General features: G+C 46.1%; 2 protein-coding genes and 1 long non-coding RNA gene across 9 annotated transcripts; all 3 read left to right on the plus strand.

Moving 5' to 3' along the window:
- The first annotated feature begins 12851 nt into the window (after window positions 1-12851).
- Window positions 12852-32476, plus strand: LOC130143951 (endoplasmic reticulum-Golgi intermediate compartment protein 3-like). The gene is given in 9 exon segments (XM_056326935.1): window positions 12852-12898; window positions 22406-22496; window positions 22498-22520; window positions 26334-26427; window positions 27576-27741; window positions 29391-29448; window positions 29631-29737; window positions 30304-30401; window positions 31829-32476. Coding segments are annotated over 8 exon segments (720 nt in total). The 5' UTR covers window positions 12852-12898; window positions 22406-22422; the 3' UTR covers window positions 31929-32476.
- On the plus strand, window positions 15031-18212 carry LOC130143952 (uncharacterized). Of its 2 annotated transcripts, none has more exons than XR_008819939.1 (3): window positions 15031-15325; window positions 16699-16805; window positions 16936-17959. It is a non-coding gene; the product is annotated as an uncharacterized LOC130143952 (long non-coding RNA). The 2 variants fall into 2 exon arrangements; XR_008819937.1 differs by lacking the exon at window positions 16936-17959 and adding an exon at window positions 17966-18212 and having other exon boundaries at window positions 15038-15325.
- A 1831-nt stretch (window positions 32477-34307) lies between the features above and the next one.
- Window positions 34308-55598, plus strand: CSNK1D (casein kinase 1 delta). 6 transcript variants are annotated; one of them, XR_008819936.1, is made up of 11 exons: window positions 34309-34628; window positions 39246-39356; window positions 41176-41324; window positions 41813-42041; window positions 42416-42586; window positions 44237-44385; window positions 44949-45120; window positions 45484-45623; window positions 50842-50908; window positions 52508-52570; window positions 52718-54864. XR_008819936.1 is itself a non-coding variant. In XM_056326932.1 (10 exons), the coding sequence occupies exons 1-9, from the start codon at window positions 34553-34555 to the stop codon at window positions 50872-50874; spliced, it is 1230 nt and encodes a 409-aa protein (XP_056182907.1). In that variant the 5' UTR covers window positions 34309-34552; the 3' UTR covers window positions 50875-50908; window positions 52718-54864. The 6 variants fall into 6 exon arrangements, 5 of the variants coding, with proteins under 5 accessions (XP_056182908.1, XP_056182907.1, XP_056182906.1 ...); XM_056326932.1 differs by lacking the exon at window positions 52508-52570; XM_056326931.1 differs by lacking the exons at window positions 50842-50908; window positions 52508-52570; window positions 52718-54864 and adding an exon at window positions 54939-55598.
- Window positions 55599-57679: the final 2081 nt, after the last annotated feature.

The following is a 57679-nucleotide window of genomic DNA, read 5'->3' on the forward strand; positions in this document are numbered from 1 at the left end:
ACCCTAACCCTAACCCTAACCCTAACCCTAACCCTAACCCTAACCCTAACCCTAACCCTAACCCTAACCCTAACCCTAACCCTAACCCTAACCCTAACCCTAACCCTAACCCTAACCCTAACCCTAACCCTAACCCTAACCCTAACCCTAACCCTAACCCTAACCCTAACCCTAACCCTAACCCTAACCCTAACCCTAACCCTAACCCTAACCCTAACCCTAACCCTAACCCTAACCCTAACCCTAACCCTAACCCTAACCCTAACCCTAACCCTAACCCTAACCCTAACCCTAACCCTAACCCTAACCCTAACCCTAACCCTAACCCTAACCCTAACCCTAACCCTAACCCTAACCCTAACCCTAACCCTAACCCTAACCCTAACCCTAACCCTAACCCTAACCCTAACCCTAACCCTAACCCTAACCCTAACCCTAACCCTAACCCTAACCCTAACCCTAACCCTAACCCTAACCCTAACCCTAACCCTAACCCTAACCCTAACCCTAACCCTAACCCTAACCCTAACCCTAACCCTAACCCTAACCCTAACCCTAACCCTAACCCTAACCCTAACCCTAACCCTAACCCTAACCCTAACCCTAACCCTAACCCTAACCCTAACCCTAACCCTAACCCTAACCCTAACCCTAACCCTAACCCTAACCCTAACCCTAACCCTAACCCTAACCCTAACCCTAACCCTAACCCTAACCCTAACCCTAACCCTAACCCTAACCCTAACCCTAACCCTAACCCTAACCCTAACCCTAACCCTAACCCTAACCCTAACCCTAACCCTAACCCTAACCCTAACCCTAACCCTAACCCTAACCCTAACCCTAACCCTAACCCTAACCCTAACCCTAACCCTAACCCTAACCCTAACCCTAACCCTAACCCTAACCCTAACCCTAACCCTAACCCTAACCCTAACCCTAACCCTAACCCTAACCCTAACCCTAACCCTAACCCTAACCCTAACCCTAACCCTAACCCTAACCCTAACCCTAACCCTAACCCTAACCCTAACCCTAACCCTAACCCTAACCCTAACCCTAACCCTAACCCTAACCCTAACCCTAACCCTAACCCTAACCCTAACCCTAACCCTAACCCTAACCCTAACCCTAACCCTAACCCTAACCCTAACCCTAACCCTAACCCTAACCCTAACCCTAACCCTAACCCTAACCCTAACCCTAACCCTAACCCTAACCCTAACCCTAACCCTAACCCTAACCCTAACCCTAACCCTAACCCTAACCCTAACCCTAACCCTAACCCTAACCCTAACCCTAACCCTAACCCTAACCCTAACCCTAACCCTAACCCTAACCCTAACCCTAACCCTAACCCTAACCCTAACCCTAACCCTAACCCTAACCCTAACCCTAACCCTAACCCTAACCCTAACCCTAACCCTAACCCTAACCCTAACCCTAACCCTAACCCTAACCCTAACCCTAACCCTAACCCTAACCCTAACCCTAACCCTAACCCTAACCCTAACCCTAACCCTAACCCTAACCCTAACCCTAACCCTAACCCTAACCCTAACCCTAACCCTAACCCTAACCCTAACCCTAACCCTAACCCTAACCCTAACCCTAACCCTAACCCTAACCCTAACCCTAACCCTAACCCTAACCCTAACCCTAACCCTAACCCTAACCCTAACCCTAACCCTAACCCTAACCCTAACCCTAACCCTAACCCTAACCCTAACCCTAACCCTAACCCTAACCCTAACCCTAACCCTAACCCTAACCCTAACCCTAACCCTAACCCTAACCCTAACCCTAACCCTAACCCTAACCCTAACCCTAACCCTAACCCTAACCCTAACCCTAACCCTAACCCTAACCCTAACCCTAACCCTAACCCTAACCCTAACCCTAACCCTAACCCTAACCCTAACCCTAACCCTAACCCTAACCCTAACCCTAACCCTAACCCTAACCCTAACCCTAACCCTAACCCTAACCCTAACCCTAACCCTAACCCTAACCCTAACCCTAACCCTAACCCTAACCCTAACCCTAACCCTAACCCTAACCCTAACCCTAACCCTAACCCTAACCCTAACCCTAACCCTAACCCTAACCCTAACCCTAACCCTAACCCTAACCCTAACCCTAACCCTAACCCTAACCCTAACCCTAACCCTAACCCTAACCCTAACCCTAACCCTAACCCTAACCCTAACCCTAACCCTAACCCTAACCCTAACCCTAACCCTAACCCTAACCCTAACCCTAACCCTAACCCTAACCCTAACCCTAACCCTAACCCTAACCCTAACCCTAACCCTAACCCTAACCCTAACCCTAACCCTAACCCTAACCCTAACCCTAACCCTAACCCTAACCCTAACCCTAACCCTAACCCTAACCCTAACCCTAACCCTAACCCTAACCCTAACCCTAACCCTAACCCTAACCCTAACCCTAACCCTAACCCTAACCCTAACCCTAACCCTAACCCTAACCCTAACCCTAACCCTAACCCTAACCCTAACCCTAACCCTAACCCTAACCCTAACCCTAACCCTAACCCTAACCCTAACCCTAACCCTAACCCTAACCCTAACCCTAACCCTAACCCTAACCCTAACCCTAACCCTAACCCTAACCCTAACCCTAACCCTAACCCTAACCCTAACCCTAACCCTAACCCTAACCCTAACCCTAACCCTAACCCTAACCCTAACCCTAACCCTAACCCTAACCCTAACCCTAACCCTAACCCTAACCCTAACCCTAACCCTAACCCTAACCCTAACCCTAACCCTAACCCTAACCCTAACCCTAACCCTAACCCTAACCCTAACCCTAACCCTAACCCTAACCCTAACCCTAACCCTAACCCTAACCCTAACCCTAACCCTAACCCTAACCCTAACCCTAACCCTAACCCTAACCCTAACCCTAACCCTAACCCTAACCCTAACCCTAACCCTAACCCTAACCCTAACCCTAACCCTAACCCTAACCCTAACCCTAACCCTAACCCTAACCCTAACCCTAACCCTAACCCTAACCCTAACCCTAACCCTAACCCTAACCCTAACCCTAACCCTAACCCTAACCCTAACCCTAACCCTAACCCTAACCCTAACCCTAACCCTAACCCTAACCCTAACCCTAACCCTAACCCTAACCCTAACCCTAACCCTAACCCTAACCCTAACCCTAACCCTAACCCTAACCCTAACCCTAACCCTAACCCTAACCCTAACCCTAACCCTAACCCTAACCCTAACCCTAACCCTAACCCTAACCCTAACCCTAACCCTAACCCTAACCCTAACCCTAACCCTAACCCTAACCCTAACCCTAACCCTAACCCTAACCCTAACCCTAACCCTAACCCTAACCCTAACCCTAACCCTAACCCTAACCCTAACCCTAACCCTAACCCTAACCCTAACCCTAACCCTAACCCTAACCCTAACCCTAACCCTAACCCTAACCCTAACCCTAACCCTAACCCTAACCCTAACCCTAACCCTAACCCTAACCCTAACCCTAACCCTAACCCTAACCCTAACCCTAACCCTAACCCTAACCCTAACCCTAACCCTAACCCTAACCCTAACCCTAACCCTAACCCTAACCCTAACCCTAACCCTAACCCTAACCCTAACCCTAACCCTAACCCTAACCCTAACCCTAACCCTAACCCTAACCCTAACCCTAACCCTAACCCTAACCCTAACCCTAACCCTAACCCTAACCCTAACCCTAACCCTAACCCTAACCCTAACCCTAACCCTAACCCTAACCCTAACCCTAACCCTAACCCTAACCCTAACCCTAACCCTAACCCTAACCCTAACCCTAACCCTAACCCTAACCCTAACCCTAACCCTAACCCTAACCCTAACCCTAACCCTAACCCTAACCCTAACCCTAACCCTAACCCTAACCCTAACCCTAACCCTAACCCTAACCCTAACCCTAACCCTAACCCTAACCCTAACCCTAACCCTAACCCTAACCCTAACCCTAACCCTAACCCTAACCCTAACCCTAACCCTAACCCTAACCCTAACCCTAACCCTAACCCTAACCCTAACCCTAACCCTAACCCTAACCCTAACCCTAACCCTAACCCTAACCCTAACCCTAACCCTAACCCTAACCCTAACCCTAACCCTAACCCTAACCCTAACCCTAACCCTAACCCTAACCCTAACCCTAACCCTAACCCTAACCCTAACCCTAACCCTAACCCTAACCCTAACCCTAACCCTAACCCTAACCCTAACCCTAACCCTAACCCTAACCCTAACCCTAACCCTAACCCTAACCCTAACCCTAACCCTAACCCTAACCCTAACCCTAACCCTAACCCTAACCCTAACCCTAACCCTAACCCTAACCCTAACCCTAACCCTAACCCTAACCCTAACCCTAACCCTAACCCTAACCCTAACCCTAACCCTAACCCTAACCCTAACCCTAACCCTAACCCTAACCCTAACCCTAACCCTAACCCTAACCCTAACCCTAACCCTAACCCTAACCCTAACCCTAACCCTAACCCTAACCCTAACCCTAACCCTAACCCTAACCCTAACCCTAACCCTAACCCTAACCCTAACCCTAACCCTAACCCTAACCCTAACCCTAACCCTAACCCTAACCCTAACCCTAACCCTAACCCTAACCCTAACCCTAACCCTAACCCTAACCCTAACCCTAACCCTAACCCTAACCCTAACCCTAACCCTAACCCTAACCCTAACCCTAACCCTAACCCTAACCCTAACCCTAACCCTAACCCTAACCCTAACCCTAACCCTAACCCTAACCCTAACCCTAACCCTAACCCTAACCCTAACCCTAACCCTAACCCTAACCCTAACCCTAACCCTAACCCTAACCCTAACCCTAACCCTAACCCTAACCCTAACCCTAACCCTAACCCTAACCCTAACCCTAACCCTAACCCTAACCCTAACCCTAACCCTAACCCTAACCCTAACCCTAACCCTAACCCTAACCCTAACCCTAACCCTAACCCTAACCCTAACCCTAACCCTAACCCTAACCCTAACCCTAACCCTAACCCTAACCCTAACCCTAACCCTAACCCTAACCCTAACCCTAACCCTAACCCTAACCCTAACCCTAACCCTAACCCTAACCCTAACCCTAACCCTAACCCTAACCCTAACCCTAACCCTAACCCTAACCCTAACCCTAACCCTAACCCTAACCCTAACCCTAACCCTAACCCTAACCCTAACCCTAACCCTAACCCTAACCCTAACCCTAACCCTAACCCTAACCCTAACCCTAACCCTAACCCTAACCCTAACCCTAACCCTAACCCTAACCCTAACCCTAACCCTAACCCTAACCCTAACCCTAACCCTAACCCTAACCCTAACCCTAACCCTAACCCTAACCCTAACCCTAACCCTAACCCTAACCCTAACCCTAACCCTAACCCTAACCCTAACCCTAACCCTAACCCTAACCCTAACCCTAACCCTAACCCTAACCCTAACCCTAACCCTAACCCTAACCCTAACCCTAACCCTAACCCTAACCCTAACCCTAACCCTAACCCTAACCCTAACCCTAACCCTAACCCTAACCCTAACCCTAACCCTAACCCTAACCCTAACCCTAACCCTAACCCTAACCCTAACCCTAACCCTAACCCTAACCCTAACCCTAACCCTAACCCTAACCCTAACCCTAACCCTAACCCTAACCCTAACCCTAACCCTAACCCTAACCCTAACCCTAACCCTAACCCTAACCCTAACCCTAACCCTAACCCTAACCCTAACCCTAACCCTAACCCTAACCCTAACCCTAACCCTAACCCTAACCCTAACCCTAACCCTAACCCTAACCCTAACCCTAACCCTAACCCTAACCCTAACCCTAACCCTAACCCTAACCCTAACCCTAACCCTAACCCTAACCCTAACCCTAACCCTAACCCTAACCCTAACCCTAACCCTAACCCTAACCCTAACCCTAACCCTAACCCTAACCCTAACCCTAACCCTAACCCTAACCCTAACCCTAACCCTAACCCTAACCCTAACCCTAACCCTAACCCTAACCCTAACCCTAACCCTAACCCTAACCCTAACCCTAACCCTAACCCTAACCCTAACCCTAACCCTAACCCTAACCCTAACCCTAACCCTAACCCTAACCCTAACCCTAACCCTAACCCTAACCCTAACCCTAACCCTAACCCTAACCCTAACCCTAACCCTAACCCTAACCCTAACCCTAACCCTAACCCTAACCCTAACCCTAACCCTAACCCTAACCCTAACCCTAACCCTAACCCTAACCCTAACCCTAACCCTAACCCTAACCCTAACCCTAACCCTAACCCTAACCCTAACCCTAACCCTAACCCTAACCCTAACCCTAACCCTAACCCTAACCCTAACCCTAACCCTAACCCTAACCCTAACCCTAACCCTAACCCTAACCCTAACCCTAACCCTAACCCTAACCCTAACCCTAACCCTAACCCTAACCCTAACCCTAACCCTAACCCTAACCCTAACCCTAACCCTAACCCTAACCCTAACCCTAACCCTAACCCTAACCCTAACCCTAACCCTAACCCTAACCCTAACCCTAACCCTAACCCTAACCCTAACCCTAACCCTAACCCTAACCCTAACCCTAACCCTAACCCTAACCCTAACCCTAACCCTAACCCTAACCCTAACCCTAACCCTAACCCTAACCCTAACCCTAACCCTAACCCTAACCCTAACCCTAACCCTAACCCTAACCCTAACCCTAACCCTAACCCTAACCCTAACCCTAACCCTAACCCTAACCCTAACCCTAACCCTAACCCTAACCCTAACCCTAACCCTAACCCTAACCCTAACCCTAACCCTAACCCTAACCCTAACCCTAACCCTAACCCTAACCCTAACCCTAACCCTAACCCTAACCCTAACCCTAACCCTAACCCTAACCCTAACCCTAACCCTAACCCTAACCCTAACCCTAACCCTAACCCTAACCCTAACCCTAACCCTAACCCTAACCCTAACCCTAACCCTAACCCTAACCCTAACCCTAACCCTAACCCTAACCCTAACCCTAACCCTAACCCTAACCCTAACCCTAACCCTAACCCTAACCCTAACCCTAACCCTAACCCTAACCCTAACCCTAACCCTAACCCTAACCCTAACCCTAACCCTAACCCTAACCCTAACCCTAACCCTAACCCTAACCCTAACCCTAACCCTAACCCTAACCCTAACCCTAACCCTAACCCTAACCCTAACCCTAACCCTAACCCTAACCCTAACCCTAACCCTAACCCTAACCCTAACCCTAACCCTAACCCTAACCCTAACCCTAACCCTAACCCTAACCCTAACCCTAACCCTAACCCTAACCCTAACCCTAACCCTAACCCTAACCCTAACCCTAACCCTAACCCTAACCCTAACCCTAACCCTAACCCTAACCCTAACCCTAACCCTAACCCTAACCCTAACCCTAACCCTAACCCTAACCCTAACCCTAACCCTAACCCTAACCCTAACCCTAACCCTAACCCTAACCCTAACCCTAACCCTAACCCTAACCCTAACCCTAACCCTAACCCTAACCCTAACCCTAACCCTAACCCTAACCCTAACCCTAACCCTAACCCTAACCCTAACCCTAACCCTAACCCTAACCCTAACCCTAACCCTAACCCTAACCCTAACCCTAACCCTAACCCTAACCCTAACCCTAACCCTAACCCTAACCCTAACCCTAACCCTAACCCTAACCCTAACCCTAACCCTAACCCTAACCCTAACCCTAACCCTAACCCTAACCCTAACCCTAACCCTAACCCTAACCCTAACCCTAACCCTAACCCTAACCCTAACCCTAACCCTAACCCTAACCCTAACCCTAACCCTAACCCTAACCCTAACCCTAACCCTAACCCTAACCCTAACCCTAACCCTAACCCTAACCCTAACCCTAACCCTAACCCTAACCCTAACCCTAACCCTAACCCTAACCCTAACCCTAACCCTAACCCTAACCCTAACCCTAACCCTAACCCTAACCCTAACCCTAACCCTAACCCTAACCCTAACCCTAACCCTAACCCTAACCCTAACCCTAACCCTAACCCTAACCCTAACCCTAACCCTAACCCTAACCCTAACCCTAACCCTAACCCTAACCCTAACCCTAACCCTAACCCTAACCCTAACCCTAACCCTAACCCTAACCCTAACCCTAACCCTAACCCTAACCCTAACCCTAACCCTAACCCTAACCCTAACCCTAACCCTAACCCTAACCCTAACCCTAACCCTAACCCTAACCCTAACCCTAACCCTAACCCTAACCCTAACCCTAACCCTAACCCTAACCCTAACCCTAACCCTAACCCTAACCCTAACCCTAACCCTAACCCTAACCCTAACCCTAACCCTAACCCTAACCCTAACCCTAACCCTAACCCTAACCCTAACCCTAACCCTAACCCTAACCCTAACCCTAACCCTAACCCTAACCCTAACCCTAACCCTAACCCTAACCCTAACCCTAACCCTAACCCTAACCCTAACCCTAACCCTAACCCTAACCCTAACCCTAACCCTAACCCTAACCCTAACCCTAACCCTAACCCTAACCCTAACCCTAACCCTAACCCTAACCCTAACCCTAACCCTAACCCTAACCCTAACCCTAACCCTAACCCTAACCCTAACCCTAACCCTAACCCTAACCCTAACCCTAACCCTAACCCTAACCCTAACCCTAACCCTAACCCTAACCCTAACCCTAACCCTAACCCTAACCCTAACCCTAACCCTAACCCTAACCCTAACCCTAACCCTAACCCTAACCCTAACCCTAACCCTAACCCTAACCCTAACCCTAACCCTAACCCTAACCCTAACCCTAACCCTAACCCTAACCCTAACCCTAACCCTAACCCTAACCCTAACCCTAACCCTAACCCTAACCCTAACCCTAACCCTAACCCTAACCCTAACCCTAACCCTAACCCTAACCCTAACCCTAACCCTAACCCTAACCCTAACCCTAACCCTAACCCTAACCCTAACCCTAACCCTAACCCTAACCCTAACCCTAACCCTAACCCTAACCCTAACCCTAACCCTAACCCTAACCCTAACCCTAACCCTAACCCTAACCCTAACCCTAACCCTAACCCTAACCCTAACCCTAACCCTAACCCTAACCCTAACCCTAACCCTAACCCTAACCCTAACCCTAACCCTAACCCTAACCCTAACCCTAACCCTAACCCTAACCCTAACCCTAACCCTAACCCTAACCCTAACCCTAACCCTAACCCTAACCCTAACCCTAACCCTAACCCTAACCCTAACCCTAACCCTAACCCTAACCCTAACCCTAACCCTAACCCTAACCCTAACCCTAACCCTAACCCTAACCCTAACCCTAACCCTAACCCTAACCCTAACCCTAACCCTAACCCTAACCCTAACCCTAACCCTAACCCTAACCCTAACCCTAACCCTAACCCTAACCCTAACCCTAACCCTAACCCTAACCCTAACCCTAACCCTAACCCTAACCCTAACCCTAACCCTAACCCTAACCCTAACCCTAACCCTAACCCTAACCCTAACCCTAACCCTAACCCTAACCCTAACCCTAACCCTAACCCTAACCCTAACCCTAACCCTAACCCTAACCCTAACCCTAACCCTAACCCTAACCCTAACCCTAACCCTAACCCTAACCCTAACCCTAACCCTAACCCTAACCCTAACCCTAACCCTAACCCTAACCCTAACCCTAACCCTAACCCTAACCCTAACCCTAACCCTAACCCTAACCCTAACCCTAACCCTAACCCTAACCCTAACCCTAACCCTAACCCTAACCCTAACCCTAACCCTAACCCTAACCCTAACCCTAACCCTAACCCTAACCCTAACCCTAACCCTAACCCTAACCCTAACCCTAACCCTAACCCTAACCCTAACCCTAACCCTAACCCTAACCCTAACCCTAACCCTAACCCTAACCCTAACCCTAACCCTAACCCTAACCCTAACCCTAACCCTAACCCTAACCCTAACCCTAACCCTAACCCTAACCCTAACCCTAACCCTAACCAACCAAGGCGGCTGCAGTACCCACTTATATGTCGCTAGGCGGCAGCAGCGCTCCACCAACCAAGCGGCTGCAGTACCCATTTACATTTCGCTAGGTGGCAGCAGCGCTCTACCAACCGGGCCGGCTGCAGTACCCATTTTTATTTCGCTAGATGGCAGCAGCGCTCCACCAACAGGGCCGGCTGCAGTACCCGTTTTTATTTCGCTAGGTGGCAGCAGCGCTCCACCAAAAGGGCCGGCTGCAGTACCCAAATATATTTCGCTAGGTGGCAGCAGCGCTCTACCAACAGGGCCGGCTGCAGTACCCATTTATATTTCGCTAGATGGCAGCAGCGCTCCACCAACAGGGCCGGCTGCAGTACCCGTTTTTATTTCGCTAGGTGGCAGCAGCGCTCCACCAACAGGGCCGCCTGCAGTACCCAATTAAGTTTCGCTAGGTGGCAGCAGCGCTCCACCAACCGGGCGGCTGCAGCACCCAATTACATTTCGCTAGATGGCAGCAGCGCTCCATTAACCGGGCGGCTGCAGTACGCAATTATATTTCGCTAGATGGCAGCAGCGATCCACCAACCGGGCCGGCTGTAGTACCCAAATATATTTCGCTAGGTGGAAGCAGTGATCCACCAACAGGGCCGGCTGCAGTACCCAAATATATTTCGCAAGATGGCAGCAGCGATCCACCAACAGGGCCGCCTGCAGTACCCAAATATATTTCGCTAGATGGCAGCAGCGATCCACCAACCGGGCCGGCTGCAGTACCCAAATATCTTTCGCTAGGTGGCAGCAGCGCTGCACCAACAGGGCCGGACGCAGTACCCACTTATATTTCGCTAGATGGCAGCAGCGCTCCAACAACCGGGCGGCTGCAGTACCCAAATATCTTTCGCTAGGTGGCAGCAGCGCTCCACCAACCGGGCCGGTTGCAGTACCCATTTTTATTTCGCTAGGTGGCAGCAGCGATCCACCAACAGGGTCAGTTGCAGTCCCCATTTTTATTTCGCTAGAGGGCAGCAGAGATCCACCAACCGGGCCGGCTGCAGTACCCAATTATATTTCGCTAGATGGCAGCAGCGCTCCACCAACAGGGCCGGCTGCAGTACCCATTTTTATTTCGCTAGGTGGCAGCAGCGATACACCAACAGGGCCAACTGCAGTACCCAAATATATTTCGCTAGGTGGCAGCAGCGCTCCACCAACAGGGCCGGCTGCAGTACCCAAATATATTTCGCTAGAGGGCAGCAGCGCTCCACCAACAGGGCCGGTTGCAGTACCCATTTATATTTCGCTAGGTGGCAGCAGCGATCCACCAACAGGGCCGGCTGCAGTACCCAAATATATTTCGCTAGAGGGCAGCAGAGATCCACCAACCGGGCCGGCTGCAGTACCCTTTTATATTTCGCTAGATGGCAGCAGCGCTCCACCAACAGGGCCGGCTGCAGTACCCATTTATATTTCGCTAGGTGGCAGCAGCGATCCACCAACAGGGCCGGCTGCAGTACCCAATTATATTTCGCTAGGTGGCAGCAGCGCTCCACCAACCGGGCCGGCTGCAGTACCCATAAGTTTCGCTAGGTGGCAGCAGCGATCCACCAACCGGGTGGCTGCAGTACCCAAATATATTTCGCTAGATGGCAGCAGCGATCCACCAACAGGGCCGGCTGCAGTACCCATTTATATTTCGCTAGGTGGCAGAAGCGATCCACCAACAGGGCCGGCTGCAGTACCCAATTATATTTCGCTAGGTGGCAGCAGCGCTCCACCAACAGGGCCGGCTGCAGTACCCAAATATATTTCGCTAGATGGCAGCAGCGATCCACCAACCGGGCCGGCTGCAGTACCCGTTTTTATTTCGCTAGGTGGCAGCAGCGATCCACCAACCGGGCCGGCTGCAGTACCCAAATATATTTCGCTAGATGGCAGCAGAGATCCACCAACCGGGCCGGCTGCAGTACCCAAATATCTTTCGCTAGATGGCAGCAGCGCTCCACCAACAGGGCCGGCTGCAGTACCCATTTTTATTTCGCTAGGTGGCAGCAGCGCTCCACCAACAGGGCCGGCTGCAGTACCCAAATATATTTCGCTAGAGGGCAGCAGCGATCCACCAACCGGGCCGGCTGCAGTACCCATTTTTATTTCGCTAGGTGGCAGCAGCGATCCACCAACAGGGCCGGCTGCAGTACCCATTTATATTTCGCTAGGTGGCAGCAGCGCTGCACCAACAGGGCCGGCTGCAGTACCCAATTAAGTTTCGCTAGGTGGCAGCAGCGCTCCACCAACCGGGTGGCTGCAGTACCCAAATATATTTCGCTAGGTGGCAGCAGCGCTCCACCAACAGGGCCGGCTGCAGTACCCATTTTTATTTCGCTAGATGGCAGCAGCGCTCCACCAACAGGGCCGGCTGCAGTACCCAATTAAGTTTCGCTAGGTGGCAGCAGCGCTCCACCAACCGGGCGGCTGCAGTACCCATTTTTATTTCGCTAGATGGCAGCAGCGCTCCACCAACAGGGCCGGCTGCAGTACCCATTTATATTTCGCTAGATGGCAGCAGCGCTCCAACTATCGGGCAGCGCATGCGCAGAAACGACGTGACGCCAAAGGGGCGGGGCTTCCGGCCTCGTACGTATGGGCTACGCATACGGCCCCGGAAGGTGGGTTCATTTCCGGCCCGCGCGGCGCGCTGGAGTGGCTGTGGGGGTGCGGAGCCTTCGCCGGGAACCTGGAAGAGTTTCGGGCCGGGACGTGCGGCGGCGCGCTGGGTGAGCGCTCGGGCTGAAGGGCGGCCGGGGGCCGGCGGGCAGCGGCCGAGTCGGGGGGATGTGGCGGCCCGGCGCTCGGCCGCGGCAGGGAGCGCCTGGTGCCGGCGGCGGGCGGGCTGAGGCAGGCGGGCGGCCCGGCCCGGGACCGGCGGGGCTGCCGCCGGTTCTCGTCTCCCCGGCAGGGACAGTGGTCAGCGGGCTCCTCACGGGGCTGCCCTTTTTTGGGTGGTTTTTTTTTTTTTTTTTTTGTCTCTCGGAGCCGCGCCGCTACCTCGGCGAGGAGCGGCGGCGGGGCGGCCCCGGTGCTCGCTCGTGGCGGCGGCGCCCGGGAGAGGGGTCGGCCCGCGCCGCCCCGCCGCCCACCCGCCGCCGCCTGCGGGCTGCCCGGGCAGCCGCCGCAGCCCTGCGCGGGGCTTTGTCTTTCCCCCAGCCGCTGGCCTGAGCCGTGGCAGCCGGCTGGGGCTGCCGGCCCCCGCGGGCCGCAGAGAGGCTGCCTCGGGGCCTGCGGTAACGCTGTCGCGGGGGGGGTGGCTCAGGAGCCTCTTCCCGCCCCTGGGAGCGGGCAAAGGCAAGAAAAGAAAGCCGGTAGCAGAATCCCCACCCGTCGCCCCCGACTGCTGATTTCTCCGCAAGCGTTTAACTACCGGGGAGGGCTGGGAGGCAGCAGCAGCTCAGGTGTCTGGCTGATCTTGTGTCGTGACAGTCAGCTACGGGTCCGGAGCAGCCGAGGGGAAGGGGCCTTTTGATTTGCTTCCCAGTGAAACGGGGGTCTTTTGTTTTTCCTTTGTCCCTAGGTTCGTCTGGAATTGTACATTGACAAATCAAGGGGAGCGGAACCGAAGGTCAGTCGAGATGTTACTTTTCCCCGTGTGCCTTGTGCTTGTGAGTCGGACTGCTGACTACGGAGGGATAACCTTTGTACTTGCCGAGGGCCCGCGAGGCTCCGTGTGCCCGCTGCTTCCGAGTGCTGCGCTGCGGCTCGGGCAACGGCCGGGGAGGAATTGTCGGTCCCTCGTGGTTACGCAGCCGGGCCTGCTAGGCGCTTGAAGCAGCGCGTCCGGTCGGGCAGTATTATTTTTCTAGATTGTAAATGAGCCCGAGGTATAAACCCACTTACGTTTCTGTATGGCGGTGTACTTTGTCAGAGAGCTCAGATGTACTGATGGAGCTGGCACAGAGTTCCCTTGGGACTCCAGATTTGACCGTCTCGTGGAAAGGCTCCAGAGCCTGCTTTGAAAGTCGCTTGACAAAGCACAGCTTTGCCGTGATTTTTATACTGGAATTCCGACTGTAATGCCAATGCCACGTGTTAGCCTTTCTCCAGCAGCTATTAAAAGCAGAATGAGCGTTAAGAATCTGATTACCTTTTAACTAAATTCAAAACAAAGCTGCGGGGTGAAGCGACTGGAAGCGTCCTGCCAGTCTGACGTGGGTATCGCTGCCGTGCGTGTTTTCTGCCTGTCTACTGATGGCCCCTGCCTCTTGTTGTGCCCCGGTAATTCCTCTGGGGAAGGCGTTGGGCTCTGACTGCAGCGCACCCCGACTCCCTCCTGACCCCTGCGAGACGTGATCGGTGTTTGCCTTCCTCCCCTTTCACAGGGTCTCGGCTGTTGCGTGCAGAGAAGCTGTCAGCCTTGTGAGAGAGCATGCAGCCGGCAAGCGCATCGTGGTGCTTCGGTACCGAGCTGAGGCCGCAGGCGTCCGTCTTTTGTTTGCGAAAAGGGATCGCGAGGAAAGGTGCTGACATTGGAGGGGGAAAGGTGGCGGGAGAACAGGTAGGAGGCAGCTTTCAACCGGTTTTAGGCTTAACTCCTGGGTTCCTGAGCAAGGTTCTGGGCTTCGAGGGGTTTGCTTTTGGCTTTTTGCCTTCAGCGCGTCCTCCGTCACCGCTGTCGGCGTGCGCTGAGCTGCTGCTTAGGGAACTGTGGTGATACAGACTGTGTGCGTGCCAACCGTCCTCCAGGCTATAGCTGTATTCTACCCTAAAAAAAGCTTTCCGTAATACTATGCTTCCGTTAGGACGCAATTTTCTCGAGTTCCCCCCACCTCAGGGTGATTTTTCCACACCCCTAACCCCAACCCCTAAGCCCACCTGCAACACCCCATTTTCTCCAAGGCTTTTAGGAGTGGCCTGAGAGGTGCTTGCAGGGTATTCCATTTTGCCTTAGACAGCTTAGGAGACCAACCACATGCCTGGAGATCTGTATCTATCCTTAGGCTCCTAGTGGGATTCACACAAAACCAGTATGTGTGGGCACGTTCTCCTAGCAGCTCGGTGTCTTTTTGCTGTTGCAGAGGTGATTTCCAGGCGGAGCTGACCAGTGGGGTTCTCTGGCTGAGGGGAAGACCAGCAGTCAGCTGGTGGATGTGCTTCTGGAAGAAATAGCAACGGGAGCTCTAAGAGAGGGAAATGGCTTCCCTGCATGGGTATGTGGAAGCTTTCTTCACTGCTTGTTTCCACTGAGATTAATTGGTAATAAATACCCATTAGGAAGGTGGGAGAATTACTTTCGTGGCCGGTGTCTTCAATATTCACCTTCTTCTTAGTGTAAACACTGAAAACTTTAAAGCCAGGGAAACTCAGGTGCACTAGAAAAGCTGAAACGGTGAGCATACTGAAGACATAGCTGAAGTAGCCACACTTTACAATGATGCCGCGTGAACCACCGGACATGCAGGTATTTCTAGTGGGCTCGAGCCCCTGCTAATGCTGCGCTATATGGCCAAGCCAAAGTAACAGCTTCCTGCTGCTGAAAAGCCTCATCCTCCTCCCCTCTCCCTGCCCCGGTACTGGTGGCCGTGACCGGGAAGTGTCCAGCAGAGCAGTATTTGGGTTTTCCCGGGTTACTTCTCTGCTGACGAGATTAATGCAGACAAGCGCCAGAATGACTAAGTAGCAAGACTACATTGTAAGGAATGACTGCTTCTTGTGGCATGAGGAAGTTCATTCAACTCACAATGTCCCATTGCACCGTACCCCAGCACATGGGGGAAGCAGGCAATGATACAGGGACAAGGAAGCGTTGCAACAATTCTTCACGTCATACTAAGCACGACTGTATCCAGAGGTTCTCTCTGGGATAGAGTAGCATTTCTTTGATCCTTTGACATCTTTTCCTCAGCCTTTCCAGAAGCTTGAACTGTTTTCCCTGCCATTCCTGAAAGGTATTTCCAAGGAAGATCTTTCCTTTTCTGGTTTTGTTGGGCAGAACCTCTCAGAGAGTCCCATTTTTTTTCCACCCTGGAGCACTCGAGACAAGTTGCAAAGGTGCTGACAGATGTGTTTTGTAGTACTGCGAGACCCACACAAAAGACCTATCCCTAATTTAATCCCTAAATCCCTAAAACAAATGTAATCCTTAATTAAATCTCTACTTTAATCCCTAAAACCTAAGTAACGTCAGTTTAATTCTTTGAATAAGGATATGTAGTCAATGAGGTCTTCAGTGCTGTACCTGCTTGCATCAACTAGTTCTTGGATTGGCTCTTTCCTTTTCAGGAGAATGCGATTAAATTAGGGATTAATTAGTTTTATTAGACTAGCTAGGTTTATCAGACTAACAAAGCTGGAGTGCCCACCACAAGCTCTAACACCTGAAGGCCCTCTGCAGACAATGGCAGTGCAAGCTTGTGCCTTTTCTGTGATGGGAGTTTTTCCCATATTCTTTCTCTCTATTTCCACTTTTCACATGGAAATTCCATTTCTAGGAGAGCCGCGTTATTTTCGTGCACGTTGAGAGGCAGCTCCTGTGCAGACCGGAACACATGTTCGGTGCTAACACAGCTGTAATTTCTTTCAGGAGGAGGCGGGGAGCGCTGAAGCTTTCGTGGCCAAGCCCCGGAGCCAGGATGTCAGGGAGAAGCAGGAGTATCTGAGCCAGCTGAAGAACAAGCTGGGAGATCTACTGTAAGTATGGAGGGAAGGGGCTGATGGGGACAGTAGCTCAGGACCGCGCGTGCAGAGGGAACCCCGCAGTGGACGCAGTGTGCGTGGCCAGCGCAGGCCTCCCTGCGCTACAGGGCTGTGCCCGTTGCAGTGAATGCCGAGACCTGGCTGAGCCCGGCTCTGCGGAACACTGCGAGCAGCAGTCCCCGACCCAAAGAACTTTGGCGTGGCAGACAGCGAGCAGAGATCAGTTGTACCACTAATCCCCTTCGGTACAGTGCTCCTCTGTCGCGACGGAGGGAAGACACAGTCAATCAATATGAGTGATCAGCAGACTTCGTTTATTGTACCTTACAGTCACCTTTTATGCCTTGTTATAATTAGCTCATACGTATTACAAAAGTTAAGCTCATTATTGGTGAGTTGCCTAAATATCAAGCCCACCCCTAGTTTCTCTTCTGTAGTTTTCTGTTCCCACCTGCAACATTCTTTTCCCACCGAAATCTTCCTGTTATTGTGTAACAAGAACAGCCAAAGACAGTGTATTTGTGCTTTACTTCAGATAAGCTGAGAGCGATGCGCATTTTTGTCCAGCCAGCTAGACTATGTTTATGTGAACTTTTTCAGCTAGCCAGTTATCCACACTCCTCAGCTCTCCAAAAATAGCAGTAAAATCCTGTACATCTTCAGAGACTGGTTCTGAGGAGTGGGAAGAGCAAATAGGATGGACAACTGGTGCAAATCTGAGAAATAATTCCACCTCAAAACAAGAGGCAATTACTGCATTGAAAAAAAGTCTGGTGTCACACCGAGCACCGAGGAGAACGCCAGAGGTGGGCAGGTGCCTGTGAAGTGAAATCCTGTCCAACGTGGGCACTGAATTAGCAAGAAGTACAGTTCTGTAATAAGGGATATCAATGCACAATAGAGTGAAATTAAGGTCTTCCCAGGTTATCATGAATCTAAGATTTCTTAACTTCCGGTCAGTTTGACGTTTAGCATTCACCAGTCTTTATTGCACATGTGTTTAACAACGGGATACTAGTAGAGGCAGAGATGACTGTATCAAAAGACATCTCTGCTCTGCATTTTGGGCAACATGGATTCTCAGTGTGACACAAGTAAGTAAATGTTCTTTTCACATACCACAACGTAATGGTGACTGTGTTGTTTTGGAACAGAGAGGGGAAGGCAAATGATCTGAAGACTGCTTTCTGTGCGATTGATCCCGGTATCGACGATCAGACGCTAGATACCTACGTTGGCCTGCCAGATCAAGAAGATGTGCCTGTGGAAACTGCACTCGAGAGGCTGCTTGCTGGATATGCGAGACGAGTAGGGCCCTCGCCCAGGGAGGGAAGCACGACAGGCTTTGGAGGGGAGGAAGGAGACTTCCAATAATAAGAATAAATGGACTGTTTGATCTACGGGTTTGGGTGCCAAGCCGAGGGTTGGAGTTACTGCGTTAAATACTTCTTCCCATTGCATATGGAGGTACAGCTCCTAAGAGCTGAGACGGTGGGCTAGCTTGAGCTATCGGAAGCACTTTCATCTTAAGCAGCAGAGCACTCCGAGACAATTTTACAGCCTCTGCAGAGTCATTTTAGCTCAGCAAGACCTGTGGTGGGAGGCTGCCTGATCCCCAGACAGAGGCTTCACACCCCTGGGGCGCCGAGGCACTTCAGGGTGTCAGGCGCTCTGCTTGGTGACACAAGAGCTGTGCTCCACAGCCATTGCTGGAACCTGAGAAGCCACCGTCAGGCTCCAGGCTACAGCGTGGCTGCTTTGGCCCTTGGCCCTTACAGTCCCTTGTCTCAAAGAAAGAGGGTTTCAAAGATTCCTTTGCAAAATAAGGTGCCGGTTGCAAGCAAAAGGTGAGGTCAGCCCACACGAAGTCTGCTATCATGTCTGTCCCCGAGGAGACTTTTGTCTTGCTGTGGCTGCTGTTGTCCAGTATGAAATCACTCAACAGATGTTAAAGTGCTGCCCCACGAGTAGATTTAACCAAACTCTGAGCTGCAAAAGTCACCCAAGCATAGAAAAACTGAAATCAGTCCCTTGCTTCGAGGAAGGCACCACGTGCCCTTTGGTAACTTTACTCAGTCGTCCCTACTCATAGTGTCCGCTTTGCCCTGCACATAGCCCTCTCTAGGGAGGGGAGGGAGGGTTCTGGAAACAAAAAAGACTGTAGGAAAACAGCTCTGCTGTGGTCATGCCTGAATTGCCGAGTAACTGGAGCAAACCTGAGAAGCAAAACCCTTTCTTTTTCTTGTGATGTACGCATATGAAAAGTGGAAAGGGGTAAGCTGAAACCCAAAGACACCTTCCTGATAAAGCACTAGTTTTGTAAGCTTGCCAAAACTGATTGCATTTGTAAAGCGGGAAGGCACCACAGCTGGTGTGACACAGCATGAGCCACCCAGAGGTACGAGGCCCTGGGGCTTTCTGCCTTAATACTAGAACCTGGTGCCAGGCACTTCCAACACAAGTCACAAAATAGCAGGAAAGGAGCTCCACCAACCGGGCGGCTGCAGTACCCAAATATATTTCGCTAGATGGCAGCAGCGCTCCACCAACAGGGCCGGCTGCAGTACCCATTTTTATTTCGCTAGGTGGCAGCAGCGCTGCACCAACAGGGCCGGCTGCAGTACCCAATTATATTTCGCTAGATGGCAGCAGCGCTCCACCAACAGGGCCGGCTGCAGTTCCCAATTATATTTCGCTAGGTGGCAGCAGCGCTCCACCAATAGGGCCGCCTGCAGTTCCCAATTATATTTCGCTAGGTGGCAGCAGCGCTCCACCGACCGGGCCGGCTGCAGTACCCATTTAAATTTCGCTAGGTGGCAGCAGCGCTCCACCAACCGGGCGGCTGCAGTACCCAATTATATTTCGCTAGATGGCAGCAGCGCTCCACCAACCGGGCCGGATGCAGTTCCCATTTATATTTCGCTAGGTGGCAGCAGCGCTCCACCAACCGGGCAGCTGCAGTACCCATTTAAATTTCGCTAGGTGGCAGCAGCGCTCCACCAACCGGGCGGCTGCAGTACCCAATTATATTTCGCTAGATGGCAGCAGCGCTCCACCAACAGGGCCGGATGCAGTTCCCATTTATATTTCGCTAGGTGGCAGCAGCGCTCCACCAACCGGGCGGCTGCAGTACCCATTTTTATTTCGCTAGGTGGCAGCAGCGCTCCACCAACAGGGCGGCTGCAGTACCCATTTATATTTCGCTAGATGGCAGCAGCGCTCCAACAATCGGGCAGCGCATGCGCAGAAACGACGTGACGCCAAAGGGGCGGGGCTTCCGGCCTCGTACGTATGGGCTACGCATACGGCCCCGGAAGGTGGGTTCATTTCCGGCCCGCGCGGCGCGCTGCAGTGCCCGTGGAGGTGCGGAGCCTTCGCCGGGAGCCTGGAAGAGTTTCGGGCCGGGACGTGCGGCGGCGCGGTGGGTGAGCGCTCGGGCTGAGGGCGGGCGGGGGTCGGCGGGCAGCGGCCGAGTGGGGGGGATGTGGCGGGCCGGCGCTCGGCCGCGGCAGGGAGCGCCTGGTGCCGGCGGCGGGCGGGCTGAGGCAGGCGGGCGGCCCGGTCCGGGACCGGCGGGGCTGCCGGCGGTTCTCGTCTCCCCGGCAGTGACGGTGGTCAGCGGGCTCCTCACGGGGCTGCCTTTTTTTGGTTGTGGTTTTTTTTTTTTTGTCTCTCGGACCCGCGCCGCTATCTCGGCGAGGAGCGGCGGCGGGGCGGCCCCGGTGCTCCCTTGTGGCGGCGGGGCCCGGGAGAGGAGTCGGCCCGCGGCGCCCCGCCGCCCACCCGCCGCCTCTGGGCTGCCCGGGCAGCCGCCGCAGCCGCCGCAGCTCTGCGCGGGGCTTTGTCTTTCCCCCAGCCGCTGGCCTGAGCCGTGGCAGCCGGCTGGGGCTGCCGGCCCCCGCGGGCCGCAGAGGCTGCCTCGGAGCCTGCGGTAACGCTGTCGCGGGGGGGGTGGGTGGCTCAGGAGCCTCTTCCCGCCCCTGCGAGCGGGCCAGAGAAAGAAAAGAAAGCCGGTAGCGGAATCCCCACCCGTCGCCCCCGACTGCTGATTTCTCCGCAAGCGTTTAACTACCGGGGAGGGCTGGGAGGCAGCAGCAGCTCAGGTGTCTGGCTGATCTTGTGTCGTGACAGTCAGCTCCGGGGCCGGAGCAGCCGAGGGGAGGAGGCCTTTTGATTTGCTTCCCAGTGAAACGGGGGCCTTTTGTTTTTCCTTTGTCCCTAGGTTCATCTGGAATCGTACGTTGACAAGTCAAGGGGAGCGGAACTGAAGGTCAGTCGAGATGTTACTTTTCCACGTGTGCCTTGTGCTTGTGAGTCGGACTGCTGACTACGGAGGGATAACCTTTGTACTCGCCGAGGGCCCGCGAGGCTCCGTGTGCCCGCTGCTTCCGAGTGCTGCGCTGCGGCTCGGGCAACGGCCGGGGAGGAATTGTTGGTCCCTCGTGGTTACGCAGCCGGGCCTGCTAGGCGCTTAAAGCAGCGCGTCCGGTTGGGCAGTATTATTTTTCTGGACTGTAAATGAGCCTGAGGTATAAACCCACTTACGTTTCTGTATGGCGGTGTACTTTGTCAGAGAGCTCAGCCGTACTGACGGAGCTGGCACAGAGTTCCCTTGGGACTCCAGATTTGACCGTCTCGTTGAAAGGCTCCAGAGCCTGCTTTGGAAGCCGCTTGACAAGGCACAGCTTTGCCGTGATTTTTATACTGTAATTCTGACTGTAATGCCAATGCCACGTGTTAGCCTTTCTCCAGAAGTTATTAAAAGCAGAATGAGCGTTAAGAATCTGATTACCTTTTAACTAAATTCAAAACAAAGTGGCGGGGTGAAGTGACTGGAAGCGTCCTGCAAGTCTGACGTGGGTATCGCTGCTGTGCGTGTTATCTGCCTGTCTACTGATCGCTCCTGCCTCTTGTTCTGCTGTGGTAATTCCTTTGGGTAAGGCGTTGGGCTCTGACTGAAGTACATCCTGACTCCCTCCTGACCCCTGCGAGATGTTATCGGTGTTTGCCTTCCTCCCGTTTCACAGGGCGTGGGAAGGCCGGAGAGACTGGAAGCCTTGGCTGTTGTGTGCGAAGAAGCTATAAGCCTTCTAAGAGCATGTAGACAGCAAGCGCATCATGGTGCTTCGGCACCAAGCCGATATGACAGACCTCAATGTTTTTTGTGAAAAGGGATCACCAGGAAATGTGCTGATGTTGAAGGGGGAAAGGTGGTAGGGGAAGAGGTAGGAGGCAGTTTTCAACCAATTTTAGGCTTAACTCCTGTGTTCCTGAGAATGGTTCTGGGCTTTGAGGGGTTTGCTTTTGGCTTTTTGCCTTAAGCGCGTCTACCTTTCAGGGTAACGCTTTCTTGGAAGTTGGAAACTGTCCTTCTTGAACACCAAACCAAACCCCGTACCTGGGAGGGCCGTTTAGCGTGCTGCACCGTGTGTTTTATTCCCTGTCGGTCACTTGACACTAGCTGTACATGCTCTCCCGGTTTGGCACGTTCTTAGCCTGCTGGCTGAAAGATTCTGTCTTTTCACTTTCTCGCCTTGCCACAGGCCATAACAAATGTGTGTTCATAGACCGCTTTCCTTGCTCGCTGCTTTCAGATTTGAGCATCGATGCCATGGACGGAGCAGGAGAGCCTCAGCAGGACGTCGAGCACAAGCCGTTTAAACAGCGCTTGGATAAAGCTGCCAATGACTCCAGAAGCAGAGAGACACGGTAGGATGCTATTCTGTCATTCTTGGATGGATGCTCTCATAGTCTTTCCATTACCGTATGCCTGCTATGAGATTCATGGGAACAAGGGACGGCTGAATTCACAGCGTTTTAAACACCACAAACTATTGAAAAGTTTATAGGACACAAGTCTATTACACTGGTAGATCAGACAAGCTCCTCTGTGTGTGTGTGTGTATATTATACTCGGTACTTTTGCGAGGCAAGTCTTTGCCTGGTCCCTCTGAAATTGGGACAAGGACTCATTGGTGCATTTCAGGAGCAAAGCTGCTGAGTGAATAGGCTTTTCCTACTAGAAATCAAGCAGCTGCTCTGGCAAAACTTGACTTTGGTTGCATTTTTAAATCCTAGGAGGCTGAGAAACGGGACGAGCTGGTTAGAGGAAAGAGCCTCTCTCCAGGGAAGGCTCCGCTGACTTGACCCTTAAGCCTAAACTTGTGTCTTACTATGTTTGCTTTGTGTGTGTTAATGCATACCTGATTAATAGATTTCAGTTGATTTATCAGTTACAAGTTGGAGTAAGTGGTCCTTGGCTACATAAACCTCTCCTCTGTATTTTTTGACATGCTATGGCTTACTGTTCTACTTCAATACAAACCGGGAACGATTCTGGTAGTGTTGCAGTCTAACGGTAATACTGCAAGACTTTGTCTTTCTAAAACGTGAGGTCTTTGTTATCTCTTCTGGGAGATAGTGTAGTTTTGTGTATTGGCATGAACTAAACTTGCTGATTTGTTGTAACTCAGATTTAGCTTTTCTGTTCTTAAAGCTGAAAGGCTAAACTAAGCCAAGAACTGAACAGTGGGTAGGTACGAGACCTTCTCCTGGTGTCACAGAAGTGAGGTGATAGCGTTCTTACTGTTGTGTCACTTAGTAGCCTTTCTGTATTCAGAGGCTGTGGCGTGACAAATGTAATGTCTGGGGTCAAACCCTGCTTTTTTGTACCCAATTCTCTGTTTCCACATATGGGCCTCCTGCCTTACTTGTGTTGCCAGCCTCCGCTGGGATTACTAGGTCTGAACCGTTGCTCTCGCTCATTATATTATCAATGGAGAGGAAGAGAAACTTGCAGGGAGCAAACAGTCTCATCCAGGAGAGGCATTTTGAAAGCGATCAAATTGCATTGCATGCAACGAGCAATTTCTTCTGCTGTCTGGAAAAAGGATATGGCTAGTTTGATTTCCACCACACATGTGGCAAGTTAGATTGGAAGTGTCCACCCACCTTTGTGAAACTCTATGATTATCAGTTTCTGTTAGTAACACTTGATGTTCAGTCAGTTATTTAAATGGCAACCATAGCAGTATTGTCTGGTAAAGGAAAAATCCACACAGACGTGGTTACCGCTGGGCTTGCTTTAGTCATGACTCAGAGTTGGGCCACCACCCCAGTGGGTGACAGAGAACCAAGGGATACAGCGTAGGTTATATACGCTTATCAGATCATTAGTCAATGTCTGAAGTTTTTAGGAGTTTCTTTTGGTCCTGTGAGTTCTGTGAATCCATCACCTGACTCTGTCCCAGTTGATTCACCTGCTCGGTTCCAGTCTCTGCCTCGGTTCCAAGCTCCTCCTTGGATCGTGATCTTCTTTCTGCCTGCTTTAACTCACATGCTCCTTCAAGCGCGCTTAGTCTTTGAAAGAGCAGTTCCTATTCACATGCACCAATTTTTCCAAAACCGCCTGTGTTTCTGAAAGCACCTGTGTCCACAGATTGATCATCTGTTGCTTCTCTGTTCTCCCACTGATTAACTGGACTGGGTTTTAAACCAGCCTTGGATTAGGGCTATGCTAGGGACGGGGCCTGGTTCTGCCACTTAGCTGCTTCGGGACTTTACATTTCTTAGTTAAAAATACATTTTATTTAACATTAACCTTAAATTTAGTAAAGCATACCTAAATATTATGGAGTAGTATGTGGAGGCTTTTCCTGATCATCGTTACATTAAAATAGTTAATAGCTTAATGATTTCTATGGTAGGTTGCATTCTGTTCTGGGATGTCATCTCATTAATTTCCATTGGATGGCCACAGAGGATTGAATATGTTATTTTTTTATTATTATTTTTATTTACTGTTTTCTTCCTTTTAACATGGGCCAAGTTTTCCAGCGTCATGTGTCATATCTGCATGCAAGTCGAGGACCATGTTAACAGCACAAAACATTGCATGTGGGGTTTTATCTACTGCGGTTTCTTTATAGTATCCAAGCTGTGTGCAGTACTTCTGGGTGCTCTCTGAGATAACTCGACAGGCAGCTACCGATTACATTCAGAAAGCTGTTACTAGTTGCTGTATCTTGAAAGATTCCATGTGTTGTACAGGTGTTCTTGTTCAAATGGCAGGAATCATGGCTTTGACAAAGCATAGGAATTATTAAGCTGCATTCTTCCTGACGCTATCTTTTAGTGTAATTACAGGATCAAAACCCATACTAGTTGAATTCTTAAGTGTACTTTCAACTTGTTTGAATGTTGTAAGCTGTAGAAAGTAAGTCTCATACAGTGGTTTAAGAATGGGTATATTTTCCTAAAAGTGTTTATTTGCTTGATCATAACTACCATAAAGAAGCGAGGTTAATGATTGATTTTCATGCATATTTCATACTTTCTAATTAAAATCTCTTTTTTTCTGTGGCTAATACAGATGTCTTTAATACTCACTTTTGTCCACCTGCTATACCTCCCAATCTCAACCAAGAGGGTCCCGGTAACATTTTGTCCCCTCAGCAGTGTCTGACTTACCACCTGCCCTGGCCTTAGTTATCCAAGAAGCCACCTTTTCGAGGCTCATAAGAGGGTAGTGCGGCGGTGCCTAGACAGTGAGCATTAGAGGGCTTTTGTAATACAGCAGACTTGGTCCTGTCCTTCAGGATTTGTGAGTGAAACAGCCTGGTTTTAAGGGGCCTCTTCTAATAAGAACCCATTTTTCTGAAAATTTTAGACATGCAGTTCCTTGGCTCACTTATTCCGAACTCCAAAGCTTGCAGACCTTACGTATTTGTTTTGGTTCTTGGAAAAAAAAAGGTCCTGTTTGAGTTTTCTGGAGGCATGTTTTGCCCTTTGGCAGGTTTCAGCTGTCACCAGCTCTCATCTCCTCTTTTACGAGTCCCTCTGCAGCCTTCTACACTTAAAAACATAAAACTCCGTGAGTTTGTGCCCCAGCTGTACTGTGGGTGCGCATTCAACACACAGGTGGCACAGACACTGGCAGAATTGTAAAGTCATGACAAAGACAGAAATTCCTTGGAGATTTCTAGTAAGCCATTGGTTAATGTGTGTGCATTGTCAGCATCGTTTTTCTGGAGGACTGAGTGTTAGTTTTCTGCTTGGGAGGTTCCCACTCTGATCTAGTTCCACAGAAATGCATACCTGTGTTTCCTACGTATCATGGGACAGGATTATGCGTTATGCGCTGTTGTCTGCTATTTAAAATGTTGTTTGTGTAACAGGTCCTGTATCAGTTGCAATTTGCTGTTTGGGTCTGCTTTAGACAAAGTTTTAACAAAGCCTTTGTGCAAGTAACATCTGATCAGCACTCCAGCAAGGCTTTCAGGTGGCTGGTTCTTTCTGTGGAGGGTGTGCTTCAGATGACAAATGCTACTCTGCTTCTTGATCTCTACTTTGCAGCTCAACAGGCTCTGTGCATTCTTTCAGGTGAGCTTCAGGTGCAGGATGCGCAGATTCTGACACAAAATAATTTCATTCATGTGTAGAACAGTTTCTGTAGAACAGAGCAGAAGTACAAGATCGTGTTTCTAGACGTCCCTCATCACTTTGAATCCTCTTTTGTCTTAGAACTGGGGAAAGAAGAACAAAAGGTATTTGATCCAAATGCTTTGGATGACGATCGCTGTGAAAGCTGTTACAGGGCAGAGTCAGAGGACATTCGGTAACCTTTACATCTTCTTAGTGCTTGAATCGGTACAGTTAATGTGGCATACGTGTTGGGGTTTTTTTTCAAAATGTCTGTGAAGGTCCATGCAGTGACATCCTCCTGGGCACCTGTTCGTAGAATGGTGAGAGCTGTTGTGTTTTAGTATGCCTATGCTGCACTCATGATTGTTAAGAGCGTGTAGGGTTAGGTTGTCTATTTTGTCTGCGTGCCTGTTTAAGGACAGTAGTGCAAAGATTGTACCTTAGCAAACAGAACCTTTTCTGGGATTACTTGGTGTCCAGAGGGGAGCTGTATAAATTATTTCACCATTCTGTGATCTGTCTCGGAATAAAACCCGGTTATGGCTTTGCCTTCTCTGCAACTTCTGCTGCAGGCTTTGCATCCTTATGGGAGCAAAGACCAGACACCTATCACTCAGACAAATGATGGGTGTCATTCGGTGTTTCCCATTCCTTCTACCTGCAAATTTGTGTAAGAATAGATTCGTGATAGTCCACAGGTTCTGGACTATCCTTTGCTATTATTGTCTCTGTAGTAACTTAGTTTGTCACATCTGTCAAGTTGCATCCCTCACCAGAGGTGTTTCCATCTTGAGGGATTCATGATTCCAGCCTTCAACTTTTTGTTTTGTCCGGCACAACACGGAACCGAGACAGACAATTGTTTTTTCTGGTGAGCGAGATGTTGTCCAGAGGTAGAAGAGCAATGAAGAAAGTTTGCCGTTAACCCTGCCTCTGATGTTGGTGGTCTTTCCCTAAAAACTGAGGAAGGGAGGAATAGAAACAGGTAGATGCTTTGTTCACATGGGGAAGTTCCAAGCTGCTCAGAACTGTGGGAGACTGATGTCGTTTCTGTAGCAAATTTCTTTGCCGAGGGTTGACTTGGCTGTCTGAATGCACAACTAAAGCCCTCTTCAGACTGAAGCACTGCATTAAAACAGCTTGCATCCTCGTGCCAAAATCTCAAAAAGTACATCAGAAAGCTCAAGCTCCTTCAGGAGCATTAGACCACCTTTCAATGTCCAGCTCCTGAAGTTTGCTTCGTTGATTTGTTGAAATAAAATCCACCAGGGATTTGAGTCCTGAGCTGGAGTGTCTCTTTATCGTTGTAAAGATGATAAGATGATGTTTGTGCTCTTGCAGGTGCTGCAATACTTGTGACAATGTCAGAGAAGCATACAGGTGACGAGGCTGGGCCTTCGAGAACACGGATAGCGTAGAGCAGTGCAAGAGGGAAGGATTTAGCCAGAAAATGCAAAAGCAGAAGAACGAGGGCTGCCAAGTGTACCATTTCCTGGTGGTCAACAAGGTGAGAGATGGGTTTTGCCGTGAGCCTGTTGCATGGTGTTGATGAGCGTCAGAAGGCACAGTCGGGGCATTCTGCTCTTTTTTTCCAACTTTAAGTGTTCACAGGACTGTAATAACCCCTGGGCTCAGTGAGGTACTTGTGCCTGTAGAGGGGTTCAGTAGGAGGGTCAGGAAAAGGGTGGGAAGGGGCTAATTCTCTGTTCCATGAGGCGGGTTGGCTGGAGAAGCTTAGCTTTTTCTACCATCTAGCTAGTGAGTCTTTTTACCAAGGTTTCTGGAGGGGGAGAGGCAGCTTCTTTGAGGTTAGGTTGTCCCACCTGCCCCTCTAGTCTCAAAACAGAGACCGCTGGTGGGTGCTGGAGATAACAGTAACCAACAAATTGTGGAAGGAGTGAAATGTTCCTCCTTTAGAAAACAAGTGGAAGCAAGAATATTGGAGTTGATTGTCAAGGTTGAAGATGCTCAAAGAGATGGTTTTTGCAACTGGTGTATGAAAATGTAGTACAAGATACACCAGATGACTATGTAACTACCCTGTCATTTGGCAGGTTACCGAGCTCAAAGCACTTGGACGTGCACGTTACGTACCCAAGTACATTCTAGCAGTCAGGCCCAGGCTAATCTTTTTTATTTTACTTTTTTATTTCAAAATCTGGAGGTTTTTTTACATCTTTGTGTACTATTCCTGGAGACAACATTATTTCTGGAAAAAAAAAAAACCAAAAAAACCCACCAAACACACCCCAGCCACTCGCTCGTGAAGCCAGACATCATGTTTTGAGCATCATCATGGGTGCTGAACCATTACAGGACCCTTTGTCACAAAGTGTGATGAGCAGGAAAGATTCAAAGGGGAGTGCTGTGGGTAGCAAGGGTCCAAGGGTGGGTGTCAATAGGGAAATTTCTGGGGGCCATTGTTAGGCACTTAGACTTCTGCGCATCTCCATTCTCATCAGGTCCGCAGTTAACGTATGTGATAGGTTTGCACGGACATTCAAAGGTGTAATGTAGCATGTGAGCTTGATGCATTGAAATCTTCCAGGGGAGAGTGTGTATGATTGCTAGCAAGTGTCAGGGAGGACTGACGTCTAATATCCATATCCTTTTCATATTCAAGGTTAAAATTTTAATAAATTTTGTCTTTGGGGGGATTTTGGGGTGTGGGGGTTTTTTTGGTGGTAGGTTTAGTGCTTTATTTTTGAACACAGCTTGTTTTCATGGATGCATACATAGGACCACTGTTGTTTATTGTATTAAGGGTTTTCTTACCCTGACTCCTCACCCTCCCAGTTACTTTCTCCACTCCGTTTCTGTAATACCTTTTTATTTCCTACAGCAGCAGTTAGTTCCCTCCCGGTAGACTTGATTCCTTTTTCTTCTCATTTTTATGTCCGCTAAAATACTCTGCATAGAACAGTTGTATACTAATCAACATCAGTATGTGATTATGGCTTTCCATATGACTGCCTGTGAGGAAGAGGGGATATTCATATCTCTTTTAGGACAGTATCTGCTGGTATTGTCACCTATGAAAATGAGTTGCTTATTGTCTATCTCATTTAAACAAAAATTTGAAAATACAACCGCCGGTATGACTGCTTTATTTATATAGATTCAGGCCTTTTAATGAAAGATTACTGTCTCCTGCAGGTAGCTGGGAATTTCCACTTTGCACCAGGAAAAAGTTTCCAACAGTCTCATGTACATGGTAAAGTATTTTCCTGCTTATTGTGACCTTTAGCTTCCAAGTGTTTCAGACCATTTCCTTTGAACATCTTTGCATTTCTATCTGTGGTAACAGCAGCACTGCTTCAGGGGGGAGGACATTGGTGAAATTTTGTTAGAGATGTTTAGAACTATCGGGAACAAATAGAAAAGTGTTTTCTGAAGGTGCTGCCACATGGGTGTGGGAGAACATGGAGGAGGATGTGTCTGGGCAGTCTCTCGGCCTCACTTGTTCTACACAACTTTGCTGCCCTGCTCTAAAACAACTTCAGGTACGGTGTTCGATCCAGGACTTGAATATCAGTATCTCTGGAAGGGATATTTTGGAGAAAAGCTCTTGAGAATTTCAAGGCAATTCAGAACTTTCAGAGTAAAATTTCAGTTGTGAACGACTTCAACTTCCTCAAGTATATAGAAATACATAGTGGCCGGAATGACAGTGGTAGTTTACGGAATCATAGAATGGTTTGTGTTGGAAGGGACCTTGAAAGGCCCCCTAGTCCAGCCCCCCTGCAGGAAGCAGGGGCATCTTCAACTAGATCAGGTTGCTTACAGCCCTGTCCAACCTGACCTTGAATGTTCCCAGGCACGGGGCATCTGCCACCTCTCTGGGCAACCTCTCCACGTGTTTCGCCACCCTCATCATAAAAAAATTTCTTCTATCTAGTCTGAATCTACCCTCTTTCAGTTTAAAACCACTATGCCTTGTCCTATAGCTACAGGCCTCACTAAAACGTTTGTCCATATCTTTCTTATAAGCCCCCTTTAAGTACTGAAAGGCCACAGTAAGGTCTCCCCAGAGCCTCTTCTCTGGGCTGAACAACCCCAATTCTCTCAGCCTGTCTTAGGAGAGGTGCTCCAGCCCTCTGATCGTTTTTGTGACTCTCCTCTGGACCTGCTTTGCCAAGGACTCCGGAGCCGGATGCAGTACTCCAGGTGGGTCTCACGAGAGCAGAGAGGCAGAATCGCTTCCCTCGACCTGGTGGTCATGCTTCCGTTGGATGCAGCCCAGGATATGGTCAGCTTTCTGCCCTGCGAGCACAGGTTGCTGGCTTGTGGCTATTTTTTCACCCACTGGTATCCCAAGTCCCTCTCTGCAGGCCTGCTGGGGCTGCCTTCACCCCCGAGCCTGTGTTGGCGCACGGGTAGTGGCGGTAACTGGGCACGTAAGTAAGGGCAGCGCATGGGCAGAACTGGCCGGAGGCCGCGACTTCCGGTTAGGGGTGTGTGTGACGCAATCGAGATGCGCGCATGCGCAGCAGCGTTACCGGAACAGAAAGACAGCGCATGCGCAGAACTGGCCCGACGCCGGTGCGTAGGGGCCTCGAGGCAAGCATGCGCAGAAACGGCCCGGCGCAGAGGAGCGCAAGTTTGAGCCACACAAGGGCAGAATCGTGGCGTTGCCGAGCGAGAGGGAATTGAAACCGTGGCGGGGCGCAGCCGCTCCGCACCCCTGCTCTCTAGGTTGGTGGGCTTCTCGCTAGTGGTGGGGCCGTTGCAGCAGCGAGCACCCGCAGTGTCTGCGTTTGTCCCGGGGCTACAGCGGCGCTGCAGCTCCGTACTCCCGTGCCGAGCGCGCGCTGGCAACGTGCTCGTTCGACGGCAGCGGCTCCTTACCGTGAGGCAGCAGCGGGCGCCGCGGCACCACCCCGCAGGCAGCGCGGGGTCGCGATGCCGCGAACACCGGCCGGCAGCGCCGAGCCGCCACCGCGTATGCGCGGCGCCAGGGCTGCAGCACCAATACTTGGCCGCCAGTTGGCAGCAGCAGCACGCTAACAACGGGATGCCTGCAGTATCCAACTTTGGCCGCCAGGTGGCAGCAGCGCGCCACCAATCACGTGCGAGAACTCCCCCTCACCAGAAGCAATGCTGCCAATTATTGGCTACGTGGGTCTTCATCTCTTACCATGTCGGAGCCTGTCCTCCCATAAGGAGATGCTGCCACTCACAGGAGACCTCATCCACCACTTTGTCCTGGAGCAGTCCCATATTCCCTCGAGGAAATGCTGTCTCTGATTAAACACCTGGCCCATCACTCTGGCCTGAAACAGGGCCTGCCCTCCCCAGAAATAATGCTGCTTCTCAGTGGTTACCTGGAGATTTTTCTCTTACCATATTGGAGCCTGTTCTCCCACTTGTGAGATGCTGCCTCTCACAAGAGGCCTGCTCCACCACTCTGTCCTGGAGTAGTCCTGCACTTTCCCAAAAAAATGCTGTCTCTTGCTGGATGCCTAGCCCATCATTCTGTCCTGAAAAATTGCCCACCCTCCCCAGAAGAAATGCTGCTGCTAACTGGCTACCTGGGGTTTTTTCTCTTACCATTTTGGAGCCTGTTCTCAGATCAGGCATTTTGCCTTTCGCAGGAAACCTGGTCTGCCACTCTGTCCTGGAATAGCCCCACATTCTCCTGAGGAAATGCTGTCTCTGACTGGATACTTGGCCCATCACTCTGTCCTAAAATAAGTACCCGTCCTCCCCAGAAGTAAGGATGCCAATAATTGACTACCTGTGGCCTGCCAGAAGAATGGTGCTCAGCAGTGATTGCTGGCCTTCAGTTATAGGTACTGTACATAGGTCTCTCTGTTACCTGGAGACATTTTCAGCAATTTCTCACTTGGTTCTAGGCACTACAGTAATAATTTCAGCAATTATACTTAGGTCTGCTGTGTTAGTTACAGATATTTAGCAAATCACGTAACGGCCAGGCACTGCCATAAAGAACTACAAGCTACTATGCTCAGACCTTTAGTGGTCATCATGAAGCAGGACCAGAGAAGAGAAGGTAAATGACACTGATTGGTCCTGATCAGAAAGCTTGATCAATGGGCAGCTTTGCAACGTCCTTGCTGGAGCTGTGAGTAGTAACCCATGACCTGCAGACTACAGATGGAAAGGGGGAATGCTGACCTGTAGGCAGCCTTTGGTAGATGACATTCCAAGACACCACACTGTTCCCTCTGTATACTCACACCTACACTTTTTGGTTTAAATCAAAGGCATGGAAACTCTTACTCAGCTATGATCAACAGTTCTGGTCTTCAGTCTCAGCCTTTGCAGCAGGAGGAGGGCTGAACGTTAGGAAAAAAATGTTTCCATTCCCATAGCAGCAGTGCAGCTTCCTCCACATGTACAAGGTTATGCATCTCAGCAGAAATCAACAAAGCTTGCTCTTAGGAACACAACTAAAACCCACTGCCTCTGCCACTGTGCCCTAAGCCATCATTGCCTTAAGAAACTCAACATGACCTACACAATCCACATCTCAATCTGTACGTGTGGTCCAACACCCCAATAGAGAGCACTGCTTCCTCCCCTGTCTCTGGCTGCCAGCCCTTGTCCGAGCTGCTCTTGCGTACTTCTGCTACTAGTTCTGCCCAGTCTATCAGGATAGCCCCAACTGCAAGGCTGCACAGCACGTTCCCTATCACATGCAGCAAGGAGGACACTACTCTCATTTTCTTCATTCTAGCACGTACACCACAGCACAGCTGTTCCTCTCATACAGGAGATTGCAGGGAACCATGATTATCTCAGCACTGCTGCAGGACAAATCACAGGGATCACATGCATGACAGGGAGAGAAATAGCCAAAGCTCCCCAATGTTCAGTACAAAGATCCCTTCCATTTTTTTGTCTGTAGTGCTCTACAAGGACTTCACATGCAAAACAACACATACTCACCCATTTTTCACAGGAAAACTCTGGTACCACACCCTGACACATAAAATATTTTGCTGTTATTTGATCACTTTCTACACAGCAGGATTCAGAGCTTCGTGGTGTAGGGAGGACTACGCTACCTGTGCTACCCATATGAAGAAGGGTGAAATGGTCCATCAGCTTCATAATGCACTTATTCTGACTTGCCCTTCCCTATGCACTTACACTGCAGGCTCTGAACAACCACCTGCCTCAGAAAGACATGGGTACTCATGTAGCCTAGTCCTCCTGCTCAATCCTACCTTGTACCTCTGAGGTCCATACTGCAGCTCCTGCTCGACTGGCAGCTGTAGCTCAGGCCTTGGCATGCAACATAGCAATCACAGCCCACATGGCTTGGTCTGCAACACCACCCAGACAGAATGACGTGGAAATCCCTGCATCTCAGTAACATCACTGGCAGGAAGCAAGTGTCCCAGATGCAGGCTTATGCAGTTTTACGCACTTTCAAGACACTGAAAAACTCCCCCTTGCAGGATTACATGTGAAACAACCGGACACTCAGGGTATCAGGGTACACGGGCCCTCTTTGCCTAGACACCAGCTGAGACCCTCCCTCTGCCACACACCCCTCGGTGCCACCAGCCCACTCACATCGCAGCCCGCTGGCCTGCTCCCGGCTTTGAAACCTGCCTCCCCGCCCGCAGGCACAGGCCGCGCGTTCCATGAAGAGACGTGACCTCGAGCCATCCAGTGGAAGACGCCGCTGCCCCACCAAGGAGGTGCTCTCAAGGGGCGCTGTCTCCAGAAAAGGCGAAAACGTGCAAACAGAAACGTATTTTCTCTGCACTCCTCTTCCGCTGCAGCCGGGGCAGACAGTTCCCGCTCCCCGCAGCAGGCAGCGGAGGCCCCAGCGCTTCTCCCCACCGGGAACCACACGGGTTTCCCCTGAAATGCACGGGGTCACACCTCAGGCCCAGTCGCTGAGCGCCCCTCGGCCATGCGAGCCTCCTCGGCCGGCAGCACGACGGCTGCCCAGGCAGATGCGGCCCCGCTCCCGGCACCGAGAGCGATGGCCGGTGCCCCGCGAGCAGCCCGTCCCCGCGGGCGCGGGAAGACGCCAGGCGCGTGAGGCGGGGCCGCGCCCGGGCGCCCCCCGCAGCGCGCCCCGCCCGCGTTGCTAAGGAAGTGAGGTCACCAGCATGGCGGCTCGGGGCCGGGGCGGCTGAGGTGCCGATCTGAGGGGGGAATCCGCGTCCATCCTTCCCGGGAGCGGCGGCGGCAGTTCTGCCCGTCTCGCTAATATCGAGTGGCGGGACCAGAGCCGCGATGGCGGTGGGAGCTGTAGAGCTGTGAGGCGGCAGAGCGCGAGCTGGCAGGCCGGGCATAGTGACAGAACCGGGCCGCGGACGAACCGAGCGGCCGCCATGGAGCTGAGGGTTGGGAACCGGTACCGGCTGGGCCGAAAGATCGGGAGCGGCTCCTTCGGGGACATCTACCTCGGTAAGGCGGGCGGCTCGCCGGGGCCCTTCCCGGCGGGCCCCTGGAGAGCGCTGGGGCCGGGCCGCGCTGGCCGCCGCTCGCTGCTGGGCCCGCTCTCAGCCCCGGCAAGGCCGGCCTGGCGGCGCCCGCGGAACCTCGGCTCACCCCGGCGGGGCCCAGGCTGCGCTGCTGCCCCGAAACGCCCTCCGGTACGGAGTACCTCGCCAGGGGGGCCCTGCAACATCAATTTAGTATTTCCTTGACATCATGTCCTAATTTGGACAGTGGGGAAATCGGGAATTCTGGCTTGTTTAGCTGCCTCTTCCCGTTGTTGCTTGTGACCTTGGGCACGGTTAATCTTCTCGTCTATAAAACAGGAATAAGGGTATAAATCTCCTCATTTTTTTTGGAGGGGGGAAAGGAAAAAACCGAACAAAGCAAACTACCACGTTAAGAAAAATGTTTTGGGAAATAAACCTGTGCAGCAGGGTTTAATATTACAGCAGTGGACTAAGAAAAATTGCTGTCACAGGAATCTTTGTTTCTTCTCCGAGGCCTAAAAAAAAAAGAATTACACAACTATGGATGACTGGGTTGCAGTTGAAAAACCCCTCAGATCCTTCAAGGAATCATCATAGTTTGGCTATCCTGTTGCTTGGACGTTGCCCCGATGTCTTACTGCATATACCTTATTCTCCTACCGTGATTTCTGTACAACTGTAAAATTTGCAGGATTGGCATTGTCTTGCGTGTCGGCTTGTGTAGCTCTGTCATAATGCCTCCACGGCTTATGGTTATGACAAGCAGTGGTGGGTATGACAGGCTTTGACAGCAGGTATTTCTAAAATACTCGATATATTCTGCAAACTCTCAAACCATGAGGAATGGGTTAAATCCAGAGAAATATGAGTTTTACGTCCTGCCACATAGAAATGAGTACTCTGCTTTTGAAAATTGTGGCAACTTATGAAACATAACAAGTCAGAAAGGGGGAAGAGGTGGAACTTGCAGGGGCTAAGGTAGGTTAACTGCAAATGTCTGGAGGGTAAAACCGACCTCACTAGCTAATGCGTATGTTATGTTTGGCAGTGTAGGCAGTATGAGAGGTTCTTCCAGTGCACAGCTGGCATTCCAAAATAATTTGTTAGCTAAAGCTGCTTGTTTACAGATAGTGAAGTACTGGTTGTCTTCATATAGATCATATGCGTGATGAAAAATCCATGCTTCTAGCTGAAGGTGTGTGGTTGTCTAGAGGCAGAGAACATGATTCCTTCTCTCTGCAATGCTTGCATAAAAGATTGAAGGCTGTTGTGGGAAAGGTGGTGGCAAAGCTTGTGCAAAAATCCTTACTAGCTACCGTTGGGATTTTGGGTGGAGACTAAGACAGCAGTTAAAATCTGAAGAATCTTAGATGATGTGAGAAACTCCTACTTCAGCATTTGACTACTGCTCTGGTAAGTCTGTTTATATTATAGTATAAATTCAAAGCGTAAGTAAATTGAACGTTTTTTTATTTGTCACTTTTATCTTTGCGTGTGTACAGGCCACACCAAAAGTCGCACAGGAAATATTTCTCTGTGTGTTAGTACTACTGCCGTGCTGCATTTTGCATAAGGATTCCTCATCCTTCGTTTCTGACCTCTTTTTATCTCTAAGTAGCCAGGTTGATTTACTTTTAGGGCTTGCTGCAAATGTCGTGCCTGAGCCAGTAGCTAGCAGAGAATTTTAAGCCTGGAAGATCCAGCTAATGGCATGAGTTTCTTTTTTCATGGGAAATTACTGTCTGTCAAGAACTGAAGCCTTTTGTAGAGGCCCATTTGGTTTGCCTACCATTATATGGTAAAACAGAGGTGTTCAAAAATCTATGGTTTTTCTGGTAATGAAATGTTGGTGGTTTTTTTTTTTAAATAAACAGTTTCTGCTTGGTTGTTCAGACTGTACAGTAGGACATAGGTGCCTTGAAGTAACTTAAAATTCTTAAGTACACGTGCCTTCTGATAGACCTTAGTGAATCTGTAGATTAATTCAGTGTAGATTTCCAGCTCAGTTTTATGCTTTGAAAGGGAAGATGTAATTATTTTTCCCTGTTTCCGGTCCCCCTATTTTTGGTTTTTTTTTAATGCAGCTAGTAGGGTGTTGAGGATGTTTCAGAGTAGGGGGCGTGGACTTTCAGTCAGTCAGTCAGTTCGTTGGAATATGGAGCCAGTGACTCTCATTGTTACTAACATAGCTCTTTCTTATTTTTTCTTATTCTCCTCATACCTCTTTCTTTTTGTCCTCATACCATCTTCTGGAATTTTGAATGGCTCCAGCTTTGCTTGCTTAGAATGGCAGGGTCTGTGGGGCAGGATTCTGAAATATAAGTCGATACTGTAAATAAAGGAGTGTGTACAACTAAAAAAAAAAATTTAAAAAAAGAATAAAATTTAGGAATTTAGTGTAGCTACATCTTTTGAAGTTACCCTCCAGAGGAAGATACAAAATAAATGGATTCCCAGGTATTCTGAATACTGTATAAGATGGACAAGGGCAGGGATCAGAGTATTTGTTTTGTTGCTCAGTCCATGAGGTCAAATAGATATGAGTCACAAAGGCGCTGCAGCTCGTGTGTTTTCATTATTTTTGCATTATGTATATTTTTCTCTTAAGAATGAATTCTAGGTTGTAAACTAATCAAAATAGTTTTCAAGGCTTTCCTTAGAGTAGAGGATTTTGCAGTTTAAAAGAAATTACTTTCACAACTCTCAACTCTTTTTCACTTACAAAAGGTGACTTCTCATTATACTGCTTGTTACTACTTTTTAATTAAATTTAATATATCTAATTTAATTCCTCTCGTAGTACTGCTTCTTGCTACTTCTCGAATATTAGTATGTTTTCCTTAAAGGAAGCTAAGCTTTTGGTGGCTACAGAGTTATTTTAGAAATTTTGTCCCAAGGTTTAAGCGGGGACAGAAGTCCCTATTTGGGGACAAGGACTGGATTGCTTGGAAGAATGATTTGTAATTTTGTTCCCCTCTCATCAGTTTTGGCGGACTAAAATATTTTAATTTCATTCTTTTAATATGAAATCTCTTGTCTTGAAGGGGAGGGTTTATACAAAAGTGGAGTTTAGACTAAGGATCTTGGCTATCTTAGGTGATAAAGGCTTGTTGGGAAGAATAACTATCCCAAGAAACGACCTGCTCGGTTGAGACCATGTTCTGCATGCACACAAAAAGACATAAGACATTTTATTAACTGGGGGCAGAAAGCAGTGTAATCTTGCATGAGCTCACGGATAATTCCATGCACTCTTAGTTCCTTGTGAAGAGTTGTGCCCATTTTGAGGTGTGGGGCGTTAGCCTGACTTGGTTAGGCTTGGTTAGCCTGACTTTATAGACAAGGCTGTAAAGCACTGAAGTAGCTCCTTTAACCTCAGAAACAAGATTTTGCAGTTATAGTAGTTAGGTGAATACAGTAGTTCAGTACTCTGTAATGGTCAAAGAAACATACGTGGAAAAAACAGGAAAGCAGGAAAAATATTGTAATTGTGGACCTCTGTCAAGTGCTTTGTGTGACTCAAAAAAGGGCATTACAGAGCTGGAAAAGGTACAGATCAGTGAAATGAATAATTAGGGGTAATTAAAAATTACTTCTGTACAATAAACAAGAAGAGTTTTTGAACTTTGAAAAGAGTAAAGGGAAAGCGAGGTAGGGTAGAAGTCTATGAAATCTTGAACATTGTGCAGAAAGCGAGTACAGACTTAGTTTCCTGTTTCTTTCCAAACAAAAACTAGCAGACCTCAAGCTAAGCTTTTAAGAGTGGGGATCAGAACAAACAGCAGGTGATGTACTTCACGTGATCCTAAACCATGAGGCAACGCAGAAGAAAGCCGAATTCTGGAAGTAGAGAGGCTCAGCAATATGTCTAAAAAGTATCACACGTCTCCTTTAGCCAGATCCTGCTTCCTAAGTTGCTTGGCTGTGAGAGCATGTATTTTCTTGACACAGCGGGTTTTTTTAAGAATGTCACTTTTACCCTATGTATGTTTAAACTTTGAAAGTGAACAGGTAAGCCAATTTCTTGGTCACCTGAATGCTGAAACAAGAATTTAATTATATTTTTTAAATGTTTTTTTGAGAGGACTGTATGTAATTCTGTATTCTGGATAGTCTGCCTCCCAGCTGGATAGAATCATAAGGTCAGAATACGTCTGGAGTATATTGAGATTTAGGGAAGTTGTAGTCTGTTTCCAAGGCATAAGAGGAGGTGATCTGAATTACTAGCATTTCTTAGGTTGGCAGGGATACATGCCACACCTGTAAACATTCATCCTGAGCACTTCCACAGCAAACTAGAAGTGGAAAGGTGCCCTTCAGAAGATGCACTGGGGGTTTTTTTTTGGAAAGGGATAGGAACAGTTTTGGCTTCCTGTGCGACAAGGTCTAATAGTTGTCCTTTAAACTTCTAGTCTGTTAGAAAGAATTTGTAAGACTTCAGAAGAATTTTTAGGCAATCATGGCTGAAAGTACTTTGTAATCTCTGGGTGTTTGCCATTGAGAAGTAGTTTGTTGATACTTGTTTTGTTTCAGTCTTGACAAAGGAAATGCATCTCCAAAATGTGATGACCAATGTTTTCAATTATTCTGGTTTTAGGAACTGATATTGCTGCTGGAGAGGAGGTTGCAATTAAGTTGGAATGTGTGAAAACCAAACATCCTCAGCTCCACATCGAGAGTAAAATCTACAAAATGATGCAGGGTGGAGGCAAGCAAATTATTTTCCTTCTGAGATTTTACTGGTTTTATGTCTTTGATGTATGTGTGACCTGTAAGTGTTTAATGGTTACGATCTCTTTTGACAAAAGGAGAAATGGAAAAGGTGGCAGGGTGGGTGAAGAGCAGTACCTCAGCTCTTCTACAAGGGATGTAGAGGAGCAGTTCTTAATCCATGGCTACCAGACTTCGTGGTAACCACTAAGATCCTCCCAGTGTTGCTCATGGTCCCAGAATATTAAAATGTGAAAACCTCAAGCAATATATGGAACAAAGTTTGGTCCCGTACAACCAATTGGCAGTACACTGATTGACTTTTGTTTTTCATGGGTCAGTGAAAGATGATAATCACTGTTCTGGAGTGTTTAACCTGACTGCCTATTATAGTAGCACAATTCTAAATTTAGTAAACTCAGGTTACTTTTTATTATATATGTTAGTATTCTTCTGTGAGTTAAAAATATTTCCTTCCTATGGGAATTCTAAAGATAAGATGTCATTATTAGAGAACAGGAGTAGCACAACTTTGTAGCTACTGCATGGTTCTCTGCTAGGATAACTCACTCATGTATTCTGGAATTCTGCAAATCTAAGATTCCTATGCAGTGCTGGGGCATAAACTTAGTTAAGTTTTGCTTTTATTTCATAGTCCCTTGAATTCTTCCTAAATGAGGCTATACTTTACATAAAGACTATATTCCACACTGTATCTGAAATGCAGATGCATTCTCAAATGCAAAATCATACATATAGAAATGGATGATAATGCATAATTTGCATTTAGTTACTTTTTAATTCCTGCCTCATTCAATTGCTGCCTGCGTGTAACCTGAAGAGTCTTCATAGAGTTAAATGCTTCCTTTATGGGCTTACTAAGGCCACGATGGCGGGTTCTTTCTGAGGGGGAATGCTGCGGAGGCATGGGGCAGAAGGTTAAGTTTCCACCTGAATAAGGATTTCTCTGTGAAGGGAATTCAGGAAAAAATAATGCATATCAAGTAGAGTTAAGAGTTTAAAATGGGCAAATTATGCCATTTCACTTCCAAAATGCATAAAATTAACTCAGAGTAAAGGCATTTGAGATTCTGAATAAGGCTACTTACATACAGGTTTAATTCAAAATATTTGAGCAATTCTACAGTTTTGTGTGAAATAACGTTCCTGAGTTTCTCCAAAAAGCAGGGCTAGTTTCAGCACTTTCAAGCTGATTATATAATGTGTCTCATAAACAGCTCCACTTTGGTAGAGATTCACCAAACAGCAAATAGACCAGAACAGGAAGAAAGATGAGTGCAAAGTAAGGGTCATAAATCATTGCAAATTGAAATGGGAGAGAGATGTATTTTATGGTGATCTTGTAGGTTTTGAAATGAAGAAGTTAATTTCTAAGGCCTTCTTCAGTAATAATATTTGGTGGTTTGTCAGTGTCTTTATTTTCAGACTTCCAGTTTGCTCCTTATTGACATCTTGGAGACTACATGAGTATTAATACTTCTAAAATGCTTAAGGTTCAAATCCAGCAAAAAACACTAAATACGTTCAAGCTACAAGCCAAGCACAAAGTTTGGGAGGTTTCTGGGGAGGAGGAAAAAGGCTATTTTTAGACCTCTGTTGCTGTAATTTTATGTTGGTTCTGCAGTGAAATGATCAAATTTTTCATTTCGGAATGGCTGAAGGTTGCATAAAATATTAAGCTTCCCTGTGAGTGCAAACATCACAGTCGTGACCCTCTTAGAATTCATCTTAGGAGCCTTGAAGATTTGTGTATAAATCAAATAGTTATACTGAATAAACTGTTTCATTTTTTCTAGTGGGCATTCCCACAATTAAGTGGTGTGGAGCTGAAGGGGACTACAATGTAATGGTGATGGAGCTGTTGGGACCGAGTCTTGAAGATCTCTTCAATTTTTGTTCAAGGAAATTTAGTCTCAAGACAGTCCTATTACTCGCTGACCAAATGGTAGGAAACTGCTTTGTTGATCTTGACAGTGCAGTATGTTGGAATATTAAAATTTCTTGAGCGATCAGAACCAAGTACGTTGTTTCTGTAATGTAGAGGTGAATAGGCCTGTATCAATAAAGAAAAGACTCAAAATTGGTTTTGTTTCTCTTAAATACAAAGTGCCCTATCAAAAATGATTGCAAAGTCTAAATTGATTTTTAAAAACCAGACTTGCGCTGTTTGCAAATTAGCTGTTGTGCTGCTCAAAGACAAAAGAAATTCTCCCAAGAAAGTTTTTGTAAACAAATGTAAAATAGACACAGGGAAAGAGCTGGAGAGGTTTATGTTTTGTCTTCCAAATTATGTTCTCTTTAATGCCCTTACATTTTACAGTAAAAAGTTGCATTACCTCTTTTATCGTTAAGACAGTGTTGCTGGTGTTTTTATAAGGAAAAAAGTGTATGCCTAGTCTCTCTCAAGTGATCATTTTTTTCCTCTATATCTAGATTAGTCGAATTGAATACATTCACTCTAAGAACTTCATCCACCGAGATGTGAAGCCAGACAACTTCTTAATGGGCCTTGGGAAGAAAGGCAACCTTGTCTACATAATAGACTTTGGATTAGCAAAGAAGTATCGAGACGCTCGAACTCACCAACATATTCCATATCGTGAAAATAAAAACTTAACAGGAACTGCCCGTTACGCATCCATCAACACTCATCTTGGAATCGGTGAGCTGGGGAGAGCAATAAATAGAAACTTTAAAAGTGTCGATGCACATAATTTTAGTACAAGTAGATGTTGCTTTAATGAGGCATAGAAGATGGTCCTTATTTATGGCACTTAACAGTGCAGTGTGCTTGGCTTCTTATCTCTTGATTGGGTGGGATTTCGTCAGATTGTAATTCTCAGGAATCAGCACATTTTTTAATAATTGCAAGGATTATAGGCTTTTTCTTGTACTGGATGAGTTTATCGTGGGCATAGTAACTCTCAGCTATCTCTTGTTTTTCAAAGGGTTTTTATGACAGTCTTGTTACACAGTCTTTTTGTTTTTCCAGTAGAAAATGAAACCTAATGAGTCCACTTTTTTATACTGTTGTAGAGCAATCTCGCAGAGATGACTTGGAGTCCTTGGGCTATGTACTGATGTATTTTAACCTGGGCTCCCTCCCCTGGCAGGGACTGAAAGCAGCAACAAAGAGGCAGAAATACGAACGTATCAGTGAAAAGAAAATGTCTACACCCATTGAGGTTTTGTGTAAAGGATATCCTTGTAAGTTACTTTTCTGCAGCACGAGGCCTAACATGTTCATATTTTAGTGGGATTTCTTTTTGCTTTACACTGAATTCTACTAGTCTTTTTTACTTCTCTCTCTATATCTATCTATCTGTCTATCTCTCTCTCTTTTTTCTCTTTTTTTTTTTTTTTCTCTTTTTTTTTCTAAATTTCCACAACGCTGCCCATGATTGGGCATCTCTGTGATAAAGATACTGTGCTTTCAAGACTGGGATCTTTCTGTTCATAGACCATTTGTAATTCTACTTTGTCTTAACTATTAGTAAACAATCATTGAGGTGCCCTCAATTCAAAGGGTAGCTTAGTACATCTGATTTGCACTGTGTTGTGTGTGCATGTGTTGGCATTGGTTGGATAACGCTTGACAGCAAATAGCATTTTGAGAAACTACCCATTTCTTCATATGTGTGGATACTGTTTCTTGAATTAATTAGATTGCATAGTCAGATGCACCTATTGCAGTTGTTTCACTTGAGAATTGTCATTCCAGGTTCACGTAGTTTGGTCTGCTGATGGTCAGCATCTGTGAGAGGTGTAAGAAACCCTCCTATATCCTAGCATCGTGCTTCAAACCTTTTCTGTTTCTCAGTTTGGTATTTACGCCACAGTAATAATGAGGTGGTTTTGAGCCCTGCAAAATGGTACTTATATCAATTTTAAAACTTGTTAATGTTAGCTGCCATCAGGGAATATTGCTGGTCTTTCACAAAGAGTGCTGTCTCTATTCTGTCCACACTCTTGGCTTCAGCAGCCAGGTATGGTAATGAGAACTATGGTTTTTGTTAGGGTTGTGTGAAAACTTACTGTCTTTGATCTGTTTCAACTGTCCCTTCATAGGTGTTCCTTTAGGTTCATTAACTGTGTTTTTTCTCTGGGGTTAACAGGCAGGAAAGACTAATTAACTTTTCTTGTGCTCTTCGTTAGAAATTCTTTCATAACATAAATTACTAATACATCATTTCAGCTGGAAAGACTTGAACTTAAAATCTGGTATTTTGATACTGCTGCTTTCTCTGGGGCATTGAATTCACAACAATATTCTTTTTTTTGCTGTGTAACTAATATTTCATGAGCCACATAAAAACAGGTGTTCAGACTAGTCTGAAAATTTGAAATTGTAGCATGACTTACATGGGAAATTGATAGTGGTCCGCTAGTTTTTGTGTGTTTTGTGAGGCAGCGGACATGAATCTTCATGTGACTTAACAACAAAGAGATGCTATTCCATGTCCTGCAAGGAATTGCGTTTAAGTATATTCAAAGGAAAGAAAGGTAAAAAAAACTTTTCTTTGTGGAACTGTAGTTTTAAACCTCTCCTCTTCCACACACACGCACCCCCAGCCTGCTGGTTAAGGAACTCTTAATATTATAGATCCTCTCTGCTGTTGGCAAATGAGATCTTTGATCTCTGTGATAGACAAGGAATTTCCCATTCAGGGTTGACTTGTTAGATGGGCTACAATGTTGCCTTCCGTAGATTTCTAGTATTAGCTCATTATTTTTTTTTGTTACTTTTAGGACATTTGCTGTTGGGCTTAAGGTTGGGTTTGGGGTTTTTTTGTGATTCAGAATTACAAAAAGCAAATGTGAAGCTGAAGGGAAAAAAACGGCTTTCTTCTATTACAGCTGAATTTGCCACATACTTGAATTTCTGCCGTTCTTTGCGTTTTGATGACAAACCGGACTATTCCTATCTAAGGCAATTATTCAGAAACCTCTTCCACCGACAAGGGTTCTCCTATGACTATGTGTTTGACTGGAACATGCTGAAATTTGTGAGTAGCTGATGTAGCTCTCTAAATTTATTTATTTTTTCTGTGGGTTTTTTTTATATATATATTGTCAGTTTTGAGCATCTTAACTGATACTGTAAGGCTCTTTTTCCTCCTCAAAGCTCTGTTGTCTAGAAAAAAAGATCATGAAATGAGGAAAAGCAGGAGATACAGGAGCCATGAGGTGGATGTTGAATGATAGCTAGGTTGAAGTTACGGGGTTTTAAATGTGTAAGGCTTCTGAGATACTTTCTTCAGGGCAATCATCAGGCTAGGTTGCAAAATTACCGTTTGGTCCCACCTTGATCTTCAGCACAGGTCATTTGCAACTGTTGAGGAGGTGTCCAGCTGCCATAACATTATATGTGTACATTAGCATTTTGAAGACTGTCCCAGCAGTTGCATGAACAAAGTTTATGGCAGTTCCCTAGAAATTTTGTCAAAAGTCATGCCCTAGCAAATTTCAATTCATGGGTTGTCCAGTTCTTTATTTTCAGTATTTTTATCCAAATATGTAGTTGTAAGCTCAGTAATCCCCCAAGTTGTTCACTAGCCTTGACCCGTAGGGTGCCAGCAGAGCGGCTGAAGATGCTGAACGTGAAAGGCGAGAACGAGAGGAAAGATTGAGACATACACGAAATCCAGCTATGCGTGGATTACCCTCCACTGCTTCTGGCAGGCTGAGAGGAACACAAGATGTAGCTCCTCCTACTCCTCTTACCCCAACCTCACATGCTGGTAAGCAAGCAGATACCTGGATAGATGCACCTTGTAGACTACTCTAATTTTGCAGTTTGTTCCTGGTCATTGGAAATTCAAAATTAGACTTAGAGTACCTGAGTGGTATTTGTCTCTGGTAAGGGTTTGGGGTTTTTGTTTGTTTTTTCTCCCCCTTGTTTTTCAGTAGATTGAAAGTAATTGGATATACTCATTACCTGCCGATTGCTACTTAGATTTCTGTGAATGTAAAACAAAGGCCTTGATTTCGCTTGTTTGACTCTGTGGAAGTTTAATATGCAAACACTGAGAATACAGTTTTTCCAGTGACCACGTTGTAATCCCATTTCTCATTATGAGAATGTACTGTGTTTTTTCTCACAGCCAATACCTCTCCTCGGCCAGTATCTGGTATGGAACGAGAAAGGAAAGTGAGTATGAGATTGCATCGTGGTGCCCCAGTAAATATCTCATCATCTGACTTAACAGGCCGACAAGATACCTCTCGCATGTCAACTTCGCAGGTAAAAAAGATTTCTGTGTAATGGAAAATGAGGGTGATTTGATAAAGTTAATTTGCCAAAAGAACATATCAGCTAATTGATTTGATTTCATACTGGTTTTGCAGATGATGTTGACTTGTATAAATACTTGATGTTTTAACTGAATGTTAACAGTTAAAACAGTGATGTAGCTGTAGACTACTGTAAAGAAAAAAAATTTTTTTCACTTTGGCAGCAATAAGCAGAAAAGGCTCAAGGTAATACAGAGTCATTGGTGTATGAGGTGATGCACAATCCTAGAGATACAGCATTTTAACCTACAATTACGGTGTTTAGCCCCTCTGCTCATTGGATTTCTTGTATTTGTTATCAGTGAGGAAGCAAGAGTAAGTTAGAGGCAGTTGTGAGTCATGTTTCCAAATCAACAGAGCAGAGAATGTGGGTGCAGAATAGACAAGGAATAGTTGGTGAAGAACCAAAAACTGTAAAAGTGAAGAAATGCTGTAGTGCAGTACTGTAATTCAGAGCAGATAAGAAGCCACGTATGTGGATGATGGATAGGCCGCAGAAGGCTCATTTGAAGAGGATGGCAGGAGGAGGAATGACAGAGTGTGATTCATAGCCACAGTCAGCACTGAAATTATCCTCATTGGTTACAGTGACTTAACAAAGATTTTAGGAATGTTTCTTTTTAAGACTGACAGACAATGTTTAAATACATTTTTTACTCTTTAAGCTATAGCTGAAACATCCATTTTTCAGGGTATTCACACAGACTTGTCATAAGTAGTGTGTGGCCTGGCTCTGTACAGCTTGCCTTCAGTCTTACCTGCAGAATGGGGAGTCATCTGTACTGTAGGTATACTGCAACATTACTGGGAGAGCAGTCTGTTCTGAGGACTGGTGCAGTCACCTAGGGGTTTCTCCATCACACTTCAATGCTGTGCTGGAGTTAACTGCATAATTTTTGCTGTGGATTCATTTCTCATTGATGGAGGATATTGATAAAAATTAAATCGGTTCCTTTTGGCTTCATCATTTGATTGGCAAAATTAATTATTTGGCATAGTATGTGTTCTTACACATGACGTCTTGCTGCTAGAGGGAGTGCATTTTTAGATGGAAGCCAGGTGGGTATCTGTAATGAAGACTGAGGGTGAAATGGAGAAACAATTCTGCTGTAACAAAAGTGAAGTGGGATTTTTTGGGTTGGTTTTCAGCTGAATGAATTGTTTCACCATATAGCTGCATAAATGTTTGTCCTTCCACAATGGATGAACAGTTCGGGCACAGAAATGACTGAACGGGAGTAGGAGGCCGGTCAGGTTTTCTGTGTTGGCTTTGGTGGCAGTTTTTGCCAGTTTAAATTGTTCACTGAAGTACAATTCTTGCCACCAGAAATTCTCGTGTTGAAGTATTTTATGGCTGAAGTTTGTAAATGGTATGAAAACTAAGAGAGTAGAACTGCACATAGTTACGCATCTTGTAAATATGCATAAACCCCTGATAGAAGGATGTAAAGAAGGTGCAGGCAGTGATACCCAGTGAATGGACAATGGACAGTGGGCAGAAATTGAAATACAAGAAATTCCATTTAGACATAAGAAAAAACATTATTACACTGAAGGTGGGCAAGGACTGGAACAGAACCTAAGAGGTTGTGGAGTCTCCCTCTTCTGAGTTACTCAGAACACAATTGGACATTGTCCTGAGTGGCCTGCTCTAGTTGTCTGTGCTTTGGGTGGTGGGATTGGACTAGATGATCTCCAGGAGCCCCTCACGACCTCAGCTGTTCGGTGAGGCTGTGACACAGAGTTCCCCCTGAATGTTTACTCAACTGTAGAGATGGTTTCCCTGTAAAGTGTGTGTGCCCAGTATTTGTCTCTGGCATTCTGAGCAAATCACAGATACTTTGTATCTGTGGCCAGTCAGATAAATAATTAATGAAAGTAACAGAAATAAGTGCAGTGGTGTTACTTGACTGTGTTAGGAGAGAGTACGTATTTTTTTTGCTGTATTACTGACTTGGTGCTCAGCATGCACATACGCTTTCCTAAACATTGTAAAGTATGAGTAATCCAGGTGGGTTTGCAGATACATTTTGGTTCTGCCTAACTTGTAAAATGGGAATACTCTGAGATTGTGTAGGACTGCAGGGTTTTTTGAGGAGTCTTTGAATACCCAGATACATAATTTGGGGTACGGGCCAACAGTACAGTCTGGCTTAATGGCGCATTTCCATACCTGCCCTTTTTAACACTGTGGTGCAAGCATGAGATCAGATCACTCTGTTGACTTCTTTACCATCCCAACAGCAGCCTAATCGGGATCTTCTCGTGAGTTCATTAATCAATCATTCATTGTCTGTTGTCTTCGTTTAGTTCTTATCCAGGCAGTGAATTGCTGCTGGTCTCCTATCATGGTGACTGAATAACAGTGTGCGATTGTAGTACAATTTAAACAGCTTCCCATGGGCCTCGGATTTGGAAGGCAAGAGGGATCTACTTAGACTTTACTTTATAACACTTGCCCTTGGGCTCGTTAGAGAAAATTTGCTTTTCATTTTCCCAGTTCTTGCTTACTCCGTAGCAGGCAAGGTGGCTCAAATTGTTGCAAGTTTTCATAGCTGGTGCTCTTACCGTCTTCATAATGTTGAAGTAATTCTTCCATAATCACAATGCATCCTTAGATGTTAACCAGGTTACCAATTAAAGTCATGGTCCCGTTGTCTTTATAGCTTGTTCTTAGTCAGGAAAACCTCAAGTATCCAGGTCACGTGGCAAGGTTATTAAGGAGAATTTTGATTGGCTAAGTGTAAGACTATAGAAAATCATCTATACCGCTTACCAGGAGAACAGTAAAGAACAGCAGCTGTTTGTCCGTTCCTGTTCCAAGTGTGTTAGTTTCCTTTGTAAGTCTTAAGTAAATATGCCACTGCTGTTCCTGTTTCAGGAAGTGCTTAGACCATACTCCTGGTAGAAAGCAAAGTTTGCTATGCAGATCTACTGATGTCTTATGTTAAGGACTACATTTTTTATTTATAACTTGATAAATCAGTTTTGTTATTTTATTTGGATGCATTTGTTTGCTAAGGCAATGCTGCATCTGCAATCCCCACCTTTCGTCATCTAGAGGAAGGGCTACTGCCTGTTGAACTCTGGGCAATGGAGATTTGCAGAAGTTACTCAAAGAAATAATGAAAGCTGCTTACTTCTAGGTAGAGTTCTTAAAGATGACTCTGCATTTTTATCTTTTTTTAAAAAATGAGTTCTGATTAGTTCGATCTGAAAGTGAAAACTAAGGCTGGGAATGTAGCTAATATGAATGAAAATTCTCTTATGGAAAGTATGTTCCTCCCAGAGAAATTTAACACTCAGAAAAATGGTAATTGGTAAGGATAGCAAAGTAAGTGTCATGTATATTCCCCACCTCCAAGGTATTGTCCATGCAGTACCTAAATTATTATCATTAGAAAGACTAGTGCTTTGTAACACTAAGTAATGAGGGTTTATTGGAATAATAGCTAGCACGTCTTCAAAATGGTTCATGAAACTTCGGTGTTTATAAGGAAATTATGTAAATTTGATGTCACACATTATTCAGTAGTTCTCTTGATTATATGGAAGCGAATGCAACAGCTACAAACCTGCAAGTTGTGAGATGTTTGACAGTGATGAAAGTTAGTGAGAGTTGAGCAGTCAGGTAAAGCTATTCAAATAAAATGTGCATTACTGCAGTACTCCAAAGCCTGATTAGAATGATGGAGTGGAGCCCATTGTCTTGTATGTGGGAACTATATCTGTGATAAGCAATGACTGAGGAGGCATTAGGTGTAATGGTGGAGAGGTTGGTGTGATGTCATAACAAAAGGGAGTAACTTCATCCTTGAATCTATGTATGGTATAGTAATGAACAGAAATTGAGACATTATTTCATGTCATTAATGAGACAGATGCTGGAATATTATGCTTAGTTCAGTTCTCAGAATCTTAAGTTGTTGGAAAACGGTATGTAACACAGAGAAGAGGCATAAAAATTGAGCTTGGGAAAACAGGTTGTACAATGCAAGAGTTTCAAATCAGCGTTTTTCAAGTTTGTCTGAAAGGTAAGAGATCATCTTAAGTTAGTTGGTGTAGTATTTTAGAAACTGATTTTAACAGGAACTGACATTTATGCAAAAGACATATGTGAAGAACCTGTTGCTTAACATTAAAACCACTCACATTTTAAAAAAAAGTGGAACTGAGGTCTAAGTGAAGGCAGTTAGCCACTGAAACAACTTCTTTTAGAAGTAGAACATCTGTCCCCTTTGCTTTTGCATCAAAACTGGATTCATTTCTAGGTGGTGTCTTCAGGTCTAAAGTAAGCCTAAGTTACAGGTCTCTGTGCAGTGAAGAGCTGTGATCTGTGCTGGACATAAAATCATACCAGCTGTTAGAAGATCCTTCTGCTCTTAAGGTCTGTGAGTGAATTGTTCAGTTAGTCTCCTTTACGTGGGCTTTATAAACGTTAAGAAATGTAGTAAAGGAGATCATGAGTATTCATTCCAGTAGGCGCTACTTTGAATCATTCTGTCAGTCCACGTTGCACACACAGACTGCATCCTGAAAGCAATGATCATCTCAAGAGTCTAGTTATGGGTGAGTAGCCTTCGTTTCCCTTCACAGAAGGTTCAATCTGACTGTTCATGATATGCAGTAAATTGTTTAATATTTTTTTTCCTGAATGTGGCATGTTCAGCATTCAACCATCAAAGCTGTGCATAACTCCCACTGGTAATAGAGGTATTCTCTCTGTAGTTGGAAGAAAAAATTGGAATGCTGCACAAAGAAATATTTGATTAAGACTCTTTGACAGGAGAAGTTTTTAGAAGACTGTAGCCAACAATGGCATTGAACAACTCAAGTGTTGTGCTACTTCCCTGGAGGAAAAGCAACATACTTCCAATGCCCCTGCATTTTCCATCTCCTCATGAGCAAATCTTTCTCCATATATCTATCTTTTAATAGGCATCATATTCTGCATTGTTCTTCTGACCCTGTCAGCTTTCTTTGAGGAATAATGATTTGTTCCTTTTACGTATCTCTTAAATTGATAGAAATGTCTTTTAGAAGTCTGAAATCAAAGCTCCTCGAAAGATATGTTTGCTACTACAGGTTTAGGTTGGATATTTGTTAGACATCTTAATATATTGGGGCAGTGGAACTGTTACAAATTGCTGTCTTTTCCCCTACCTCAGAATAGCATTCCTTTCGAACACCATGGCAAGTAGCTGCTCGTCTCCTTTCGTTGGAAGGCAGCACTGGGTGAGTGCTTCTCATTAGACACCAAAACTTTGGAAGGGGTGGGGAAAAATAATCTTTGGAAACGTCCGACTTTGCTTCTTCTCCTTACGTTATCTCATAGTTGTACCTGTGCCTTCTGGTCAGGTGCTCGAGGGAGCTTTGGTTATTCTCTTGACTTAAAAGTAAATGTCCTTCCAAAAGTTGGAACTATTGCTGCTGTTCCACTTGGACTCTTAAGCAGAGTTGACAAAAAGAGCAGCTTAAAAAGTCCCTAAAGTTGTTCAAGCATCAACAATAAAATAAAATAACCAAGTCAAAATTTTAGCTTTTTGAGAATTACATGTCTTTCCAGGGATGTTCATGCAGCAATATGTCATCCATTCAAAACCAGATCTGCTTCAGAATTGTAAAACCAAAATACTTTTAGGAAGGCTAAATTGACTATATTACTCAAATGAGGCTCTGTCTTGTCATGAATGGAATGTTCTACTACAGCTGTATCCATTTTTCAGTGTTTATATTCTTCTCTGTTCCTTATGAGCTGTCATTTTAAAAATACTCAGATCTATATTTTAAAAATATTCACATACTAATGAGATTAGTTTGAATATGAGCATCTTGGTGGTAGACAGGCTTTGATCTGGGTATTTAGAACTCCTTTCCACTGTTCAGTGTGGTAGAAATTTCTGCCTTTCTGTGTGCAGCTTTTGGCTTTTTAGTCTGTTCTGCTTTTGGCAATAAGAGGTTTAATCAGGGAAATAAGTTTCAGTTGGAATCTGAACCTTAATGGCTGAAGGATGCTTTCTTAAGTATTTCAGGAGCTTCTTTGCTTTGCTTCTCATTAAAAAAGGCTGTGAGATTTTTCTGTTCCTTAATAAATTCTGTTGTATAGCTCTGTCTGCTGCCTCACTTTCTCTATAAAACTTAAGCTTGCACTAATCCTGTACCTCTAGTTGGTGAAGAATCCTGCATTCCTCTTCCGTTTTCCCCTCCTGCTTTGTATGCTTGGCTGACTGTGCACAAGCTGCTTCATAAACAGTTTGTAACCTTAAAAAAGATCCGACTGTAAATGGCAGCTTAACACTTTAAAGTCCAATTGTTAGACTGTAATCAAAAATATAATTAAAAAGCAAACTCAAAGCTTTGCATTGGAAAGCTTGTGTGCTGGAGACATGCACATTCGGGTCTGCTCAGGGTTGTGTCTGCGTTGGTTGGCCTTTGCTGTGTGCTTTACTATTTGTAACTGTTTACAGCTGAAATTAATACTGAATACTGATTCAACTGCTCAGACATTTCTCACTTCTTAAAATTGCAGTGATATGTGGTTATTTTTCACTTGCATGTGAAAGTGTTACTGAAATAACATTGCACTTACTGAAATGGGTCGAGCTGGAAATAATGAAGTGTCTTGCAACAACACAATGTCCCATGAAAAAAGAAAAGCCATTGAAAATAATGAAATTTTTTTGGCCCTCTTATTTGGACATTTTTCCCCCATAATTAATTATTCATCAAGTCTATTTCTAGACATAGGTAGTGTTTTCATCTGGTTTGTTTTTTCCTCTGTGCATGTTTATGCTGTCTTGACTTTTCTTCAAAACACCCCCTATGGCTGGAAAGGTGAATTTTCCATGTTAACTTCTAATAAAGGAGGAAAATACAGGGAACTTCATGTAGCTGCAGGTGGGTGTGAAACATCGTATAGCTTGTTGGATTTTAAATTTACTCCCTTACTTTCGGCAGCCAATTATTTAAAAGTACGTTGAGAGCCACTTGTTTGTTGACTGTAAGGATATGTGCTGACGTTGTCTTGTTTTTTGGCTTTGGTAGATTCCTGCTCGGGTAACTACCAGTGTTCTCCAGTCTGCTGTGCACCGATGAAAATTATTTTGCCATGGAGGGCAGATAATGCATGGCTGATCTCCTATGTTACCAATGGCTTTACTAGCAAAAATACCCTAAACTAGAGCGGAAACGTTACAATTGGAGTTCTCCATGTGACTTAAAAAGCACTTGGAGGAACATGGACAGACTCCAGCAGCTGCCATTACAGGACGCTTTTGCCAGAAACCCAATGACCTTAAGAGAACCCTGTGGTAACAGGGCTGGAAAAGAAAGACGGTTTACAGAGTTGACCGCCTGTTTTCGGATGGCCATTTCAGTTTTCCCTCCACAGGCGGCAGACTTTACCCCCTTTTTATTATTCTACTGTAACTATAAATCTTTTACTTGGTTTAAGAAAGTTTTTTGTATCATTTTGCTAAAATTACTGGCTTATTTCTCTGTAAGGAACTCTTGCTTTTGTCTGATTTAAAAATGTAGAATATAAACCTAAAGACAATTACTTGAAATTTCTTGTTTTAAAAAAAATAGTCTGGCAGGGAACATGTAAATGAATCAAAATTATCTGACTTTATTTAAACTGTTTACTTATTTGTATGGTCCCATTCTGAGATTTTCTCATGAAATTTTTAAAACTCTTAGAATTTTACTTTGCTGTTTGCTGTCTTCATTCACATTTAACTTTCTGTGTAACACAAAGGGATTTTTAGTATTCATTCTTTTTCATAAAAGAGAACTAAATACCCTGCAGAAGAGACTTTAGTAAAGAAGGTGATAATGGATTTCTTGTTTTGTAAAGAATATGAAGGACAAAGTGAAAGGCTGGCATCTGAGGGATTTAGAATTTGAAAGCTTGTCTTATCTCTCTGCTTAGTTTGGGTAAATGGATAGTTTCAAACATTGTTTTTATTGGTAAAATTGTATTTCCTGCACTCTGAGGCTGGTTAGCTTGGAGGGCATTGCAAGTGGAAAATACACATTGCTACTGAGTCTTCAGTGAATTTGAATGTTTCATTCAGCATCTATGTTTAAAAATAAATAAGTTGATTCAGGCCTTCTGTTTCATGCCACGACTCAAAAAAGGAGTTCTTATCAAAAAAAAAACAAAAAAAAAAAAACCCCAAAAAACCCAAACCCAAACAAAACCAAATCAACCTATTCTTGCTGTGAAGTCCTGAGAATTTTCACAATTCAGGTACATACCGTATTTAATTCTTAACTATTCAACCTGAGTAGCTAGGAACGGATGACTCAACGTGCTTAGGTTGTCCAAAAAAAATATTGCAGGTGTTGTTAGCACCTGTTGGTTATGGAATATGGGAGATTGTTTGTTACTTTAAATGATCTCATAAAATAAAAAGTACTCAGAACTGTATCAGAAGTACTGTTTATACTAGTGTGACTGAAGTAATGGGAAGTTCCACGTTGGAAATGGAAAGTATATACAGAGACTTTGTTTGAACAGTTAGGTATCTTAAGAAATTCTTCCCTGCTTGAAAACCAAAATTTTTTTAAAGGCCTACTGGTCTTCAGAGTTTTATGAAAAGTAATTTTTATTGGTTTAGTGTCTATGAATTCTGTTTTGCCCCTCTCGAAGGTCCACATATTATTAGTCACTCTTCTTTGGATGTTTTCAGAACATTAGCTACTTGCTTGTGTGTACTCTGGGTCTGACTGGGGAAAGCTGTGTTTGGGAAGAGTGTAGTGGAAAAGCTTACGAGTTTGATCCATGGATAAGTTTGCATAAGATAATTATTTCCTCAGTTACTATAAACTTCAGTATTTTAGGCATGTGCACTACCATTTGAACAGTTTTACACTTCACTGTGCTTTCCTTGTAAATATCTGTCGTTAATATACTGTTAGAGGGACTTACAAAGGCAGCCTCTTTATTCTGTCTGTATCTGGAAAATTAGATTGCTGTGCTATACTTAAAAGTTGACTGCAGACTTCTAGAATTGTACTCACTTGTAGGCAGTTTTTGTCCTTCATAATAGTTAAATTCCATCATGTGGAAAATAGACTGTCTATATAAACCTGTGTATTGGAAACCAGTATCTCAGAGCACTTCATTTGTACTACCACTGTATTTGTGTACTTTAACAATTGTGTAAATACATTCATAATAACTTCTATTCTTCTTTGGTGTAACTTACTTACAATGAATCCTTACTCTTTACTTGGTGTAACTTTTTTTTTTCTTTTTAAGGGGTTTCTGTACCTACAAAGAGCATTGTCAGTTGCAAACATTTGAAGACATTGTCACGGTGCTAAAGCTTTCACTGAAGGATTTTGGTAGTCATGGTCAGAATGCAGCAGTTAGGGTATACAGGAAGAAAGAGAAGGCATTCATTGCTTTACTCACAGACATCATGTTCTTTTGTCTCTTTAAAGGTAAATGTTTTTGTTTGGATATTGCTTCTTTTCTAGAAGTCTTTTCTACAAATGCTTTCTCTTATCAAATAATACATTGTATTGGTAGGAAGTGTGGGAGGAGAACTGCTATTCAGACTTGATCAGTTATGGGAGCTAGGATAAAAGCAAGAAAAATACGAAGTTCTACCCACAACGCACTGTATAATAAAAGTCATGGCTTTTGCTGTGCAATTCTCAAAACTCTATTCATAATCTTAAGGCGAATGCACCTTCAGGAATCCTCTGTTTTTCTCATTAGCAGGCCTTGAAAAGTTGGAATGATATTTAATTGATCCTCACAGTTTTCATTTAGAACTGGCTATGTGCTTTTATGTGTGCTGCTGTTTTACATAATATTGATGGTTGCAGAGTCCCTGAATTCTTTGTGGTACAAGTACATTGAAAACAATTGAAAATAAATCCTACGCTTTGAGAGAGATATTAAGTAAAAGCATGTAAGCAGTCCATGTTAATTCCATGTTAACATCATGAAAGAACTCAAAATCTTCCTTGAAGGGGAAGGCGTGTAGAACTCAGAGGCATCTCATCCTTCATTCTCCAGTGGGGAAAAATATTACACACACAGCTATTTGTTGTCTTTGTTTCCCCACCTTCCAGACCTCAGAGTGGCAGCTCTTCTGTAAATCTGTCAAAGGCAACACTTTCAGCAATTGAATTTCTCAACAAGAATCTTTACAATTAATTGTAAGTAGATCATTAGCTAAAGTGTACATGTTCATTTCAAGAATATTTATTTTCTCTTTGTAAAAGAATGAAATAAAAAGGTATTTATTTTGTTCTCTAACTGTTGCTTTACAAAAGCAGCACTTCATGTGTATAAAATACTAAGTGAAAACAAACAGCGTTGCTGGGGTTTTTTAATAGTGTTGAGCCACCTGGTCAGAAATCTAGATTGTTGTGAGGAAGTGCAGTCTACCGTGAACTTAATCCTACGGTAAAGTAGCTTCTAAAATTCACTGGATGAGACAGGTTAATAATAAAAAAGTTTTGCTGTTAAAGAATGCAGTGCTTCATTATTAAAAACAGTACACTTCCCTCTGGTTCATTCAGGTGACAATTATTGGCTTTACATGTATATGTCTAGGTTTAAATGATGACATGAACCTGAATTATATGGACTATTTGCATCATTCAGTAGCTTTGTATCAGGAGAGTGCTCAGAGGCCTGATCTTCACAGTGAAATCCTACCAACTTTATCAGGAAATGTTTGCACAGGAGTAACACTTCATGACTTTTTCTCAGACATTGGTAGCTTTTTCCTGTTTAATCTTATTAAGACTAGTATGCTTCAGTTCTTTTGATGAAACCATTGCAGGCTGCAGGCAGAGGGACAACAGAAAGTTAGATGAGAACTGTATATACAGAATGTACAAAAACACACAGTCTACAAAAATAATTTTTTATAGTGTACTTTGTTAATCTCATTTTGGGAAAATTCTTGACTCAAAATGCATAGATAAGATCTAGGTCTGAGAAATACAATTGTAATGGATCAAAAAAAAATTTGGAAAAAGGAGAAATTGTGTATCATCCTGAAGCATTAAGCCCTAGTCTACTGTGTCTTTGCTGTGACCAGTCCAGAATACATGGGGTGGGATGTGGAACAAAACAGGAATTCATTTGGTACATTATGCACTAGGAAGAAAATGTCTAGTCCTGATCATAACCAGACAAAACTTAGAGTTTCATTACAGTCCTCAGCTTGGTTGAGAGCTGCAGGTGTTACAGGCACAAAGGCTATGCAGAGCTTCTGGTATTTCCAAGAATCCATAAGGAAAGGATGAACCAGCGATTCACACTATTTTGAGGTCATGTGCAGATTTTTTTCATAAAACACCCCAAACAGCAAAGATTTCTCTGCTCTCACTGCTAAGAAGTTGTATTTAAAATTTGTCTGACACTGTCAACCACTAGATCTTACACCACATTTCTAAGCAAGACTGAAAAGTCTTTTGCTATTTAAGAATTCTAAATACTAAAACCTAGATACGCTTCTTCAGTGGATTCAAATTTTCCAGTGAAAGGCTTTAAACTGCTGAAACAGTAGTAGATGAAGAGTCAGAAGAGCAAGAGCTATCATTTCTTACTGCTCCAAAGCATTCATCTAGGGATAGTGAGGAAAATTCCCAGCTGGAATGTTGCGGAGTTGATGAAGCAGGTACTGAGATCAGAGAAGGAATAAGCAGCATGTAGCTAGAGGTAAGTAGCTTTTTACTGTCTGCCTCTAACTTCTCATACTTCCTCAGACAAATGCAGGATGGTTGATCTCACAGACTGTTACTAAGATGGTAATTCTTAAGAGCCCTGACTTTTGCAGTAGATGTGCCTATTTCCTACTGGCACAAAGATGAGATCTATTCCAGAAGCGTTGAGAAGGCTGCTAAAATCATATTCCAAAGCCATTGCTTCTCATATGCAGTGCCTCTGCTATTGTCAAAAGTTGTTTCCTCTTCATATATTGGTGGGTTATCTTCCTTCGACAGGTTCAGCAGCAGGGAGCAACAGCTCTGCAG

Source organism: Falco biarmicus, chromosome 1, assembly GCF_023638135.1.
Source record: "Falco biarmicus isolate bFalBia1 chromosome 1, bFalBia1.pri, whole genome shotgun sequence".
Lineage (NCBI taxonomy): Eukaryota > Metazoa > Chordata > Aves > Falconiformes > Falconidae > Falco > Falco biarmicus.

What these genes read in the sequence shown, in the direction of transcription:
- CSNK1D (XM_056326930.1), top strand. Translation starts at nt 34,553, where the DNA reads ATGGAGCTGAGGGTTGGGAACCGGTACCGGCTGGGCCGAAAGATCGGG. An exon ending in TTTGTGTAAAGGATATCCTT is followed by an intron (nt 42,587 to 44,236) that starts GTAAGTTACTTT and finishes CTTCTATTACAG; the next exon opens with CTGAATTTGCCACATACTTG. An exon ending in CTCGCATGTCAACTTCGCAG is followed by an intron (nt 45,624 to 52,717) that starts GTAAAAAAGATT and finishes TGGCTTTGGTAG; the next exon opens with ATTCCTGCTCGGGTAACTAC.